The 61585-nt window shown below is 34.4% G+C and overlaps 4 protein-coding genes and 1 pseudogene across 7 annotated transcripts; 1 reads left to right on the forward strand and 4 right to left on the reverse strand.

The window, feature by feature from the left end:
• Window positions 1-25387: 25387 nt before the first annotated feature.
• Window positions 25388-26067, reverse strand: LOC116130377 (chromatin assembly factor 1 subunit FAS1-like). Its single transcript, XM_031416119.1, has 2 exons — window positions 25706-26067; window positions 25388-25534 (listed from the first exon to the last, which is right to left on the reverse strand). Exons 1-2 carry the CDS (start codon window positions 25940-25942, stop codon window positions 25388-25390), a joined length of 384 nt encoding a protein of 127 aa, XP_031271979.1. The 5' UTR covers window positions 25943-26067.
• Window positions 26068-32651: 6584 nt separating this feature from the next.
• Window positions 32652-35322, reverse strand: LOC116130417 (UDP-N-acetylglucosamine transferase subunit ALG13 homolog). 4 transcript variants are annotated; one of them, XM_031416170.1, is made up of 3 exons: window positions 34367-35322; window positions 33237-33336; window positions 32652-32797 (listed from the first exon to the last, which is right to left on the reverse strand). In XM_031416170.1, the coding sequence occupies exons 1-3, from the start codon at window positions 34544-34546 to the stop codon at window positions 32727-32729; spliced, it is 351 nt and encodes a 116-aa protein (XP_031272030.1). In that variant the 5' UTR covers window positions 34547-35322; the 3' UTR covers window positions 32652-32726. The 4 variants fall into 4 exon arrangements, with proteins under 4 accessions (XP_031272030.1, XP_031272029.1, XP_031272032.1 ...); XM_031416169.1 differs by having other exon boundaries at window positions 33237-33339; XM_031416172.1 differs by having other exon boundaries at window positions 32664-32797; window positions 33266-33336.
• Window positions 35323-43138: 7816 nt separating this feature from the next.
• LOC116130378 lies at window positions 43139-44569 on the reverse strand (annotated as a pseudogene).
• Window positions 44570-53862: 9293 nt separating this feature from the next.
• On the forward strand, window positions 53863-54381 carry LOC116130404. Its single transcript, XM_031416159.1, has one exon. It carries the CDS (start codon window positions 53963-53965, stop codon window positions 54344-54346), a length of 384 nt encoding a protein of 127 aa, XP_031272019.1. The 5' UTR covers window positions 53863-53962; the 3' UTR covers window positions 54347-54381.
• A 2288-nt stretch (window positions 54382-56669) lies between these two features.
• On the reverse strand, window positions 56670-60329 carry LOC116130379 (putative disease resistance RPP13-like protein 3; the record flags this gene model as incomplete). The annotated part of the gene is made up of 2 exons (XM_031416120.1): window positions 56670-57041; window positions 57996-60329. A coding segment is annotated over one exon (2282 nt), but the record flags the coding sequence as incomplete, so codon positions are not given.
• Window positions 60330-61585: the final 1256 nt, after the last annotated feature.

Consider the following 61585-nt stretch of genomic DNA (forward strand, 5'->3'; position numbering starts at 1 on the left):
CAAGCTTGCTTCTCTTCTCCTTTGACACATGTACATACGCATCACAACCAAAAACCTAAATAAAGGACCGATTAGGCTTCTTACCAGACAGAGCTTCATATGGCATCATGTCTTTAACAGAAGATGTAGGAGACCGATTCTTCAAATAACAAGCCATTGTAGTAGCTTCAGCCTAAAATTCAGGCCCCAAATCTGTGGTATTCAGCATACATCTATCTTTCTCTAATAGTGATTGACACAACCCGTCCCGAATTTCCTCATCCCGTAGGATCCGGGCGCTCCCACAAGACTCAGATACCCGAGACGTGTCATGTAGAAAAACTGCGAAACTTGTTTAAAGACATACTTTTCCTGAATAACATCATAGTATTTCCATTTCCAACATCTCAAAAAAAAAAAGACATGCATCATCTTTCGTTTTACAAAAGGAAAGAGTTAGGGAAAACTGTAGTATCAGGTTTTCCACTTATACTATACATTCCAAAACATGAAACAAAAGGAAATACATGAAGGAAAACATGAGTTCTTGAAACGAAAGTCCAAATTTTACAATGCGACGTAAATATAAAACCCACATAAAAGATGTCAACGCGTGGCACAACCCTGAGCGGAGGCTCACTACTCGGCACGATCTCCGGAAGGTCCTGTGGGGGGGAAAAAACATTTAAAAAGGGGGTAAACTGAAATACTCAGTGAGTGGGGAAAAGGGGGAGTTGGAAAACATTCGTCAAACAAAAGTTATGGCATGCAAAGGTTTTTATAAAAATACAAGAAAACAACATGATTCCATGAACATTCTTTATCGGTGGCAGCTAATCATCCATGTATGCATGCATAACTTATTTCTAATGTTCTAAGTATTATAATCTGACTAATTAAAACTGACAACAATTTCTGAATCCTAGCTCATTACTAATGCTGAAAATTCTTTTATGAGAACTTAAAGAATTGCTGTAAATGCTTATGCTTCTAAAGACAATGTTTTCTATAAATCATGCTACAACATCAACTGTTTCATATAACTAATGCAAACTACCATCAGATACTGAAAACTGAAACTATTAACTGATACTGAAAACGGAGCTGGTATCTGAAAACTTTAAACTGATTCCTGTTTCGAAACAGTAAACCGATACTAAAGGTTCTCACCACAACTAGTACCCTGGGGAAAAACTCGATACCTGGTGGGCATCCCACACACAGAGCTGGAAATATACTCCAATACCCGGCAAGATCTATCATCGCGCGGGCAGAGCCTGAAGAAAACCATCTCAATACGCTGGCGGACAAACTCAACGCCCAGGCAGAGCACTAAATATCTCAATACGCATGCGCAGAGCCTGAAGACCAAATATCTCAATACCCAGCGGAAATCCTGCATCCGTGGGCAGAGCCTGAAAACTGGGGGATGGGTACTTCGTAGGGTGGTTTTAACACCCATAACAATCTCATGCATAATCTCAAGTAACATGTAGTCAAGAGCATATTCGTAAGTGCTATAAATCATAACATATATGACATAATATTCAAAAATCACATCCAGGGTGAAACTGAAAATTTCCAAACTGTTTAAAACTGACAGTTTAACCCAGATTAAAAATTACTTCAATATCACATTTCCATAGCTATGTCCATCACTAATCATAAGATATATACCACATTTCATATAAAAGTAAATCATGCCAAATCGTATGAAATTCCAGCAAAATGGGGGTAGAATGCAAGTTTTAACATACTTTCAAAACTGACAGAAGCACCCCTTCTCTTTTTCTTTTTACCAAGAAACCATCTACCAACCACGATCCTCAACCCGTATACAATTCAACCAATTCTCTACTCTCAACAGCAGCATTTTATCTAAGCATGATACTATAAATCTATATACCAACTTCATCAAAACATTTAAAATAAAATCACAAGTTACATGCAAGCATGGATTTAAGGATTTGGAGAAGATTTGTTTAATCCACTCACCAAATCAAGCTATATTTCAATGGGGCATTCAGACAAATATGTTGATCCAGTAATATTTTCAAGTCATTTCAGAATCAATAACTATTTAAAACATAATTTTCTTTCAACTCATTTAAATCTGCCACGTTTCCAGAATTGAGGTTACTGACTTGTAAAATTCATAGCAATTCAGCCCTTAATCTAAACCCATGAAACTCTCAGAATTAAACTAGACACATATAGGATTCACCAGAATTTAAAATCACTCAATTTGGATAAGTATAAGTGCATTATTTCAGTTCTGAAAAATGCATGCTCTACAGAAAACATGAAATTCCAGAATTTCATAGCTTCAAAATTCAATAAAAAATCCATACTTCGAATTTTGGGGTGAAATCAATTTTCAACAATCTCTAATAGTCTAAAACAAATAGCTGAAATTTAGCTTCATTTACAAACCCGAAACATATATAAAATTTTCAGAAGTTTAGGCTGTCAGAATTTCACAGCATACTTTTTATAACCAAAAACATACTTTAATAACTCTTGGCTCTTTAGGATCACATATATGCTCTACCCGTATAAAACTATTGCATTAAATCTCCAATTTCAGTTAACCACAATATCAGCCACCATATCCAACATACAATTTCCCATAATTTCTTTTCTATTCACAAACATTATGTATATGCATAAAATGCACACATGCATGCCAAGTTCAACATTTCTAATTCTGCTATTTTATAACCTTTCTCCATCTACTCTTCAAATCAACACATCCACAACTCATCTCTATGGTACAAACAATATTCCAAATAATCAATTTAAACATAACTTTTAAATGCTTGAAACAATAAACACAAGTAACATGCAACTTGAAAAATGCAAACTTTAGAAAAATTTAATGCGTTTTCCACTCACAATTCTAACTCAGCCGAAGCTCCCTGCACTCTCCTCTACTCTTCTCTCTCACTCTACCATTTTCAGCGAAAATCCATTTCCTCTCTCTCTTTCTCTTTTCTTCTTCTTTCTTTTCTTTCTATCCTCTTCTTCTCTTCTTTTTCCTCTCTTATCTTTCTCTCTTTCTCCTTTCTTTCTTTCTTCTCTCCTTTTCTCTTCTCTTCTTCTCTTTTTTTTTTTTTTTTTTTTTTTTCTTTTTTGCTTTCTTTTGGGCGAACTGCCCAGTTTCCTTCTTCTTTTAACAAAATTTTTTTTTTCTAAAATTATAATATGCCCCCCAAAAATTCTAAATTTCAAATAAACCTCGCCACCTAAGCTTTTCTTTACGAAAATGTCCAAATTTTGTGCACTTGTTACATCAACCCAACAGCTTCCATTTCTTCGTTTCATCACTAACCAAACTTTAAAATTTGACGAAAAAAGTCCCTCCTTATAACAAAACCAAAGGGAAATATATATTATTAGAATGGGTTGTTACAGGGATTGATTGAGATGTTTAGCCACTCCATTCTATTGAGGCATGTAAGTGTAGTTTTTGCCTTGCAATTCCGTGTGTCGCACAAAAACTGCTCGAACTTATCAGAGCAAAACTCACTACCATTATCAGTTTCAAAGCTTTAATCTTCTTGTCAAACTGATTCTCAACTAAGCTTAAATTCTTGAAATTTCTCAAAAGCTTCAAACTTGCATCTGAAAAAACCCAATTGTATCTAGAAAAACATCATGAAATACATAATACCTAGATTTCCAACAGATTCCCACTGGAGTGGGCCTAAAAACATCACTGTGAATTAACTCCAGAATTTTGTTTCTCTTGGTTGAACTAATGAAGTTACTTTGTTTTCATGTTGACTCTCTTAGGGGGAGTTTTCTTTTTCTTGTTTGTTAATATGCTTAACCATTTTATGGTTTTTTAGTGTCATACTTGTCTTTCATATTTGTTTATGACCACTCTTATGTTGGTTGATATTTATCTTCATTATGTGATGTTGGTTATTTTTATGAGACAAGTATGTATTGATCTTTGATCATTTTAGTGCTTGGTTCATAAGTTTGAAAAGGGGGAGGATTGTTGAATTTTTGTCAAACTTATGTTTATGGTGACATATTTTGCCATGTGGCATTTTCTCTTTGTTGTCTTGCTCATCAAGTATTTTTTAATTTATGAATTCTTGTGAGAGCTAACTTTACATGTGTCACAATTTCCTTATGTGTCCTAAAAGGTGTTAAGGCTTCTATGCGGTCCCGCAAGAAAGAGAAAAGATATGTTTGTGGTCCAACAAAAAGTTGGAATTGTTTTTGTCCTCCACGTGTTTAGCTATGTCATGCTTATGCCTTTTGCATTTTTTATTTCACGTGTGTTCACAGTGGTGTGTGCTTGCACACTTATTCAGACATATGCATTTTATTTCATTTCACATTTACTTCGTGTGTGTGCACACCTTTCTGCTATGCTAAATCGCATGTCGACTCATTTTTCATAAGTTGTGTTTTATCCTTAATAGCTAAGATATTTTCTTTGCATCTTTTGTGCTGTCATGAGGACTACTTACAAGTGTCCCAATACGTTTGTGATCCGGGAAAATCAGCCTTTTCCCCTTTTTGGTTGTGGCCCAAAAGATAGATGGAATCTTTTTTATTGTTGGACCAACATTGTTAGGTATTGTTTACTGACTTGGCAAGAATTGAGGAGCACGAAATTGGTCTATAACTTCTTCATTCTGCTCTTTGTGAACTAACCTTTATGTTTTTTTTGCCTTGTCTCTGAAACTTTCAGAGAGTTTTTTCCGTAAAGTTCCCCGTATGTTTTTGTGCTAAACACTTATCATCCTTCATCTTTTGAGCTAAAAGAAAGTCATCTTCTTCCTTGTTTGTTTTTTTCTTTGAACCTGAATATTCTATTTCATTGGTGCTCTGAACTTTTCAGAGAGTTTCTTGTTAGGTTCTTTATAGGGTTTGTGCTAGGAACTTCTTTGTTTTTATCTTCATTGTGAATGGTAGCTAGAACGTGATTCCTTTGCTGATGTTGTGGTGTCTTCAGTGACTAAAGCTTGGGTGGAGCTCAACGTTGTTGGGAGTGTTACTGGTGTGGAGTGATCCTAGAAGCGACGAAACATTAGAGATTCAGAGGGTGGTGTTTAGTGTAACGTAGAAGAAGGAGTTATCTTTGCTGTAGCTCAAATCAACTCTGAGTGATATCTTGTAATGTTTGTTGTTATAGTGGATTAGCTTCGATTGATGAGGTCCCATGGACGTAGGCTAGGTGGTTTAGCCAAACTATGTATATGCTTGTGTGCTTTCTTTACCGCTTGTGTTTGATGTGGTTAAAAAGGAAATCTTTAAACAACTGGTAATACTTCCGCTGCACGTTATAACCATTAATCAACTTGGTAAAATCTTCCGCTGCACTTTAAAAATGGGTAATTTAACACCGAAGTGTGTTAGTCTCCCTAACAGAATCAATATATTAAGTTCGTTGTGGTTTTGTAGTGTGTACCTGATTAGCTGATCCGTGGTGTGTGATTGGAGGCAGTTACCATGAAATTCATGTGGGGAAACCAAACCAAGAGATTGGTAGGCATTGACGGGCAAAATATCCAAGTAGCATCAACGAAGAGTTAACTAAAGAAATTCGTCCTAGCCATGCTCTGTTTGCTTTATGCTTACAAGTTCCCATCGAAACCACAAGAGAAATTCATTCAAGCATGCGGGAAATATTGTAGGAATTCTCAGATTGTTCACAGAGCCCTCAAGCTCACTGCCAACACGGGAGATTTACCACGACATAGCCCTTAAGGAAGGAACCGAACCGATTAATGTACGGCCTTACAGGTATGCGCATTATCAAAAGAACGAGATCAAGAAACAGGTTCAGATATGCTGCAATCTGCTTGTCGACGGGGCACTAGCCCCTTCTCGTCACCCCTTGCTGTAAAAAAGAAAGACATGAATTGGCGCTTTTGCATAGATTATCGCGCGCTCAATCCGTAACCATTAAAGACCGATTTCAAATCCCCACATGATGATATGTTGGATGGCTATACGGTGCTTCTTATTTACCAAGCTTGATCTGAGGGCGGGATACCATCAGGTACGAGTTAAACCATGTGATATCCATAAACTGGTTCCAACACATAATGGACATTACAAATACTTGGTTATGCCATTCAGCTTATGTTAAATCGCCTCAACATTCCAAGTTATCATGAACTCCATCTTTCGACATCATCTTCGAAAATTCATATTAGTTTTTCTTTGATGATATTTTGATCTATAGCGAATTGGGATCACATTTAGTGCATGTAGGCAGACTTTCAAAATATGTGGCAGCACAGATTCTTTGTAAAGCTAGCAAATGTGCATTTGGGCAGCAAGAATTGGAGTTACTTGGGGCACATCATCACTAGTCAGGGCGTGAAAGGATGAAATAAAATTGCTGCTATGGTAGCCTGTCCTCGACCCACAACATTTCGGAACTACATGAGTTTTTAGGTTTGACAGGTTATTACCGGAAGGTCTCAAAGATTACGGCATTATAGCTCGGCCTCTCACAATCTTCAGGAAAGGTCAATTCGGATGGCATGAGAAGCTGAAACTGCCTTCCTTGCTCTTAAACAGGCCATGACGACCACACCACATTAGCCATGCCAAACTTCAACGATGCTTTCACTATTGAAACAGACGCATCCAGGGAAGGAATTGGAGTGGTCCTGTCTCACAAGGCAAACTAGTGGCTACTGAGTCGAGCCCTCGGAGTGACCAAGAAATCCTGGTCAACGTACGCTAAGGAGATGTTGGCTATCGCGAAGCCATACGCACCTGGCGGCTTTACCTTTTAGGCCAAAAATTCTATATCAGACCATCAACGTAGTCTCAATTATTTTCTAGAGCAACGAATAGCAACTCTGGAGCAACAAAAATGTTGCTAAGCTCTTGGGCTCGATTACAAAATAAAATACAGACCGGGCCGTGAGAACTCCACAGCTGATGCCTCTTTCTCGAAAACAGGGCAGTCCCATTCTTCACCATATTTTCTTTCCGCAGGTTAGCTTATCGGAGGAAATTAAAAAAGCTGCAGAAGAAGACCAGTACATTCAGTCAAAGTTCTGGTGGCCACTGAACAACCTGGAGGATCATATCATGGCGCCAAGGGCTTTTACCATATAAAGGAAGGGTCATTGTTCCGAACGATGCCACCTTAAGGGCCAACTGTTACGAAATGCATAACACCAAGGTGGGGGGTCATTGCGTCCTACGTATGTACAAGAAATTGGGGCAGTAGTTTTTATTGGCCTGGGATGCATAGATCAGTGCAAGACTACGTCAAGGATGTGAGGTATGCCAGAAAATAAAAGCCGAGACATTAGCTCCAGCTGGGCTTCTTCAACCGCTGCCAATACCATGCCAAGTAGGACGACACTCACCTTAGACTTTATTGAGGGCCTATCGGTTTCGCAGGGAAGGACACCATCATGGTGGTTGTCGACAGACTTAGTAAGTCCGCTCAGTTCCTTACTTTAAGTCATTCCTTTTACTGCAAAAATTGTAGCAGAAAAATTTGTGGAAGGCATCAATCAGCTTCACGGCATGCCCCAATCAATTGTTAGTGATTGGGACCCAATCTTCATCAGTAACTTCTAGAAAGAATTTTCAAGCTGTCGGGCACCAAACTACAGCTCAGTCCCGCAAACCACCCGCAGACGAATGGCCAGACGAAAGTCATCAATTGCTGCATCGAGCAATATCTTCGGTGTTTTTTTACAGTGGCCACGGAAATGGAGCGGCTATTTACCTTGGGCGAATATTTGTATAATACGACTACCATATTTCGACAGGGATGACCCCTTTTCAGGCGCTGTATGGAAGATTGCCGCCCCCTTCTGACGTACAAAGACGGACTCACCGGTACTGAATTGATCAGCAACTCATAAGCCGAGATGAACTGCTATGGCAACTGAAGGCCAACTTAGCGAACTCGGTGAACAGAATGAAGCGGATGGCAGATAAGAAGAGAAGGGATATTTCGTTCGATGTCGGCAAATGGATACTTTTGAAACTGTACCCATACCGCCAGTAACGGTCTTCAAACGGGTCCATCAAAAACTACTAGCCGTTTTTATGGACCCTACAGATTCTAGAGAAGATCGGGCCTGTCGCATATAAGTTACAATTACCGGAAGAGACGCGCATCACCTAGTGTTTTATGTGTCACTACTCAAACGATACCAAGACAACGGGGACAACACTGAAACGCCATAGGCCGAGTTACCACCATTCACCAATGAAGGGGTAGTCTTATTGAAGCCACAAACATTTTAGACTACTGTTGGATCAAGTAAGGCACCCGGTGTTGTAGAAAGCCTAGTAACTGGAAACACCTTCCAGCCGAGGAGGTAACGTGGGAGCCAACAAAGAAGTTATGGAGCTGTTTCCGAATTTGACCTATCCACTTGTGGGAAGGTATGTTTAGGCCCGACGTTTGGAGAAGGGCCGTAAGCCAAATCCCAAATACTTGGGATAGCTGTGACGTGAAGAACGTTGCTTGCTGATCTAGCAAACGAAGAGCAGGAATGGATTGGGCCATGGCAGTTGAGAGTTTTACGTGCGAGTGGGTTCTCAGTGGTTCGAGTTTTACGTCCATTTCATTTCTGTCAGTTATGTTCTGTTTCTTGTATTTGCAACTTTGTTTTACGTGTGTTGTAGTCAGTTACTAGCTAATAGTTTCCCTTTTATTGTAAGTGACTTTGCTTATTTAAGTAGCCGAAAATTACAATGAGGCAAGTAATCATTTTGTTTCAAAACCTTCCGGTACTTTCTCACCCGAAGAGAAAAAACAGTTCACTTTTCGTTTGAATATTTGTTGGGACCTATCATGTACCTTGAGAGATCTCAGGTTGACCGGGTGTTTCGGGTTCATGGAGCTAGCTACGGTAGTATTTAGTTTGACCAAAGATAGAGATTGAAGCATTGCAAGACAGGGGAGTGTTCTTGCATTGCAATTAAGTCTTAGTCTTTGACTTTGTATAATTGAAAAGTTATATTTTAGTGGATTAGCTTCATCTAGAATTGGTCCCATAAATGTATCATCTTGCCAACCATGTAAAATCTGGTGTTCTTTATTTTGGTTCATATTTGATTGCTTTACGTTTATGATAATTGACACTTATCAACTTAGCAATCCATTCCGCTTAGGTGTAATCAACTTGGCAAGTGATTAAAACTTTTAGTAAAATAGTAAAAGAATGGAGCATATAGAAGCAAGATAGGAAGGGTGAGATTGCTCCAGTTGAGAATGTGAAAATCGAAGGAAGAAGAATTTGCTGCCTGGGTGTAATCGAAGATGAGAAAGAAAGGTTTATTTACGGCTACTGTTACCGTTGTGGTAAATTTTTTGATTAGAAATTTATTCGAATCTTCTTGAGAGGGATGTTCAATCTCAGAGTGGGTCATGAATAGCTCCTTCCATATTTGTTTTGTCAATCAAGCACTGATTCACAGGTGGTAGGTGAGGAAAATTAACTGGGAGGGATGAAGTTTCAATTTGCTCCCACACCTTATATCTATCTGTTTACTAACTCATTAGTACTCCTGATTCGTTTTCAAGAATAAAGTTTTAGGTTCATCTTTGACATTGGTGTCACCCTTCAATCTGCAGCATAAATGACACAACCGTCCCGAATTTCCTCATCCCTAGATCCGGCGCTCCCACAAGACTCAATACCCGAGACGTGTCATGTGAAAAAACTACGAAACTTGTTTAAAACATATTTTTCCTGAATAACTCATAGTATTTCCATTTCCAACATCTCAAAAAAAAAAAGACATGCATCATCTTTCGTTTTAAAAGAAAAGAGTTAGGGAAAATTGTAGTATCAGGTTTTCCACTTTAACAATATCAAAACATAAAACAAAAGGAAATACATGAAGGAAAACATGAGTTTCTGAAACGAAAGTCCAAATTTTACAATGCGACGTAAATATAAAACCCAAATAAAGATGTCAACACGTGGCACAACCCTGAGCGAGGCTCACTACTCGGCACGTCTCCGAAAGGTCCTGGTGGGGGAAAAAAAAAAACATTTAAAAAAAAGGGGTGAGCTGAAATACTCATGGGTGGGGAAAAGGGGGAGTTTGGAAAAACATTCGTCAAACAAAAGTTATGGCATGCAAAGTTTTTATAAAAATACAGAAAACAACATGATTCCGACATTCTTTTACGGTGGCAGCTAATCATCCATGTTGCATCATAACTTATTTCTAATTGTTCTAAGTATTATAATCTGATCAATTAAACTGACAACAATTTGAATCCTACTCATTACTAAATGCTGAAAATTCTTTTATGAGAACTAAAAAAGATTGCTGTAAATGCTTATGCTTCTAAAGACATGTTTTCTATAAATCATCTACAACATCAACTGTTTCATAAACAATGCAAACTATCCATCAGATACTGAAAACTGAAACTATTAACTGATACTGAAAACTGTAGGCTGTATCTGAAAACTTTAAACTGATTCCTGTTTCGAAACAGTAAACCGATACTAAAGGTTCTCACCACAACTAGTACCCTGGGAAAAATCTCGATACCTGGTGGGCATCCCACACACAGGCAAGTTGGAAATACATCTCAATACCCGGCAAGATCTATCATCCGCGCGGGCAGAGCCGAAGAAAACCATCTCAATACCTGGCGGACAAACTCAACGCCTAGGCAGAGCACTAAATATCCAATACGCATGCGCAGAGCCTGAAGACCAAATATTCATACCCAGCGAATCCTGCATCGCTGGGCAGAGCCTGAAAACTGGGGATGGGTACTTCGTAGGTGGTTTTAACACCATAACATCTCATGCATAATCTCAAGTAACATGTAAGTCAAGAGCATATTTCGTAAGTGCTTATAAATCATACATATATGACATAATATTCAAAATCACATCCGGGGTGAAACTGAAAATTTCCAAACATTTTTAAACTGACAGTTTAACCCAGATTAAAATTACTTTCAATATCACATTTCCATAGCATATGTCCCATCACTAATCATAAGATATATCCACATTTCATATAAAAGTAAATCATGCCAATCGTATGAAATCCATCAAAATGGGGGTAGAATGCAAGTTTTAAAACATACTTTCAAAACTGCAGAATCCACCCCTTCTCTTTTTCTTTTTACCAAGAAACCATCTACCAACATCACGATCCTCAACCCGTAACAATTCAACCAATTCTCTACTCTCAACAGCAGCATTTTTTCATATAGCATAATACATATATCTATATACCAAACTTCATCAAAACATTTAAAATAAAATCACAAGTTAACATGCAGCATGGATTTAAGGATTTGGAAGAGATTTGGTTTAATCCACTCACCAAATCAGCTATAATTTCAATGGGGCATTCAAGACAAATATATGTTGATCCATAATATTTTCAAGTCATTTCAGAATCAATAACTATTTAAAACATAATTTTCTTTCACTCATTTAAATCTCCAATGTTTCCAGAATTGAGGTTACTGACTTGTAAAATTCATAGCAATTCAGCCCTTAATCTAAACCTCTGAAACTCTCCGAATTAAACTAGACACATATAGGATTCACCAGAATTTAAAATCACTCAATTTGGATAAGTATAAGTGCATTATTTCAGTTCTGAAAAATCATGTCTCTACAGAAAACATGAATTCCAGAATTTCATAGCAGATTTTCAAATTCAATAAAAAATCCATTACTTCGAATTTTGGGGTGAAATCAATTTTCAACCAATCTCTAATAAGTCTAAAACAAAATTCTGAAATTTAGCTCATTTACAAACCCGAAACATATTAAAATTTTCAGAAGTTTAGGCTGTCAGAATTCACAGCATACTTTTTATAACCAAAAACAACTTTAATACTCTTGGCTCTTTAGGATCAACATATATGCTCTACCCGTATAAAAACTATGCATTAAATCTCCAATTTCAGTTAACCACAATAGTCAGCCACCATATCCACATACATTTCCCTAATTATTTCTTTTCTATTCACAAACATTATGTTTATGCATAAAGTGCACACATGCATGCCAAGTTCAACATTTCTAATTCTGCCTATTTATAAACCTTTCTCCATCTACTCTTCAAATCACACCATCCACAACTCATCTCTATGGTACAACAATATCCAAGTAATCATTTAAACATAACTTTAATGCTTGAAAAAATAAACATCAAGTAACATGCAACTTGAAAAATGCAAACTTTAGAAGGATTTAATGCGTTTTTCACTCACAATTCTAACTCAGCCCGAACTCCCCTGCACTCCTCCACTCTTCTCTCTCACTACCATTTTCAGCCGAAATCCATTCTCCTCTTCCCCTTTTTCTTTTCTTTTTTCTTCTTTCTTTCTTTCTATCCTCTCTTCTATCTTTTCTCTCTTATTCTTTCTCTCTTTCTCCTTTCCTTCTTTCTTCTCTCCTTTCTCTCCTCTCTTCTTCTTCTTCTCCCTCTCTCTTCTTCTCTGTTTTTTTTTTTTTCTTTTTCTTCTTTTGGGCGAACTGCCCATTTTTCTTCTTCTTTTAAACAAAATTTTTTTTTCTGAAATTATATGCCCCCCAAAATTCTAAATTTCAATCTAACCCGCCACATAAGCTTTTCTTTACGAAAATGTCCAAATTTTGTGCCCTTGTTACATGCAACCCCCAACAGCTTCCATTTCTTCATTTTCATCACTACCAAACTTTAAAATTTGACAGAAAAGTCCCTCCTTATAACACAAACCAAAGCGAATATATATATGATTAAATGGGGTTTTACAATAAATGAGTTTCAAATGTCTTTGGTGTGTATCTTGTTCCTTGTTCATAGGTGATTAGTCGGTGTTTAGTCTGTCAGTTACAGCAATAAAAGAATCAGAAGAACTACGTTACCGTGGTAGTAATTTTTTTTATTAGAAATTTATTATTCAAATCTCCTTGAGAGGGTGTTCAATCTCATAGTGGTTCATGTAATCTCTCTTTCCAATTATTGTGTTCTGTCAATCAAGCACTGACATATGAATATGGTAACGCCCACCTGCTAGTACATAATCGCACACTTGAATGGGGAATATGTTCACATGCATAAAGACAGTTATACAGGACAGATTTACGTCATATGAATGATTGAATCCATATATGTAAATTTCTAGTTCCCCGTTCAGAACAATAGCAACATAAAAAAGCCCAGAATCAAAAGGCAATGCATGGATCCGCAAAGATTACTAGAATTTTATGTCTATGCATCTCATTACGCTTAAGATATAGAGTATGCGTGTATTTGAAATTGAATATTATTTTTAGTAATTAAATTAAGTTAAATTTGTTAAAACAAAAGAATTTGAAAGTGGGAGGTAAAATGAATTGGGGGCTAAAAACAGTTCCATTGATTTTTTACAAGTTTTTAGGAAAAAAGAAAAGATTCTAAGGAATTATCAGAAGGCATTTTGATCTGTATATAGAAAGCAGTGCCCTGCGGGACCTGCTGCATCTGAAAAAAGAAAAGATTCTAAAGAATTATAAGAAAGGCATTTTGATCTGTATAGAAAAGCAGTGCACTGCGGGACCTGCTGCTTCTGAAAATTATGAAAGTAAATGAGTGGTCACTCTCTATGAAATTTGAATAGATGCTTACCATATGCTTTAGGAGAGTTAGCAGAGACTTGTGACTCCTCTGAATGTCTAAGGCCAAAATAAAGAGGGAAGAAGAAATCCTATCTGTTACTCTTCTTGTCCCTTTTCTCTTTTATGCTCTTACAAGAAAAGATAATATGGGGGAGAGAAAACTGGAAGGACTGCTGCCAAGCTCTTCAATTCTTGAACCTGCTCATATTGTTATAGCATTGGCAATGGCGATGACACAACTGATCAAACTGATTCTTCCGCTACACCTGTCGTTTTTTTCAGCACTTTCATTACCATGTGCATTACTTTTGCCTTTGGCTGTGCAGTAAGTAACATAATTTAAGTTAGAGACTCTCAACGGTGTGTCAGAATCCAGTAGACACTTCATTAGCAAGTATATAACTGTTTATACGACTGCTTTTTAGACAGGATATTCGTCGCCTGCTGAATCTGGAATCATGAAGAGCTCGGCCTCTCAGTAGCACAGTAAGCATATATTAATTTTTGGTTACACCTTTTTTTTTACTAGCTATCCAACTCAAGTACCCTGTTTGTGACAGTTTAATTCTTCTCATTGTGCAGTATTCTGTTTTTGTCTGTATTAGCGATTGGAGCACTTCTAGGTTCATTAATAAATGGGGAAATAACTGACCCCATTGGTCGGAGGGAGTAAGTTTCTCTGTTACATTTTTAGATATCACATATAGCCACTAACTTTTCCAATAATTTAGTGATCCTGTCAAGCAGGAATGTGGCTGGCAGATTTTTTCTTCATCTTTGGCTGGCTAACATAGCATTCTCCCAGGTGCATTTCTGTTTGTATAATTTCCTCTCCGCAATTGTACTTAAATTAATAAGCACTGTCGGTTGCGAGGCCTAAATCTTAGATTCTTAATCAATGTACTGCTATATATCTTTAATTTTCTTTCCTTCGAGGTTGATAATTAAAATGCTTGTTGACAGGCGCCTTGGTCACTGGATTGGGAGAGTGTCTCTGGATTTGGAATTGCATCTTTCTTATGCGGTATTATATAAAATTTTCATTGTATAGTAGTCAATTTTATGGTTGATGCATAAACAGCACTTGCATTCTTGTTACAAGGCAGGGGCCTAGATATATTGCGGAAATTTCACCAACAATATTCGAGGACCTAACATCGGCTAATCAGGTAAAATTAATTCAACTATTGCAGAATGTGTTCCATAAGTCCAACTCATTGTACTTCTTAATAATATTCTGTGATGCCTACAGTTGATGCTTACTTGTGGCTTCTCCCTAACATATGTTCTTGGAACTCTTGTGTCCTGGGCATCTGGCTCTAATTGGTAACATATTCTTTTACTTACTTGTAGCTTATAGTATTTCCTATTTGAAAAATGTGTGTTCTATACTGTCAAATTTCAGCTGTTTTTCCATGCTTTGTGCAATTTTTTGGTATATTCTTCATTCCTGAATCCCCTAGATGGCTGGTGAGTCCTATTCCTGATTTTTTTCAAACCAAGCATAAAGTGCTTTTTTAATCAATAAAATATCCTGCAGGCATTGTTGGTCGAGGGAAAGAATTATACACCACTCTGCAGCGGCTTAGGAGTAAGAAATCTGATAATTCTCAAGAGGCCGCTAACATAAAAGTGAAGTTTCCACATTTGTATCTTGAAATTCAACTAAATTTTCTCATTCTGAAGTTTATATATTTTTATGTGTAAAATTATGGTTCAGATATATATGTTTTTTCTATTGTCTGAGCAGGCTTATACAGAGGTCTTTGGGAGGCAATCAGAGGATAGATCTTTTAGCCTTTTCCAGCATAAATATGCCTATTCAGTCACCGTGCGTATAAAAACAGAAAATGAACTAACGTGGTAATTGATAAAAATAATAAATTTAATTACTATTTAAATATTATACTCAATCAATTATAACATTACATTATAGTTAAATGATTAGTTAATTAATTATAATTTACAACATTACTTAATTATACTTTGGCCGTCGCTAACGGCTAAATCTGAACTATACATAATAAGGCGTGAGGGATATAACTAATCTAATACATGGGATAACCTCAGATTTGAGCCCTTGTTACATATTTGTGATAACCTGAAAGTTGTTCACAACCGGTTGAGGCCGAGCACGGTCCATACAGTAAAAATTCAAAACAGTTTAAAAGAAGTAATAAACTGCTTCACTACCTTTTCACTCCTCTTACTCGATGAATCAATGTACTTATTGCTCTACATAAAGACTGGTCATTCTGGCATGATGATAGTTTTTATTTAGTTTGGTCTGACGGGGCTTTCTTCGAATTTCTTTTAGCTTGACAGCTACGAAAATTTGATGCAGTGGGGATCAAACGGAAAGCAAAGGGAAAGCCAAAGGTGAATACTTTATAATCGCGACGGTAGACTTAATAAGATGGGAAAGCAACAGGTAAATTTTAATGCACTCTCGACATCTCTTTTTTCAAACTCTCCAATCTCTTTCTAAACTCTCTTTCTTTAACTCTTTGTTTCTTGTTTCAAACTCTATAATGGCTGGAGTACACACTACAGAAAAAATCACACTTTACATTTATATTGTTACTTAGAAGAAATAGCAGTATATCGACAATCGTATCATCCTACAACAGTAAAGATAGAATGGAGCCGGATGTAATCTTGACTCTTCAAACATTATTGGCTGGCGTTCCACCCTTGCGGATTTGGAAATTTTTGAGGTATTTAGTAATAATTTGTTTTCATTTGTTTTGGAACCTGTTTTGGAACCTTTTTGGAACCTGTTTGGAATTTTTTGAGCTTATTTGGAACCGTTTTGGAACTAGGACTACAATAAATATTGTGAAATCTGAATAATGAAGGTTGTTCTATTATTACATATAAAAAAATTTAAAATAGAAAAAGTTAAATTTTAGAAAACCTAATTAAATAAATTACGAATACAATTATACTTATACATATAAATACACCATATTAAAAGCTTTAATATATTTAAATACATTAATTAAAGTTTTGTTAATTAAGTGAATATTGAATTATGATCCATTAAAAGTGTTTTACATTTTAATGTTATTAAAAATATTATTTTTGAATAAAAGTATATTGATTGAGTAAATATATTTAGTTATTTACTTAATTATCAAGTTCTAAGTATATCTATAATAAATTAGTAATTAATTAATTATATAGATAAATTGATAAACATTATAATTTAATTACTAGTTAATATCATACTTAGTCAATTTAAACTTACATTATAGTTAAATGATTATTAATTAATTATAATTTTATAACTACTTAATTATACTTTGCCGTTGCTAACGGCTAGATCTGGACTATACATAATAAGGCGTGAGGATATTTACTGAATCTAATACATGGGATAACCTGAGATATGAGGCCTTTGTTATCTATTTGTGATAACCTGACAGTTGTTCACAACGGCCAGGCCTAGTACAGTCATACAATAAAATTCAAAAAACAAATTTAAAAAGAAGTAAACAGTAACTGCTTGCTACCTTTTCCTCCTCTCACTCGATAATCAGATGTACTTGCTCGCATAAAATTGGTCATTCTGGCATGATGATAGTTTTATTGTAGGTTTGGTCTGATGAGGCTTCTTCTGACGATTCTCTTAGCTTGACAGCTACGAAATTTGATGTTAGGTGGGATCAGGAAAGCGAAGGGAAAGCCAAGGTGAGATACTTTATAATGCGGACGGGTAGGACTTTAAAGATGGGAAAGCAGCAGGTAAATTTATAATACACTCTCGACATCTCTTTTTTCAAACTCTCCATTTGTTGTCTTAAACTCTTTGTATTTCTTGTTTCAAACTCTATAATGGCTGAGTAACAACACTCGGGAAAAATCAACAACTTTACATTTATATTGTTCTTAGAAGAAATAGGCAGATATATCGACATCGTATCAATCCTACAACAGCAAAGATAGAATGGAGAGCCGGATGTTAACATTGACTCTTCAAACATTTTAGGCTGGCGGTTCCACCCTTGCGGATTTGGAAATTTTTGGGTTATTAGTTAATAATTTGTTTTCATTTGTTTTGGTACCTGTTTGGAACCTGTTTTGGAACCTTTTTTTGGAACTTGTTTTCGAACCTGACTACAATGAAATATTTGTGAAATGGAATAATGAGGGTTTCTACTATTTACATATAAAAAATTTAAATGGAAAAGTTAATTTTTAGAATAACCATAATTAATAATATACGAATTCAATTATACTTATTACATAAATTAAAAATATACTTAATATTAAAGTTTGATTAATTAAGTGAATAATGGAATTATGATCCTTAAAAGTGTTTTACATTTTAAATGTTATTAAAATAATTTTTTTTAATAAAATAGTATATTTGATTGAGTAATAATATATTTGTTATTTACTTCAATTATCAAGTTCTAAGTATATCTATAATAAATTTAATTAATTAATTAAATGATAGATTGATAACATTATAAATTTAATTATTAGTTAATATACATACTAATAAATTTAAATTACATATAGTTAAATGATTACTTAATTATTATAATTTTATAACATCCTTAATTATACTTTGGCGTCGCTAACGTCAGATCTGGACTTATACATAATAAGGCGTGAGGATATATACTGAATCTAATACATGGGATAACCTCGAGATCTGAGGCCCTTGTTATCTATTTGTGATAACCTGATAGTTGTTCACAACGGGCTGAGGCCGAGCACGATCCATAACAAGTAAAATTCAAAAAAGATTTAAAAAGAGTAAACAGTAACTGCTTCGCTACCTTTTCACTCCTCTTACTCGATGATCAATGTACTTGCTCCTACTAAGACTGGTTATTCTGATGATGAAGTAGTTTTATTGTGGTTTGGTCGACGGGGCCTCTTCTGACGATTTTCTTAGCTTGACAGCTACGAAAATTTGATGTCAGGTGGGGATAAAGGAAGCGAAGGGAAAGCCAAGGTGAGATACTTTTAATGCACGGGTAGGACTTAATAGAGATGGAAAGCAACAGGTAAATTTATATACGCTCTCGACTCTCTTTTCAAACTCTCAAGATCTCTTGTCTTAAACTCTCTTTCTTAACCTTTGTATTTCTTGTTTAAACTCTATAATGGCTGGAGTAACACAACTCGGGAAAAAATCACAACTTTACATTTGCATTGTTACTTAGAAAAATAGGCAGTATCGCAATCGTATCCATCCTACAACAGCAAGATAAAATGGAGAGCCGGATGTTAACATTGACTCTTCAAACATTATTAGCTGGCGTTCCAAACCCTTGCGGATTTGGAAATTTTGAGGTATTTAGTTAAATAATTTTTTTTCATTTGTTTTGGAACTGTTTGGAGCCTGTTTTGACTTGTTTGGAATTGTTTTGGAACTTGTTTGGAACCTGTTTTGCAACCTGGACTACAATGAATATTGTGAAATGTGAATAATGAAGGGTTTCTATTATTTTACATATAAAAAAAATTTAAAAGAAAAAGTTAAATTTTTAGAATAACCTAATTAAATAATATACGAATACAATTATACTTATTACATATAAATTACACATATTAAAAGCTTTATATATTTATAATACATTATATTAAAGTTTGATTAATTAAGTGAATAATTGGAACTATGATCCAATTAAAAGTGTTTACATTTTAATGTATTAAAATAATTTTTTTTTGATAAAATAGTATATTTGATTGAGTAATAATTTAAGTTATTACTTCAATTATCAAGTTCTAAGTATATCTATAATAAATTACTATTAATTATTATATATGATAAATTGATAACATTATAAATTTAATTACTAGTTAAATATCATACTTAATCATTATAACATTACATTATAGTTAAATATTAGTTAATTAATTATAATTTTATAACATTTCTTAATTTTTTCGGCGCCTCGCTAACGCTAGATCTGGACTTATACATAATAAGGCGTAAGGGAATTTACTGAATCTAATACATGGGATAACCTCGAGATCTGAGGCCCTTGTTATCTATTTGTGATAACTTGACGTTGTTCACAACGGGCGGGGCCGAGCACGGTCTATAACAAGTAAAAATTCAAAAAACAATTTAAAAAGAAGTAAACAGTAACTGCTTCGCACTTTTCCCTCCTCTTAGTCGATGAATAGATGTACTTGTCGCATAAAGCTGTCATTCTGGCATGATGAAGTAGTTTTATTGTAGGTTTGTTGACGGGGCTTCTTCTGACGATTCTCTTGCTTGACAGTGCGAAAATTTGATGTGGTGGGGATCAAACGGAAAGCGAAGGAAAGCCAAAGGTGAGATACTTATAATCGCGACGGGTAGGACTTAATAGAGATGGAAAGCAACAGGTAAATTTATAATACATTCTCGACATGTCTTTTTTCAAATCTCCAGATCTCTTATCTTAAAACTCGTCCTTTTCTTTCAAACTCTTTGTATTTCTTGTTTCAAACTCTATAATGGCTGGAGTAACACTAACTCGGGACAAAATCAACAACTTTACATTTACATTGTTACTTAGAAGAAATAGGCAGTATATCGACAATCGTATCCATCGTACAACAGCAGAGATAAGAATGGAGAGCCGGATGTTAACATTGACTCTTCAAACATTATTAGGCTGGTGGTTCCAAACCCTTGCGGATTTGGAAATTTTTGAGGTATTTAGTTAAATAATTTGTTGTCATTTGTTTTGGAACCTGTTTGGTACCTGTTTTGGAACCTTTTTGGGACCTGCTTGGAACCTGTTTGGAATTGTTTTGGAACTTGTTTTGGAACCTAGACTATAATTAAATATGCGTCAAATGTGAATAATGAAGGGTTTCTATTATTTTTCATATAAAAAAAATTAAAATAGAAAAAGGTAAATTTTTAGAATAACTTAATTAAATAAATATACGAATACAATTATACTTATTACATATAAATTACACCATATTAAAAGCTTTAATATATTTATAATACATTAACATTAAAGATTTGATTAATTAAGTGAATAATTAGAATTATGATCCAATTAAAAGTGTTTTACATTTTTAATGTTATTAAAATAATTAGTTTTGAATAAAATAGTATATTTGATTGAGTAATAACATACTTAATTATTTACTTCAATTATCAAGTTCTAAGTATATCTATAATAAATTTGTAATTAATTAATTATATATGATAAATTGATAAACATTAATAAATTTAATTACTAGTTAAATATCAAACTTAATCAATTATAACATTGTATTATAGTTAAATGATAACTTAATTAATTATAATTTTATAACATTACTTAATTATACTTTGGCCGTCGCTAACGGCTAGATATGGACTTATACATAATAAGGCGTGAGGGATATGTACTGAATCTAATACATGGGATAATCTCGAGATCTGAGGCCCTTGTCATCTATTTGTGATAACCTGATAGTTGTTCACAACGGGCTGAGGCTGAGCACGGTACGTAACAAGTAAAAATTCATAAAACAGATTTAAAAAGACGTAAACAGTAACTGCTTCAGCTACCTTTTCACTCCTGTTACTCGATGAATCAGATGTACTTGCTCTGCATAAAGACTGGTTATTCTGGCATGATGAAGTAGTTTTGTTGTGGGTTTGGTCTGACGGGGCCTCTTTTGACGATTTTCTTAGCTTGACAGCTACGAAAATTTGATGTCAGGTGGGGATCAAACGGAAAGCGAAGGGAAAGCCAAAGGTGAGATACTTTTTAATCGCAACGGGTAGGACTTAATAGAGATGGGAAAGCAACAGGTAAATTTATAATACGCTCTCGACATTTCTTTTTTCAAACTCTCAAGATCTCGTCTTAAACTCTGTTTCTTTAAAACTCTTTGTATTTCTTGTTTGAAACTCTATAATGGCTGGAGTAACACTAACTCGGGAAAAAATCAACAACTTTACATTTGCATTGTTACTTAGAAGAAATAGGCAGTATATCGGCAATCGTATCTATCCTACAACAGCAGAGATAAGAATGGAGAGCCGGATGTTAACATTGACTCTTCAAACATTATTAGGCTGGCAGTTCCAAACCCTTGCGGATTTGGAAATTTTTGAGGTATTTAGTTAAATAATTTTTTTTCATTTGTTTTGGAACTTGTTTGGAGCCTGTTTTGGAACCTGTTTGGAATTGTTTTGGAACTTGTTTGGAACCTGTTTTGCAACTTGGACTACAATGAAATATTAGTGAAATGTGAATAATGAAGGGTTTCTATTATTTTACATATAAAAAAATTTAAAATGGAAAAAGCTAAATTTTTAGAATAACCTAATTAAATAAATATACGAATACAATTATACTTATTACATATAAATTACACCATATTAAAAGCTTTAATATATTTATAATACATTAATATTAAAGTTTTGATTAATTAAGTGAATAATTGGAATTATGATCCAATTAAAAGTGTTTTACATTTTTAATGTTATTAAAATAATTATTTTTGAATAAAATAGTATATTTGATTGAGTAATAATTTATTCAGTTATTTACTTCAATTATCAAGTTCTAAGTATATCTATAATAAATTACTAATTAATATATTATATATGATAAATTGATAAACATTATTAAATTTAATTACTAGTTAAATATCATACTTAATCAATTATAACATTACATTATAGTTAAACGATTAGTTAATTAATTATAATTTTATAACATTTCTTAATTATACTTTGGCCGTCGCTAACGGCTAGATCTGGACTTATACATAATAAGGCGTGAGGGATATATACTGAATCTAATAATTGGGATAACCTCGAGATCTGAGGCCATTGTTATCTATTTGTGATAACCTGATAGTTTTTCACAACGGGCTGGGGCCGAGCACGGTCTATAAAAGGTAAAAATTAAAAAACGGATTTAAAAAGAAGTAAACAGTAACTGCTTCAGCTACCTTTTCACTCCTCTCACTCGATGAATCAGATGTACTTGCTCCGCATAAAGGCTGGTCATTCTGGCATGATGAAGTAGTTTTATTGTAGGTTTGGTCTGACGGGGCTTCTTCTGACGATTCTCTTAGCTTGACAGCTACGAAAATTTGATGTCAGGTGGGGATCAAACGGAAAGCGAAGGGAAAGCCAAAGGTGAGATACTTTATAATCGCGACGGGTAGGACTTAATAGAGATGGGAAAGCAACAGGTAAATTTATAATACACTATCGACATCTCTTTTTTCAAACTCTCCAGATCTCTTGTCTTAAACTCTCTTTCTTTCAAACTCTTTGTATTTCTTGTTTCAAACTCTATAATGGCTGGAGTAACACAAACTCGGGACAAAATCAACAACTTTACATTTATATTGTTACTTAGAAGAAATAGGCAGTATATCGACAATCGTATCCATCCTACAACAGCAGAGATAAGAATGGAGAGCCGGATGTTAACATTGACTCTTCAAACATTATTAGGCTGGCGGTTCCAAACCCTTGCGGATTTGGAAATTTTCGAGGTATTTAGTTAAATAATTTGTTGTCATTTGTTTTGGGACCTGTTTGGAGCCTGTTTTGGAACCTGTTTGGGACCTGTTTGGAACCTGTTTGGAATTGTTTTGGAACTTGTTTGGAACCTGTTTTGGAACCTGGACTACAATTAAATATTTGTCAAATGCGAATAATGAAGGGTTTCTATTACTTTTCATATAAAAAAAAAAAATTAAAATAGAAAAAGGTAAATTTTTAGAATAACCTAATTAAATAAATATACGAATACAATTATACTTATTACATATAAATTACACCATATTAAAAGCTTTAATATATTTATAATACATTAATATTAAAGTTTTGATTAATTAAGTGAATAATTGGAATTATGATCCAATTAAAAGTGTTTTACATTTTTAATGTTATTAAAATAATTATTTTTGAATAAAATAGCATATTTGATTGAGTAATAATATACTTAATTATTTACTTCAATTGTCAAGTTCTAAGTATATCTATAATAAATTTGTAATTAATTAATTATATATGATATATTGATAAACATTAATAAATTTAATTACTAGTTAAATATCAAACTTAATCAATTATAACATTACATTATAGTTAAATGATTACTTAATTAATTATAATTTTTTAACGTTACTTAATTATACTTTGGCCGTCGCTAACGTCTAAATCTGGACTTATACATAATAAGGCGTGAGGGAAATTTACTGAATCTAATACATGGGATAACCTCGAGATCTGAGGCCCTTGTTATCTATTTGTGATAACCTGAAAGTTGTTCACAACGGGCTGAGGCCCAGTACAATCTATATCAAGTAAAAATTCAAAAAACAGATTTAAAAAGAAGTAAACAGTAACTGCTTCAGCTACCTTTTCACTCCTCTTACTCGATGAATCAGATGTACTTGCTCTGCATAAAGACTGGTCATTCTGGCGTGATGAAGTAGTTCTATTGTAGGTTTGGTCTGACAGGGCTTCTTCTGACAATTCTCTTATCTTGACAGCTACGAAAACTTGATATCAGGTGGGGATCAAACGGAAAGCGAAGGGAAAGTCAAAGGTGAGATACTTTATAATCGCGACGGGTAAGACTTAATAAAGATGGGAAAGCAACAAGTAAATTTATAATACACTCTCGACATATCTTTTTTTAAACTCTCCAAATCTCTTGTCTTAAACTCTCTTTCTTTCAAACTCTTTGTATTTCTTGTTTCAAACTCTATAATGGTTGGAGTAACACTAACTCAAGACAAAATCAACAACTTTACAATTACATTGTTACTTAGAAGAAATAGGCAGTATATCGGCAATCGTATCCATCCTACAACAGCAGAGATAAGAATGGAGAGCCGAATGTTTACATTGACTATTCAAACATTATTAGGCTAGCGGTTCCAGACCCTTACGGATTTGGAAATTTTTTAGGTATTTAGTTAAATAATTTGTTTTCATTCGTTTTGGAACCTGTTTGGAACCTGTTTTGGAACCTATTTGTAACATGTTTGGAACCTGTTTGGAATTGTTTTGGAACTTGTTTAGAACCTGGACTACAATAAAATATTTGTGAAACGTGAATAATGAAGGGTTTCTATTTTTTTACATATAAAAAAATTTAAAATAGAAAAAGTTAAATTTTTAGAATAACCTAATTAAATAAATATACGAATACAATTATACTTATTACATATAAATTACACCATATTAAAAGCTTAAACATATTTATAATACATTAATATTAAAGTTTTGATTAATTAAGTGAATAATTGGAATTATGATCCAATTAAAAGTGTTTTACATTTTTAATGTTATTAAAATAATTATTTTTGAATAAAATAGTATATTTGATTGAGTAATAATATATTTAATTATTTACTTCAATTATCAAGTTCTAAGTATATCTATAATAAATTTGGAATTAATTAATTATATATGATAAATTGATAAACATTAATACATTTAATTACTAGTTAAATATCATACTTAATCAATTATAACATTACATTATAGTTAAATGATTACTTAATTAATTATAATTTTATAACGTTACTTAATTATATTTTGGCCGTCGCTAACGGCTAAATCTGGACTTATACATAATAAGGCATGAGGGATATTTACTGAATCTAATACATGGGATACCTCGAGTTCTGAGGCCCTTGTTATCTATTTGTGATAACCTGACAATTATTCACAACAGGCCGAGGCCCAGTACAGTCCATAACAAGTAAAAATTCAAAAAACAGATTTAAAAAGAAGTAAACAATAACTTCTTCAGCTACCTTTTCACTCCTCTTACTNATTATTTTATAATATTTCTATGTATTAGAATATATATTGCTCAGAATCATTAAAAGAAAATGTCTCCATGTTTCCATCTTATCCAGAAAAATTTACCAGAAACAGCAGTAATCCTCTCATGAATCTTCCTCCTACACATCCGCCGAATTTTCAATGCCCCACGCACAGAATTCGGAAGCAACTTCACATCTCTGGTCTGTTAAAAAAGTACAGAATTTCAAATAGCTGAACCCTAATTGCTACGCCATTGACCAGATAACAGTCCAATGGTAAATTAGTAATTCTAAGTGAGTATATCACAAATTAGATTGGGTAACAATAACTGAAACCAGCAATGAATAAAATAAAAAATTCACAAAGTAGTTACCTCCCAACACCAGAGACAAGCCTGAGTATGATCCTCCAACACATCAGCATCAACATTTGGAAATCCATACATTACTCTGTGTCCAACACATACCACCGCACTCTTCACGGCGGCCAAAGTCAAACCCACATTCTCATTCTCCTTGACCTTCATGTGAATCTCTTCCACCAATTCAACAACAGTAATGAACTCTCCTCCATCAATGCCACCACCGATTTGTTTAACGAACCACTGCATGCGGTGAAATCAAAACTCAATCTTTGACCTGTAATCATTTCGTGGTAGTACCGAAAAAGACCCTATAGTTCTTCGTTGACTCTCTTTCTCTTCTGTGGTAAGTACCAAACACGCTCTCTTACGTTTCACAGAGGCCGATCTTCAACGGTGCCTGACAGTTGTTCACAACGGGCTGAGGCCCAGCACGGTCCATAACAAGTAAAAATTCAAAAAACAGATTTAAAATGAAGTAAACAGTAACTGCTTCAGCTACCTTTTCACTTCTCTTACTCGATGAATCAGATGTACTTGCTCTGTATAAAGACTGGTCATTCGGGCATGATGAAGTAGTTTTACTGTAGGTTTGGTCTGACAAGGCTTCTTCTGATGATTCTCTTAGCTTGACAGCTACGAAGATTTGATGTCAAGTGGGGATCAAACGGAACGCGAAGGGAAAGCCAAAGGTGAGATACTTTATAATCGCAACGTGTAGGACTTAATAAAGATGGGAAAGCAACAGCTAAATTTATAATACACTCTCGACATCTCTTTTTTCAAACTCTCCAGATCTCTTGTCTTAAACTCTCTTTCTTTCAAACTCTTTGTATTTCTTGTTTCAAATTCTATAATGGCTGGAGTACCACTAACTCGGAACGAAATCAACAACTTTACATTTATATTGTTACTTAGAAGAAATAGGCAGTATATCGGCAATCGTATCCATCCTACGATGGAAGAGATAAGAATGGAGAGCCGGATGTTAACATTTGACTCTTCAACAATTATTAGGCCGACAGTTCCAAACCCTTGCGGATTTGGAAATTTTTGAGGTATTTAGTTAAATAATTTGTTTTCATTTACTTACTCATACTAATTTCCGTGTTTTTCATTTTGTAGTTCGGGGCAATCGTCGGTGCCTTGACAACGAATCAACTGCTGCCCATGTTGAGAGACGTGGCTATACTTGTTTTGCGAGAACTTAAAGGCCTGGCCCCTGACGACGGCATCAACCCGGGTGGCGGCGATGATGATGACTACTAACTCTAGGATAGCCTAGATGCTCTTTTGTTTATGCGTGCCTACCTTATTGAAGTTTTTCCTATTTGATGAAAAACTTCAACGCCACCCGGGTTGTTCTGCGGGGGCTTATTGCCGCCACCTGGGTTGATGCTGTCGTTAGGGGCCAAGCCTCTGAGTTCTCGCAAAAAAAGTATAGCCATATCTCTCAACATGGGGGGCAGTTGATTTGTTGTTAAGGCGCCGGTGATTGCCCCGAATTACAAAATGAAAAAAAGGAAAATTAGTATGAGTAAGCAAATGAAAACAAATTATTTAACTAAATATCTCAAAAATTTTCAAATTCGCAAGGGTCTGGAACCGCCGACCTAATAATTGTTGCAGAGTGAATGTTAAAATCCGGCTCTCCATTCTTATCTCTGTCGTTGTAGGATGGATACGATTACCGCTATACTGCCTATTTCTTTTAAGTAACAATATAAATGTAAAGTTGTTGATTTCGTTTCGAGTTAGTGATACTCCAGCCATTATAGAGTTTGAAACAAGAAATACAAAGAGTTTGAAACAAGAAATACAAAGAGTTTGAAAGAAAAAGAGTTTAAGACAAGAGATCTGAAGAGTTTGAAAAAAGAGATGTCGAGAATGTATTATAAATTTACCTGTTGCTTTCCCATCTTTATTAAGTCCTACCCGTCGCGATTATAAAGTATCTCACCTTTGGCTTTCCCTTCGCTTTCCGTTTGATCCCCACCTGACATCAAATCTTCGTAGCTGTCAAGCTAAGAGAATCATCAGAAGAAGCCTCGTCAGACCAAACCTACAGTAAAACTACTTCATCATGCTAGAATGAAGTAAACAGTAACTGCTTCAGCTACCTTTTCATTCCTCTTACTCGATGAATCAGATGTACTTACTCTGCATAAAGACTGGTCATTTTGGCATGATGAAGTAGTTTTACTGTAGGTTTGGTTTGACGGGGCTTCTTCTGATGATTCTCTTAGCTTGACAGCTACGAAGATTTGATGTCAGGTGGGGATCAAACGGAACGCGAAGGGAAAGCAAAAGGTGAGATACTTTATAATCGCGACATGTAGGACTTAATAAAAATGGGAAAGCAACAGGTAAATTTATAATACACTCTCGACATCTCTTTTTTCAAACTCTTCAGATCTCTTGTCTTAAACTCTCTTTCTTTCAAACTCTTTGTATTTCTTGTTTCAAACTCTAAAATGGCTGGAGTACCACTAACTCGGAACGAAATCAACAACTTTACATTTACATTGTTACTTAGAAGAAATAGGCAGTATAGCGACAATCGTATCCATCCTATAACGACAGAGATAAGAATGGAGAGCTGGATTTTAACATTGACTCTTCAACAATTATTAGGTCGACGGTTCCAGACCCCTGCGGATTTGGAAATTTTTGAGGCATTTATTTAAATAATTTGTTTTCATTTGCTTACTCATACTAATTTCTGTTTTTTTCATTTTGTAGTTTAGGGCAATCGTTGGCGCCTTGACAACGAATCAACTATTGCCTATGTTGAGAGACGTGTCTATACTTGTTTTGCGAGAACTCAGAGGCTTGGCCCCTGACGACGGCATCAACCCGGGTGGCGGCGATGACGACGACCACGATGACTACTAACTCTAGGGTAGCCTAGATGCTCTTTTGTTTATGCATGCCTATCTTATTGAAGTTTTTCCTATTTGATGAAAAACTTCAACGCCACCCAAGTTGTTCTACGGAGGGTTATTGCCGCCACCCGGGTTGATGTCGTTGTCAGGGGCCAAGCCTTTGAGTTCTCGCAAAACAAGTATAGCCATGTCTCTCAACATGGGCGGCAGTTGATTTGTTGTCAAAGCGCCGACGATTGCCCCGAACTACAAAATGAAAAAAACGGAAATTAGTATGGGTAAGCAACTGAAAACAAATTATTTAACTAAATACCTAAAAAATTTCTAAATTCGCAAGGGTCTGGAACCGCCGACCTAATAATTGTTGAAGAGTCAATGTTAAAATCCGGCTGTCCATTCTTATCTCTATCGTTGTAGGATGGATACGATTGCTGTTATACTGCCTATTTCTTCTAAGTAACAATATATTGTTACTGTAGGTTTTACATTTATATTGTTACTTAGAAGAAATAGGCAGTATATCGGCAATCGTATCCATCCTACGACGGCAGAGATAAGAATGGAGAGCCGGATGTTAACATTTGACTCTTCAACAATTATTAGGCCGACGGTTTCAGACCCTTGCGGATTTGGAAATTTTTGAGGTATTTAGTTAAATAATTTGTTTTCATTTGCTTAGCCATACTAATTTTCATTTTTTTTCATTTTGTAGTTCAGAGCAATCGTCGGCGTCTTGACAACGAATCAACTGCCGCCCATGTTGAGAGACATGGCTATATTTGTTTTGCAAGAACTCAGAGGCTTGGCCCCTGACGACGGCATCAACTCGGGTGGCGGCAATAACCCCCCGCAGAACAACCCGGGTGGCGTTTAAGTTTTTCATCAAACAGGAAAAACTTCAATAAGATAGGCATGCATAAACAAAAGAGCATCTAGGCTATCCTAGAGTTAGTAGTCATCGTCGTCATCGTCATCGTCGCCACCCGGGTTGATGCATAAACAAAAGAGTCAATGTTAACATCTGGCTTTCCATTCTTATCTCTGCCGTTGTAGGATGGATACGATTGCCGATATACTGCCTATTTCTTCTAAGTAACAATATAAATGTAAAGTTGTTGATTTCATTCCGAGTTAGTGGTACTCCAGCCATTATAGAGTTTGAAACAAGAAATACAAAGAGTTTGAAAGAAAGAGTGTTTAAGACAAGAGATCTGGAGAGTTTGAAAAAAGAGATGTCGAGAGTGTATTATAAATTTACCTATTGCTTTCCCATCTTTATTAAGTCCTACACATCGCGATTATAAAGTATCTCACTTTTGACTTTCTCTTCGCGTTCCGTTTAATCCTCACCTGACATCAAATCTTCGTAGCTGTCAAACTAAGGAAATCATCAGAAGAAGCCCCGTCAGACCAAACCTACAGTAAAACTACTTCATCATGCCAGAATGACCATTCTTTATACAGAGCAAGTACATCTGATTCATCGAGTAAGAGGAGTGAAAAGGTAACTGAAGCAGTTACTGTTTACTTCATTTTAAATCTATTTTTTGAATTTTTACTTATTANAAATACAAAGAGTTTGAAAGAAAGAGTGTTTAAGACAAGAGATCTGGAGAGTTTGAAAAAAGAGATGTCGAGAGTGTATTATAAATTTACCTATTACTTTCCCATCTTTATTAAGTCCTACACATTGCGATTATAAAGTATCTCACCTTTGGCTTTCCCTTCGCGTTCCGTTTGATCCCCACTTGACATCAAATCTTCGTAGCTGTCAAGCTAAGAGAATCATCAGAAGAAGCCCCGTCAGACCAAACCTACAGTAAAACTACTTCATTATGCCAAAATGACCAGTCTTTATGCAGAGCAAGTACATCTGATTCATCGAGTAAGAGAAGTGAAAAGGTAACTGAAGCAGTTACTGTTTACTTCATTTTAAATCGGTTTTTTGAATTTTTACTTGTTATGGACTGTGCTGGGCCTCAGCCCGTTGTGAACAACTGTTAGGTTGTCACAAATAGATAACAAGGGAAAAGCTCGTTATCTATTTGTGACAAATGTTTTCAATCAGGTGGAAAATAAAAAGTCTTTCTTCATTCTTCTGACAAAATCATCTTCTTCCTCAAGCCTCAAACCCTAGATTTTAGAAACGTAGTCGTTTTTTTCTAAAATGGTAGATACGAGCACCGTCGAAGATTTGGTTTTGGAAATATAATTAAAGGTCGTCCACATCTACTAACTGTATAAAGAAATTATTAATTAATTAATTACTCAATTGAATTTGCCACCAACAAGCATTCGTTTAAATACATTCAGCTCAAGATGTTTTCTCTATAAGATCCAAATGATACAACTTGTAAAGGAGTAGTTTAGTTTGAGTCAACATGTAATGGTTGTGCCAAATTTAATTAATCTAATAGATTTGACTATTTAGAGTATTAAATACCATCATTAATAAACCAGAACAGAAAAAGAGAAATAAGAGATGATGCGATGGGCAGCATTTCATATGCTTAAGCTTAACTACCACTGGCAAAACCTTAAACACAATTATAATATGGAAAAGCATTAATTTTCATACATTAAAATTCAAAACTTAAAAATATTTACCTCAACAGAGGCTTTTTTGACTGACACGAGGCTAGATGAATCAAATACCTATGCATGGTTTATAGTATGACTTATTTTGAAATATGTTTGAATCTCTTTAGGCAACTGAATTATGTAATTTCCATTATAGTTAGATTTCATATTTTGGATTGTTATGAAAAAAAAAAAAAATATATTAAAAATGCGTATATGGTGATGGAGTAATTTCAGTCTAAAGACTAGACTGCAGAATCTATGGCTTTTTGCAGTATGTGACAGATGACATTTATTACTTTCCTCAATCTTCCATTCCTTCTTCACCGCCCCACCCTCCAATTCTTAGGTGAGCGGGAGCCTCACCAGATCCTTTGGACATTTGTAATTTCTTCTGTCTCTCTGACTTGGGATTTGGGAATCAGCTCTAATTCTCAACTTTGTTTTAGAAGACAAATAAAACCAAATAATCCTTAATAAAATATTTCTATACTACAAGTTATAAATTACAATAATAGATGAATATAAAACAAGGTATAGATTAAAATCCATTCCGTTTTTCAAAACCGTTTATGACAACCCATTTAGGTCAATTCGCAAATCCCGCACAAGGTGACGAAATAAGCAATAAATGATAATCCATCACGCTTTNATCAGCTCTAATTCTCAACTTTGTTTTAGAAGACAAATAAAACCAAATAATCCTTAATAAAATATTTCTATACTACAAGTTATAAATTACAATAATAGATGAATATAAAACAAGGTATAGATTAAAATCCATTCCGTTTTTCAAAACCGTTTATGACAACCCATTTAGGTCAATTCGCAAATCCCGCACAAGGTGACGAAATAAGCAATAAATGATAATCCATCACGCTTTTGAGACCATTCACGGACACTTATTAAAAGGGTTTCGTAACAAACTCATTAACTCATTTAGGTGACTTTGCAAATCTCGCCCAATATATAAAAATGTTGTAAAATGACAAAAACACTCCCACCACCCATAGTGCCAAATTTCGGCCATCACCGCCGAAATCTGGCCGAAAAATGCCGTTACGACGCAGACTGGTCGGATCTGACAGGTAGGGCATCGATATGGCATTTTCCAACTAGATCCGTGAAAAAGTCCAGATTCGACCGTTAGAGATGGCCAAAGATATAGCCGTCATTGTCAGTCAATGGTGACCAAGATTTGGCCGTCGTTGACCGTCAACGATGACCATTTCTTTGGTCGTTGCTGACGGCCAAATCCACTGTGGATTTAGCCGGAAAATGCCAGATCGATGAATTAACGGTCAGCTTCGGTCGTTTGTAGGCCGTTGTGATAGATTCCGGCTACCATCGATGGTGGTTGCCGGAATCTGGCAAGTATGGGTATTGGGTAGGTGGGGGTGTTTTTGTTAATTTTTAAACTTTTTTTTTCTGGGGGTATTTAATGAAATTAATAAACAATAAAGGTGATTAAAGACAATAGAGAATTAAGCTGACCTGAATCAGATCCTTCTTTGAATATTGGCCCTTTAGAGAGGGGTCAACCATTTCTACTACTTTGTCTCTATTAGTTAACAACTTTCATTAACCACCACAATTAAGGGTTTAGACAGTCGCAAGGTCTCAAATATGCTACCTGACCCTACAACATGGCAGAACCAATTGAAAATGTTATTCCTTCATGTATGTGCATGTCTTGCAAGTGTATCAAAAAAATTAATAAAAAGAAGTAATTACACTGTCTCCTGCATAACTCCTAAAAAATATCAAGACTAAGAAGATAAAACTTGACTGAGATCATGTAGCCTATGCATATCTTAAAACAGATGACTTATAATTAGGGATTTCATTACAAACCATAAAATATTCTAATTTCATTACAAACCAAACCAAACAATAAAATTGTTTAGAATATTATCATGTCCTCTCAAAACAAAAGCCAATTATTTAGACTACAATTAACAGGAACGTGAATAAAATGCACAGTACAACACAACAGAATAGAAATATTCCCAGGGAAATCAAAAAAGAATAATTAAAAGACTGGACAAAGAAAGAAAAGAATGATCATATGAGCTAACCAGCATGACTAATTACAAGAGATGCTGACCTCAGATGATCAGCAATGCTTGATGAAAAAGTGAAGTAGTCTACAGCAAAGGACCCATCTTCTCTAAGAGACTGCTGACAGAATAAACTCAAGATAATTATGATAAATTACAAATCAAAAGAAAATATAATCACCTCACTTTGGATTTTTGATGAAGTAAAAGTAAACTTCTTAACAAATTGCTTTTGTTGACGCAACAAGGGAGCCTTGACAAGTGCCACACAAAACTTTGGCAGATGGCCAAACGCGGCATTATAACAATAATACTGATATGTCTAAGATAATTAATCATCATCATAAATAAAGTTGATTGTTATCCTTTAAATTGTTTCCAAGATAATGTATCAAAAAGTTCAAATAAAAGTCAAACTTCTGTTTTTAGTTGAAACCACACTCCAACGACGAACATATTATTCAATTTGTGAATGTAAACTTTAACCTTAATAAGCACAACAAGGTTCTCTCATCATATTTATTAACTATATTCCCACTTGCCCCTGCAGGACTAGACATCCCTATTTGGTGACCTGGCAGGATTCTAGATTGCTATTGCCTACCTTATGTTTATATCAAGAAGTGCCTAAAAATGTAGCTCCATAACTCCTAAGTTGGAGCTCCATGCATGTTTCCTGCATATCTCTGAAATGTAAAAAGTCTTTTCTTTTCCCCATGTCTCCCCCACCTATGCTTTTACATGCAAAGAATTTGTTTTTAATAATTGTTTACAGGTCTTTCCTAAGGCTACTTAACCTGTTGAATATAATTTTAAAGCAGCAATAACCCAACAAGTCAATGTATTACTTAACTAAGCATTCATAACAAAAACTTTTACGAATTCACAAATATATGAACTTCAGCCTCAAATTTCACTACTTAACCTTCTTAAGACTTTCCTACAAATTACATAAACACTTCAGCTTAACAACAAAGCAAATAAGATCAAAATACTCAAAACATCATTATCAGAAATCTCCATTTCACCCTCACAAATTTCTACTTTACAATTTGATTCAAAAACAAGAAAAACCAATTACACCAGCAAAAACAAAAATAAAAAAATAAAGAGAAACAAATAACCATTGAACTAAAGTAGGACAATACCTTAGTGGGCACATAAGTTCCTCGACCCATTTGAATGACAAGGTGGGTGTACCCTCTCCTAGACAATTCCTGTTTCACTTCCAAAGTATCCACAGCTTTTACGAGAGCATCAAAGCATGTTGTTCCCACAGTTACAAACACAATTCTCTTCAAGCCCACACTATCTTCAGTACCTCCCATTTATAACTTTGCTGCCTATAGCTACTACTGTCTAAAATGCACACCAATTAAGCTTGAACTCCTATTAATAATGCCAACCCATGGACATCAAAGAAAATCACAAGCTTTACACTCATCAATAGCAACAAACACAACAAATGACATAAATAACTTAAGCATTCCCATTTCAAAAAGCAACAAAACAACCCAGATAAAAACTTTTTTTAAGGAAAAAAAAACCCACATTCTTTAAAGTCATCAAAGGCAACAACAAACATCTCAAGCAGGAATTAACTTACATTATTATCTTGTTCATTACTAAAGTACTAACGGATACATTAGCATAAGATTTTTTTTTTTAACGCATTCAATCTTTTGGATGCAAAACAAATGATTATACTTTCAATTTTAACTATAAAAGAACAAATTCGCTCTCCTAATCTCTAATAGATTCCGAATTGATCATTTTCTAAATTAAATTGATAGCCAAATTGGAAATGGAAGCAACCGAGGACATATGAACAACTCAATTCAAACACTTATAAAAAAGTTTCACCCGAAAGCATATCGAACACTCACCGGAATTTCAACGGTGAATACACCTTCCCTTTCAATATTCGAACTTTCGGTGATGCTACAAAAACCAGCCGGTCTCCCTCCACATACCACCTCGAATTTGCTGGTTTTTCCACGATTTCCTCCTGATTGGGGGTTGTATTGGGTAAGGGATTGATTTCTTGTGTTGGTTTGGTTAAGTGGGTGGGGGCTGCGGGTTCACGGTGGAGTTCGGTGCTTCTTTACAGGATGAGGGAATATGGTGAAGGAAAAGAATATTTGGTAAACAAGTTAGCAGAAAAAGTGAAAAGAGACTAGATTGGAATGTCTAAAGTTGAGGTGAAAGCTTGTTTCTTTGTATAATGAGTATGAATTGAAAGAAGAGGGGACAAAAGTGAGTTTGTACAGTTCTCCAACAGTGTCAAAAAGTGTTAAAAAAAAAGAAAAAGAAAGGAGAGAGAGAATCTGCTACTATTCTATTCTTCTTATTATTATCTCAGGATTTGAATCCGAATCCTGTTGGATTTTTTCTTTACAGGTCAAAGTATTTCTTCTCCATTTTTTTTCATGTCAGATCTTTAAATTCCTTGGGATTCCCTTTCTTCCCACATACTATTCTATCTCTCTTGTCACTCATCCCTCCATACATCTCAGTTGCCTGCAGGTTGCCTTTTTTTATGATAATTAAGCTTACAGAGTTAGGGAGAGAGACTTGAAATGGGGTTGATTTTGAATGTTGAATTTCATTGACCACACCATTAACACCAATCACGTAAACATTTTTAGGCTATGAAATGATACCTTGGTGCCTTGTTTTCAGCTGGTGGGGGTGATGCATTATTGAAATAAATTAAAGTTTGTTAGGAGATTGATTGGACCTGTAATTTTTATAGGTTTGGTAGACCAATCCAACCTAATTTGGGTTCATGAGGCTCATTATCAGGTCAGGTCAATTACCCAAAACTTTGGTTCCCACCAGCCAACTACCATCTTATCTGATATAAAGGAGCCTGTGTCTCTCTCTGTGTCCTGTTCCTGGCTTCCTCCTGCACCATGTCCACCCAGCAAGGGCTAGCTGTTCTACATAATAAGGACTGGGGACCCAAGCTTGTCAGCCCACAATTACCCTATCACCCTTCAAGAAGGTATTTAGGTAGTTTCACATGTGAACCACTGAACCAGTCACGTGCTTTTATTATTGGTTCACATGAGATAATGTTATCTTGGAATGTTAAAATATATAGTATTGTATAGAGTGAGTGTCAGTAATGTATTTGTCAGGATCGGACATTCGGACGCTTACCCCACACTAAACAGTACAATTATTAGGCTTTCTGGATTGGATGTTAATCTCTAGCCATAGCAAACCAATCCCGTCTAAGCACCCTCTTCCCAAAGGATTCGAAGGTAAAAGAATATAAAAATATCTAACATGAACTAAAAGAGTAAGAGAATCATCCAAAATTTAGTAATTAGAACTTTTACTCTACCGATAGTTCTAAGATTTTAGAAGACTAGTGAAATTATGCCTAAACTGGTTTAGATAGCTTTGATCATACAAAAAAAAACTCAAACCAACCGGAAGCATCATGCTCTTGAAAGGACTTGAACCCACGACCAAGTTTTAACTATTAGTATTAATAAAGAAAGTAATTTTATCTCTTTAAATGAACAGTTTTGCACCCAGAATTCAAGGTGATCAGACCCTCTTTAACTCTCGTTCCGAAAGAATGGTGACCCTTCTAACCAACAAGATTGATGATGTGATAATAATTGATTTGGTATTGAAGTGATCTCTGAAGATAATCAAACATAAATTGTGGTAGTACAGTTTTATTAAAGCTTAGAACTTTAATGTGGAGTGTGGACTATGGAGTGGCCTCTTTCTCGCTCTCTTTCTCGAGACTTTAGAATTTAACAATTTTAAACCCCATCCGCTGACACTAGATTTAACTGCATGAGGCATCAGATGAACCGTCTGTAAAGAGTTTTCAGATGAGCAAAGCGGAAGTCTCTAATAATATTTCCACTTCAATTTTGTGTGGGTTGTAAGATGATATTACGTAATGCAACTCCTATATATGAAGGTGGCAATAGCATGTTTGAAATCCACCTTCCATTCTGTTATGCATGTTTTTTAGTTTTTGATCGTTTTCAAGGAAATTACGCCAACATCACATTTTTATTTCGTGGCCCCTTTTTCTCAATTTCTGTTCTTCCTCCTCTCAAACCCATACTTCGTACTTAAAAGTTTCAAACACAATTTTAATAAACTAAAATAATCATGGGCAAAATTAATTAAGCACGACTAACATAAATATATATACCAGAAGTCATCATGCACGCTCGCAGATCTGCTTCTGATTGTCCCTGGTTTTCAAACGCTTGAGCTTAATTATATTATTAAATTTGAAACTCAATTTAAAGTATTAAAATGGGTTTATATGTGTTCGACTTTCTTTCCATTGATATAAAACAGAGACATTTCCTTTCTTGTACGTGGTTACAAAAGCCTATTCATATAAAAGGTACTTCTCCTTTTGTAACAGTGCCATGCATTACTAAACACGACAAGAATGTAGTGATCAAGTATTCTCACCTTCTAGACTTAAATCTCTCAACCAATTGATTAACTTATGATTCACTTATCTCAAACTTGTGTATTCCTAGGGTTTTGACACCCCACAATAGCAAATTTGGGCTTTCCAAACTTGCACTTTTTTCTTTGAGCCCCACATGCTCCAACATATTTTCTGTATAAGCATGTGATGGGAAATAGCATAAATGTTTGATGAATATTGGATTATTAATTAGATATTCAAAATGAGTATAGTCTACGTAAATGGCTTAATTTGTCCAACCCATGGCACGAAAATGTTAAGCTACTCTATCTGCCGTCTAATTAATTAGAATTCGAGGTAGTTGATTTACTCTTAAAAGACCGAGCATATATATATGCACCAAAGCTTAAGGATGGTGAATGCATTAATACTCACGCATCAATCAATTCTCATTGTATCATGTATCGTTAAACTAATTAATAAAGAATAAACGGGAATTAATAATAGTAAATAAATGATTATATGGATATATTACTTGAGATTTAACATGATTGGACTTATACAATAGTTACGTAAATGGTTGCTTGGTCTAAACATAAATGGCACTAAATATTCAAAGATTATATGAATGATATGCATAAAATAGTACGAAATTAAGAAGAAAAGCAGTCTACTATATTCGATTCTCTTGCTACTTCATTTTACTTATCCTTAGCATACTCTATCGTTTCTTCGCTGCAGCAAGTTCTTCAATTTTCACCTTATATATTATTAAAAATACTAATATATGCAAAGTGAAACTGTTAAAAGAAACTCTTAATTTCCTTCACAGAAAACTCTTTTCTTGTGGCAATGAATTTTATATATAAATTTCAAGAAGATAAACTATTTATTAAAAGAATGCCAAGGTATCGTATGTCCTAACAAGTTTATCTAATGTACACCTACCAAGGTTGAGTAGCAGATTACAGAACAAAGATAAGAATTAATGAAACAAATTGAAAGAAATTAATGAAACAAATTGAAAGAATTACAGGCATAGAATTTCTGCTACTACAAGTCCCTCTCCCCTGGGAATGTGAAGTTTCTTCACCCCTTTTTTCGTCTCTATTGATTACGTCAAGTTAGAATCTTCTATACCAATTTTAGTTATTTTGTGATAACATAATCATTTCTCAATATTAATACAGATGCATTTGCTAGTAGTTGATCACGAATACTATGCCGATGGAGAGCGACTGCTTGATCCTACTTACCAACTTCCTACATTAGATAGAGACTAAATTGTAAACTAAGGTTTTTTAGTTCTTAAACATTTGAAATTCATAAAAAACACCCCTAAATAATTATCAATGACTCCCTTAAGGTTTGAAATCTATCCAAAACACACCTGTTGCGTAGGGATGGGCATGGGCAGGGGACCCTTGTCTCCGGCCCCAGCCCGAAAGCCCAAGGGGATTCCCCGATCCAGGCCCGAAGCCCATTTGGGGAATCCCAGAAAAAAGCTCGTTCCCCAAACAATCCCCGAATTCCTCGTTTGGGTTTTTTTTTTTTTTTTTTTTTTTTTTTTTTTTTTTCAAATTATATATACCAACAATATATATATGTATATATATATATTAAACGTAAAGACCATATAATCAAAAAAGAAATTAAATCTATAATGTACATATTAAATATAAAGACCATCATACTAAATTGATGATATATTACAAATATCAAAATACTAAAAGAAAATAATGATTATAATGAATCCAAATATCAAAATGATAATTATAATACATTATACATATATATAAATATATTATGTATTAACAGTATAATATTATGTATTATTGTATTAAGTAATAAATATACATATATAATGTCTCTTTAATATATAATGTATTATATATGATAATTATACATATATATTATAATAAATTTTAAATAAATAACTAACATATATATTATAATAAATTCTAACTAAATAGTTATCACAATTCATAATATAACGAAGGCAATTAGGTAATAGAATTGATATAATGATTCAACGAGGGACCAAAAAAAAAAAAAAAAATTATAGTGATTTATTGATTCATTATAATCAATCAAAACAACAAATAATATATTACATATATATTATATATTAACGTAAGATTATAGATAACAGCATATTATGTATAAATTATAATGTACAATATATATATGTTATATACGTTATACTTATATAGTATATATCATATATAATATACAATGTATAATGTATAATGTATAATATATAATGTCAAATGTATACCATATATAATGTATAATGTTAAATGTATACCATATTTAATTTATAATATATAATATTAAATGTATAACTTTTGTTTCATAGCATTAGTCCCAAAGGATTCGAAAGTAAAAGAATAAAAAAATATCTAACATGAAGTAAAAGAGTAAGAGAATCGTCTAAAATTTAGTAATTAGAACTCTTACTCTACCGATAGTTCTAAGATTTTAGAAGACTAGTGAAATTATGCCTAAACTGGTTTAGATAGCTTTGATCATACAAAAAAAAACTCAAACCAACCGGAAGCATCATGCTCTTGAAAGGACTTGAACCCATGACCAAGTTATAACTATTAGTATTAATAAAGATAGTAATTTTATCTCTTTAAATGGACAGTTTTGCACCCAGAATTCAAGGTGATCTGACCCTCTTTAACTCTCGTACCGAAAAAATGGTGACCCTTCTCACCAACAAGATTGATGATGTGATAATAATTGATTTGGTATTGAAGTGATCTCTAAAGATAATCAAACATAAATTGTGGTAGTACAGTTTTAGTAAAGCTCAGAACTTTAATGTGGAGTGTGGACTATGGAGTGGCCTCTTTCTCGCTCTCTTTCTCGAGACTTTAGAATTTAACAATTTTAAACCCCATCCGCTGACACTAGATTTAACTGCATGAGGCATCAGATGAACCGTCTGTAAAGAGTTTTCAGATGAGCAAAGCGGAAGTCTCTAATAATATTTCCACTTCAATTTTGTGTGGGTTGTAAGATGATATTACGTAATGCAACTCCTATATATGAAGGTGGCAATAGCATGTTTGAAATCCACCTTCCATTTTGTTATGCACGTTTTTCAGTTTTTGATCGTTTTCAAGGAAATTACGCCAACATCACATTTTTATTTCGTGGCCCCTTTTTCTCAATTTCTATTCTTCCTCCTCTCAAACCCATACTTCGTACTTAAAAGTTTCAAACACAATTTTAATAAACTAAAATAATCATGGGCACAATTAATTAAGCACGACTAACATAAATATATATACCATAAGTCATCATGCACGCTCGCAGATCTGCTTCTGATTGTCCCTGGTTTTCAAACGCTTGAGCTTAATTATATTATTAAATTTGAAACTCAATTTAAAGCATTAAAATGGGTTTATATGTGTTCGACTTTCTTTCCATTGATATAAAACAGAGACATTTCCTTTCTTGTACGTGGTTACAAAAGCCTATTCATATAAAAGGTACTTCTCCTTTTGTAACAGTGCCATGCATTACTAAACATGACAAGAGAACGAACCAGAATGTAGTGATCAAGTTTTCTCACCTTCTAGACTTAATCTCTCAACCAATTGATTAACTTATGATTCACTTATCTCAAACTTGTGTATTCCTAGGGTTTTGACACCCCACAATAGCAAATTTGGGCTTTCCAAACTTGCACTTTTTTCTTTGAGCCCCACATGCTCCAACATATTTTCTGTATAAGCATGTGATGGGAAATAGCATAAATGTTTGATGAATATTGGATTATTAATTAGATATTCAAAATGAGTATAGTCTACGTAAATGCCTTAATTTGTCTAACCCATGGCACGAAAATGTTAAGCTACTCTATCTGCCGTCTAATTAATTAGAATTCGAGGTAGTTGATTTACTCTTAAAAGACCGAGCATATATATATGCACCAAAGCTTAAGGATGGTGAATGCATTAATACTCACGCATCAATCAATTCTCATTGTATCATGTATCGTTAAACTAATTAATAAAGAATAAAAGGGAACTAATAATAGTAAATAAATGATTATATGGATATATTACTTGAGATTTAACATGACTGGACTTATACAATAGTTACGTAAATGGTTGCTTGGTCTAAACATAAATGGCACTAAATATTCAAAGATTATATGAATGATATGCATAAAATAGTACGAAATTAAGAAGAAAAGCAGTCTACTATATTCGATTCTCTTGCTACTTCATTTTACTTATCCTTAGCATACTCTATCGTTTCTTCGCTGCAGCAAGTTCTTCAATTTTCACCTTATATATTATTAAAAATACTAATATATGCAAAGTGAAACTGTTAAAAGAAACTCTTAATTTCCTTCATAGAAAACTCTTTTCTTGTGGCAATGAATTTTATATATAAATTTCAAGAAGATAAACTATTTATTAAAAGAATGCCAAGGTATCGTATGTCCTAAGAAGTTTATCTAATGTACAGCTACCAAGTTTGAGTAGCAGATTACAAAACAAAGATAAGAATTAGTGAAACAAATTGAAAGAATTACAGGTATAGAATTTCTGCTACTACAAGTCCCTCTCCCCCGGGAATGTGAAGTTTCTTCACCCCTTTTTTCGTCTCTGTTGATTACGTCAAGTTAGAATCTTCTATACCAATTTTAGTTATTTTGTAATAACATCATCATTTCTCAATATTAATACAGATGCATTTGCGAGTAGTTGATCACGAATACTATGCCGATGGAGAGCGACTGCTTGATCCTACTTACCAACTTCCTACATTAGATAGCAAGAGACTAAATTGTAAACTAAGGTTGAGAAGAAGATGGTGATGCATTTTTTGTATCCTCAGCAGGCGCTGGATTAGAGGGCACCACACTCGGGGTGTTGGATTAGAGGATGATGCAGTTGAAGCAGTTGCATTACTGCTCGACTGATTATACCTCTTTAGCACACTGTCTTTGTTTCTACTCCACCTTTTTGGGAGTTGAATCTTCGTTTACTGCATAGAAGTTAAAGAAAATATGTTAAATGAAATACAATCAAGTTTAGAACTTCTGCGCAATGTAACCAAGAAATGACAGGGCTGGGTGAGGTGATTGTGATAACAACTATTGCCTCCAGAAGAGATGATAGTCTCAAATCTTATTTGATTTTTTTTACCAAAGTGCGGTCCAGCTGTAGATAAGATTGCCACTGAAATAAATAGCAGGCTTATGTTGATCCATGCATGTATTTGCAAGTGGATTATTGATTTTCAGTTTGGTAAACCATTTACTTGAATGCCTGAATCTAACTCGTTTGAAGACTGCAAAACCATCTTGACGTTGAACAAAAGTGATATAAACACTAGGTTCAAATTGCTCTATACTATCTTTCTCTAGGTGTTCCAGATTATCAAGGAAACCAACGTAAACGATCTTGACAGCAATGAATTAAAATCAACCGAACGTGATTTATGGACTTGCAATATATTGTGCACTCTGCTATTCTTGTAAACTTTGACTTTCCATGTTTAGACTTATCTTGTATATCATATACATTACGGGATAGCCTGTATTCGGCCCCCATCTCTTGTAAACTTTTCTATCTTTCAGTGCTTCGATTACTGTTGGAGTTTTTCGATCATCTGTGTCCCCATGTCCCAATCTTCCATTCGCACCTCTTCCCCAAGTCAATACTTCACTTCTCCATGTTAGAACAACAACATGATGTGCCCACAAGAGATTTCTTCAGCAAAGTCACCAACCAATTTATCTTGTACCCGGCAAGGCAGTTTTCCATCAGAATTTGGATTGCCTAGCTTACCATATGCAGTACTACCCATGATAAAGACATTGCCTGATGTAGTGAGGGTTGGTGGAAACTGTAGTCAATGAGGGATGAAACACAAGTGGGAAGCAGATAAGTATCCTTGCTTCCATGCCCCAATCTGTATTTGTCACCATCATCCCATGAGAACAATTTTCTAGACGACATATTTGCACCTGAATGCCCTGTAAGCTCCACAATAGCTGCAATATGCCATACTCAACAAGCAACTTTGATAGTTTTTAGTCCACTCAATGATTGGACTTCTTTTGGGTATGTGAAACTCTCTCGATTTCCATGTCCTAAAAGACCAAATGATCCATCTCCAAACGTAAACAATTTTCCACTAGCAATGGCCAAGGCTATATGCCATGTTCCACATGCAATAGATAAAACTTGTAGTCCTTCTAAAGGTCCACAAACTCTTTTTGGTATCAAGTGGCTAACATCAGTGCCATGACCAAGAAGTCCAACATTATGGGTACCATCACCCCAAGTGAATAAATCACCAGATATAGATATAGCACATGAATGATGCTCACCACATGCAACAAAATCCACTTTATTAACTGCCAGGAAGTTCACAAGTCGAGGACGACTAAAGTCCCTTTGAATTCCATGACCAAGTCTCCCACCAGAGTCCTCTCCCAAGTGAAAACCTCACCTTGCCTTGTTACAAGAGCAACATGTCGCACACCACAAGCAATCTGCTAAACATCAAGAACTACATTTGATTCCAAGGGCTTAGGAATTAGCACAACAATCTTCGTAGCTGTCAAGCTAAGAGAATCATCAGAAGAAGCCCCATCAGACCAAACCTCATCCCATACATACACATCCCCCAGTGATTATATGTCATCTGGACCAGATCCTCCACTTGAAGTGCTAGGTGTGCTTAAAAAACTAATCCGGAAACCATCTCCACCACTTGTCCTTAGTTGCATATTTGGATGTTCTGAAGCCACATCTGCACTTGCAGAATTTGAAAAGGAAAGACAAGAATCAACGGATGATCTACCACGAATACTATTACTTAAATCTAGAGAGGGAGCAAATGGCCATCCATTTTGAATGATATCACCATTAGGTATGTGAAATAGAAACATATGTTTCAAAACTATATATCACCACAAAGACATCTTCAAATAATACAGGGACAAGAATATATTGCTCATATTCCGCAATTTTATATTGATAAAAGGATAAATAGAATATCTTTTAGGTATGTGAAACTCTCTCGATTTCCATGTCCTAAAAGACCAAGATGCTAATACTCTCCTTAGGGTTAAATTTGCGGATGGCATAGCATCTAGTATAAGTACACTCAATTGCAGTGAATAACGAATCCAGCCTGCCAATCATATTACTAAAAATTACGTTTAAGTGCAACAATGAGAGGGTTACATTACAACCTTGCTTCTACAGTTATTTTAATAAGCCATCCAATTTTTAATTTTATTTTTTCAAATTTTTTAGAAATAAATAGAGAAATTTATCGGAATATGAAATTAATGTTGGGGTTCAATTTTACAATTAATGTAACTATAGTAATGCAACAATGGAGCCAAATTTCATTAAAGATGCAATGTAGGTGTCCAAACTTTTCAAAAATTAGAACTCTAAAATCACAACTCAAGAATCCTAATGAGAAATCTAGAATTACAAGAGCAGCTTAATCATTTTTTTATTTTTTTACTGATACATAGAAATCCCTCGACCTTTCCAACATGTACACCGAGTTCTTATCTGGGTTTCTAAAAGACTCAACAACCTTAATAGTTAGGAAATTTGTACGCTCTAAACATCCCAATCAGGCACATTCAAGGAGATTTGCACCCTTGACTTATCAGTTGAAACCAAGGGCTTTTACCACAAAGTCCAACCCTTGGTGTTAGGACGATCTTAGTCAGTACTGCTAGTGTGTTCAAAAACGTAATTATAAAATAAAAGATGCACAGGTAAAAATAACAGATGTGTTTAAAATGGAGGGGTACTAAACTTTTGAAGGGGAGAAATCTTACTTCTTAGTAACTCTTAGTGAAGCTCTTTCCTAAGAGTTGAGAAGATGGGTTTAACTCTGGTAAAGTAACCAATGCCCCAGATTTTATTGCGAGCATACCATCAAACTACTACCAACTCACTCAAAAGCACAAACACAAAAACAAAAAAAAAAAAACGCCTCAGCACCTCACACACACAACAAACTAACTTCAGATATCAAGTAGAATCGATCAGAAAAATAGCCCAAGATACAATCATCATCATAAACAAAACGAAACAACTATGTTATCTTTTTTCCCTCCTTTTGATAACCCAGAAATTCCCCAAACTCCTCAGATATGTCAAGTACAAAACTGAAACCCCGCCAAAGCTTAAACTTCAAAAACTCGTAGCATTTCACTAAATACAACGGATTAAACTATAAAGCTGAATTTTTCTTATATTGCCATTCATACTATTGCTTTATATAATTAATCACTATACAGAGCATCTTTGGCCATAGCCAGTTGTTGACGACCAAATGTGGTCAGATATGGCTGTCAATGGCCAGATCCAGCCGTAGATCTGACTTTTTTCGACCAGATCCACTATGAATCTAGCCGAAAAAGGTCATATCGGCGCACAACCTGCCAGATCCAATCGGTCATGCGTCGATACGATGACTCCGACCACCCTTCAGCGGTGGTGGCCGGCTGTCGGTATTTAATGGGTGGATAGGGGTGTTTTTGCTAATTTTTAATATTTTATTATAGGGGTGTTTAGTAAATAAAAAAACCTAGGGGGTATTTTATTAATTTCCAAATCCTACATCATAAAAACCACCAAATTTTTTTCAAAATATTATTCTAAAAAGTATCTGAATAATGAATCAAGTGCACCCTATACCATTGAATTCATCAACTGAACAAGATCCGTTGTTGTCCAGCGGTTCGATTCCCGACAACGAAAACTTTTTCAATTCCAATTCCAAGTTCTTTTGGGTGCGTTTATTTTAGTATTTTTGCACTATCATATCCCTATCATTCTGAAAATATACATTTGCTTCCCTATTCTATTTACTCAATTACTTTTAAACCCCTTAGGTTTGTTAATTTGACAAACACCCCCAAAAAAGTTTAGAAATTGACAAAAACACCTCCACCCACCCGTATTTGCCAGATTCCGGCCACCACCGTCGGAAGGTGGCAAAAATCTAGTACAACGGTGCACTACCGGCTGGATCTGGCTGATAGTGCATCGATCTAGCCTTTTCCGGCCAGATCTTTGGCTATCATTGACAACCAAACGTGGATCTGGCCGTAAATCTAGCTGCCAATGGTCAGATCTAGCCGTAGTTTTGACCTTTTTGGTTAGATCTACGGTGGATCTAGTTGGAAAAGGTCATATTGACGCACGACCGGCCAGATCCAGTCGGTCGTGCTTCGATACAGTGACTCTGGCCACCCTCCGATGGTGGTGGCCAGCTGCCGGTATTTAATGGGTGGGTGGGGGTGTTTTTGTTAATTTTTAATGTTTTATTACAGGGATGTTTAGAAATTAACAAATTTAGGGAGTGTTTTTGTTAATTTTTAAATCTTACCTCATAATAACCACTCAATTCTTACTTTTTCAAAAATTTTATCCAAAATACTAAAACAAACGCAACCTCATATTTCTCTTGTAGGGCTGAATTGTGTAGTGTTCTTGCATGAGAAACTGGTACAAGTAACTGGAACTTTCCTCCAGAGATCCTGCATCACAATATTAAGGGATTAAATGGCTCTAGAATTATAAATTATTTTATCTCTTAGCTATCACGTCATATTACAACGCCAACAAGTATCATAAAACATAGGCTGCACAATCGATTGGTTATAAATTGCATTAACTTGAACAACAGGACGGAAGATGGCTATATTGAGGAAAGGTAAGAATACCTCCCAAGCTAAATGGTTTCATGCCTAAACAGAGTACCTGTAAAACCAAACATACATTTGTAATTGGGTCTAAAGATAAAAGAAAAGTGAAAAATGAACATCAAACTTCTCAACTAAAATAGAGAATTTATTCACAAAATTTTCAGTAGAGTCCTCAAACAAGATAGATACCTTGAATTTCTCATCTGACAGATTTGCGTTGGATGCCTGCTGATGGCGTCTAATATGGGCTATGGAAATTGCAGAGTTTTAAGTAAAAACTGAACAATTCTAAGTATTTGAAAATGAGAAGAAGCATAATGAAAACATGCTAGAGATGCTATATACTCTATCTCAGATGGCATATTATATAGGCGATAGAAATGGCAGAGTCGTCAAGGGAACTGAGACAAATAAAACAAAAATAATGAAATAAATTTTTAAAGAGAATGTTTCTTTTATAAGGAGAATACAGTCTGGTGAAAGGTGCGATATTGTTATTTTATTAAAATTACATGTAGCTTTTCCTTCTTTACAGAGTCTGTTGGCTGTCGGTCTTCCTTCTTCTATGGTATCCCTATCGCTCTCCCTTCAAGTTTTCTTTGGTCCCCCACCTCTCTCGCTTTCGGTCTCTCCCTGTGTCGCTCTCCCTTCTTTAAAGTTTTCTTTGGTCCCCCACCTCTCTCGCTTTCAGTCTCTCCCTGTGTCGCTCTCCCTTCTTTGAAGTGTTCTTTGGTCTCCACCTCTCTCGCTTTCGATCTCTCCCTGTGTTGCTCTCCCTTCTTTAATGTTTTCTTTGGTCCTCCACTCTCGCTAAGCACTTTCCGTTCTTTAAATTTAAATTTAAATTTTTGGCTGTCGCTCTCTCTTCTTTAAGTCGAATTCATCAACTAAACAAGATACGTTGTCGTCCAAACGTTTGATTCTCGGCAACGGAAATTTTTTCAATTTTATTTTTGTTTTTATATTTATTATTTTGCTTTTTTAGATATCTTTATTTTTAAATTTCATTTAATTAAATTCTTAAATATGAATTCTTTTTTGTTTTATATTTTGCGAAACCTACAACTTAGTTAGCTCTCACACAAATAAGTTACATGCACTTGCATTAAGTGAATTGAACAATGGAGTAATTTGCCTGAATTTTAGTTTCACACAAATAATGTTAAGGTATATATATATGTATATATATGTGTGTGTGTTTGTGTGTATGTGTGTAAAAGTACACCCACAAGTAGGTGTATGGATGAAGGGTGTACCAAATCTTTAACTTTATAACCCAATCGTAAGCAATGTTTTGAAAATAGGACCCGACCTTGACCTGTTCAAGAGTCCGGTTCCTGGTTTGACCAGTTGGATAGGTCGGTTGGACCTTATGCTAAAAAAATACATTTTAGTCCTTAAACGTTTGAAATTCATCAAAAACACTCCTAAATAATTATGCATGACTCTCTTAAGGTTTGAAATCTATCCAAAACACACTTGTTGCGTAGGGATGGGCATAGGCAGGGGACCCCTGTCTCCGGCCCTAGCCCGAAAGCCCAAGTGGATTCCCTGATCCCGGCCCGAAGCCTGTTCGAGGAATCCCAGAAAAAATCCCGTTCCCCAAACAATCCCCGAATTCCCCATTTTGGGGTTTTTTTTTTTGTATTTTTGTATCCTTAGTTTTATTATCTTNTTGCTGTCTCTGCGGCTGTCCTTCGCCATCACCTCCTCCTCCTACTGCCGGCGGCGCCATCGTCTTGTCTCAGCTCTATTGCAAACTGAGATTGAAACAAACTTGATGCGATCGAATGAAACAAGGGACGGGACTGGGAGTTGTTTATTTATTCTAAACCAAAAGTTCTTATTGTTGCAGAGACGGGTTCGGATTCAAGTAACAGTCGCGGCCACGCCAGCATTTCAAAAATATCAGGGTCCCAAAAGATATTTTTATTTTTAAATACAAGTTTTTAATGACACTTTCTTTTTAATTAACGTGGATATAAGATAAAAATTAAATAATAAGTATGTAACTAATAACATCTCCAAATGGCTCTTTATATGATCCAAACTCTTTATTATAAAGAGTTTATCTATAAAAATAAGAGTTTAATAAACTTTTTATTCTTTAAATATAAATTAAAGAGTGGGTTTAACTCTTTACATTTAGAGAGTCAATTTTTTACTCTATATCCTAATTTTAAATAATAAATTGTAAGTTTCTATGCATTTTATTTATGATTTATCCCTCCTATTAAGTTTTTTTCCTGAAAAAAAATATACTCTCTCCTAAAATTTAAAGAGTCTATGGGATTTGAATAAAAAATTTGTTCATTATATTTAAAAATCAATAAAGATGCTCCTTATTTACATGAAATGTGCTCTTTAAAATAAAGAGCACCATTGGAGATGCTCTAAAGGCATCTCTAAATGACTCTTTATATGATTCAAATTCTTTATTATAAAGAGTCTATCCATAAAAACAAGAGTCTAACATGCTCTCTATCTTTAAAATATAAATTAGAGAGTGAGTTTGACTCTCCATATTTAGAGAGTCAAATTTCACTCTCTATCATAATTTTAATTAATAAACTACAAGTTCCTATGTATTTTATTTATTAATTCTCTTTCCTATTAAGTCTCTTTCTTAAAAATAAAGAGTATCTTCATTAAATTTAAAGAGTCGATTGAATTTGAATAAAAATTGTGTTATTTATATTTAAAAATTAATAAAGATGCTCTTTATTTATATGAAAGATGCTTTTCAAAATAAAAAGCACCATTAGGGATAGGTACGGGCCGGGGCGGGGCTAGGGACTCCTGTCTCCGGCCTCGACCCGAAAGCCTAAAGGATTCCCTGATCCCGGCCCGAAGCCCGTTCGAGGAATTCAAGGAATCCCCGAATTCCCCGTTTGGGGTTTTTTTTTGTATTTTTGTATCCTTAGTTTTATACTTTTATTATTCTTTTCTCCAAATTATATATACCAAAAAAAAAAAAAAATGTAATATACATATTAAACGTAAAGACAAAAAAAAAAATTAAATATATAATTAACAATTTTATTAGGGTAGGGCAAAATCCAGAAATTATACATATTAATATTTTTTTTGTTCAAATGCCCACCCTCAAGTCCTCAACAAGTATTGGATCCGCCCCTGATTAATGATTATAATGAATCAAAATATCAAAATGATCATTATAATACATTAAATATATATATATTATTTAACAGTATAATATTTTGTATTAAGTAATAAGTATACATATATAATGTCTCTTTAATATATAATATAATGTATTATATATGATACATTATACATATATATTATAATAAATTTTAAATAAATAACTACCATATATATTATAATAAATTCTAAATAAATAGCTATCACAATTCACAATATAACAAAGGCAATTGGGTAATAGAATTGAAAAAATGATTTAACGAGGGACAAAAAAAAAATTATTGTGATTTATTGATTCATTATAANATTGAGTTAGTCAAGAAAGCTGGAATAGGCCATTGGTTATTCACATGACAAAGCATTTTGCCACCTACACTGGAAACAACACAGTAAATTGGCAAGACAAAGGGGAAGAGAAAGAGATGTGGGGGATCATGAAGTCATGGGGTCACATAAGTCGTTTAATCTTATCTTATCCAAAAATCTCATCACCAATTAGGTTCCAACAACTGTATTTATAACAATTATATTATAATTGTCAATGTTTTATCATCTTCTTGGGTAAATTGCTTTATATCAGGCAGGCTGGGAAAGTGGGTTAAGTTGAAGTGACATGCTTTGGGGTTTTGCACTGATTAATATTTTTTATAATCTTCTGTTAGTGCAACCACCGTTAGATTGACCACATTTAATGGCCTACATTAGTGCTTTTTTGGAGCACTTCTTTTATTAGTCCAAGAGAAAATGATTGAGTGACATAAGATTGCGTATCAAATCTGTACACCAAATAATATGATAAAATCTTGATCGTTAATTAATTTTAACGGATAATGAATCAACAGTTAGGATTTTACTATGTTATTCGGTGTATAGATTCGGTGTGCAACTTCCGATAACTATAGCATTACTCTTAGTCAAATACATTCAATGTTATATATAAACACTTTTTTAAAAACGCTATACAATAAAAGCTATTTATAATATTACTCTCTATAAAAATAAACTTTATATAGTTATAAAAAATTCTATTTCTAATTTGAGATAGTTATAAATAAGAATAAACTTTATATTATAATAAGTTATAATTTTTTTAATTCCTGTCTTAAGGAGAGTTGCCTCCACATAGTAATAATTATCTGTATATTGAAAAAAAAAATATATGTTACCTTACATTAAAGGTTTAAAATGAAATAAAATATTTATCTAAAGTTGTTTGGAAGAATAATTTATGTTTTAAAAATGTTACCATATTTTTTAACTTACGGGTACATTATTTGCTAGCATGTACATCTTCTTGTTGAAACCAAAATATTTATAGTTTCTCAAGCATGTTTAGAGTTTATTGACACAAAACTTTTTGTATTTCCCTACGATCATCTTCATGATTATTTCATTTCTCTTTTTGTCTAATTGTAACAATGATTTCTTCTTCAGTTAAAGTATACATGACTTGTTGCTCATTTGAATGATTGAGGAAGACATTATATATCTGTTCGATTAATGTAGTGAAGTTGTTGAATCTAATCACTCAATTCTACAATGATTCTTTGATTCTCCTTATCCACTTTATTTGTAACTTGCAATTAATCGACATCCGAGGTCCTAATTTTGTAATGCTTAAAACAATTGGTAATTGTCTATGACTTCACATTAATTTGATCATGCAGCAATTGCATTTACAATTTCATCAATGACACTTATCTTTGTTGGTTCCAAGACACAATCCTCTATCCGTTTCAAAAGTAGGCAATTGAAGCGCTGAATTGAAATCCTAATATTGTTAAAACATTAATTGAAATCATAATACTGTACTACAAAAACATGAATTATAACCTAATCTAACAATTATCTCTTACAATCTTAACGTGACAATTGAGTTGACAACTGTCACGTCAGTTTCTATTACACCTAAGATACTAATTAACTTTGACTAAACATGAACGATCGTCCATTCTTTCATAAGGAATGATTGTTTCTTCTGAATAGACGAACATTCCTTATGAATAGAATATGATTGTTCCTTACGAATGAACAACTATTCCTTATGAATGGAAAAATCATTTTTTTATGAATGAACGTTCGTTTGTCTCTAAGGAACGATCGTTGATGTTTACTTAAAATTGTCAGTTGATGTGGTAGTATCAACTCTACTATCACGTTAGAGTTGTAAGATAAAGTTGTGAGATTGAGTTGTAAATATAATATTTTTGAATCTTACAAACTATCTCTCATAATCTCTAGATGGCAACTCCTCGTTTTTGTTGATAAATTTTGAATTTTAGGAAATTCATAAGTAAAAAAATTGGAGATTATCATCTAAGGTTGTGAGAGAAAATTTATGAAATTGTGTTACACAAAAGCACATTTTTATTAAGAAACTACATCAAGAAATCAACGGTCAGAATCAGGCAGTACAAGTTAATTCTATAGCAGGCAACCTCAGTTAGATTAATTATATTATAATTTATTTTATATAAGGCAGGCTGGGAAAGTAGGTTAAGTTGAAGCGACCTGCTTGGGGTTTGCACTGATTTGTATTTATTCAATTAGTGCCACCACCGTTAGATTGACTTCCTAATGGCCTTCATAAGTGCTTTTTTGGACCTCAAAAAGCACTTCTTTTATTAGTCAAATACATTTAACGTTATATACAAATGTTTAATTAAATAAAAATAAAAACACTTTTTGAAAATGAGAGAGAGAGAGAGAGAGAGAGAGACAGAGTAATATTAGGTCTATCATCCAATCGCAGCAATCTCCTCTTACCACTTTAACGTGATAATTAAACTGATAATTCTCGTATCAGTTTTCATCACACTCGAGACTTTAAATAATTTTGATTAAATATGGATGATTATACATTTCTTTACTATTTTTTATAAAAGAATAAACGATCATTCATTATGAATGGAATAACTATTCCTTATGAATAAATAATCATTCAGTTTCTTGAGAATGACCATTCTTGTTTAGTCAAAGTTGTCGATTGATATAGTAGTATCAACTCTGTTGTCACGTTAGAGTTGTAAGAGAATGTTGTGAGATTGAGTTATAAACGTAATATTTTTTAATCTCACAATCTCTATGTGGCAGTTTTCAGTTTTTTGCTAATAAATTTTGAATTTTGGAAAATTTATAAGCAAAAAATTGGGAGACCTCACTTCAAGGTTGTGAGAGAAAGTTGGTGTGATTAAGCTATAAATGTGATTTTTTTTTTTTTAATAAAGAAACTACTTCAAGAAATCAACGGTCAGAATCAGGCCGTACAGGTTAATTCCATAGCAGGCAACCCAGTAAATCAAACGGCCACAATTTTAAGTTTCAACTATAAACTCCAAAACCTTCTATATTCTTACCAAACTTTTGAACTTGTCAAAACCAAAACTTAAAGAGCTTCCAACTTCTTCGTCTTCAAACTTAAACCAGAAAACTCAAATGGGGTATTACAGAAGGAGCAGCATCTTTGATTCATTCAGTCTGAGCCCACTTCCCTACCCAGTTCTCTTGCTCTTAGCCCTCCCATTAATCTTTCTTGGCATATCGTCTTATTTCAGCTACGAGGAAGCTCTTGAAACGGCCGAAGAACAGCTCAGTTGGGTGCTTTTTGCCACGCCGGTTTTGTTGATTCTGCTCGTTCGTTGGCTGTCATCCATGGAATACTCAGACATGTACTTCACCTCTTCCTCGCCTTGGGACAAGCGCCGCCGGACCCACTACCAGCCGTCGGAGGGAAGCTCACCGTGGGGTGTGGCCGCCATAATCTTGTTGCTTCTTGTTCTTGTGCAGTTCCAGTCTAGCTTTCTGGATAGCTGGTTCTGAGAAATAAATCAATATATTTTAGATAAAAAAAAAAAGGTAATTAACTAATCAATAACACATATATGGTTTTGTAAATAATAGAGTTAATTAATGGGTGATTAGTATGTATAATTAAGTCCATCTGGGTTGTTTGTTTTATGTGGATTTTATGAGATATATATATATAAAGCAAGTTCTTTTTTTTTTTTTTTTTCCCTTCCTTTATATGTTGTTTGTTGAAGCTTAATTAAGTTGATAAATTAATCAGGTTCTTAAACTTAATTTAGGGTTTCTTAATTTTCCCAGAAAGTTAAAGCTTTATCAAGTAATAATTTTGGTAGAGGATGTGATTGATTTTATTATTGATTATGTGGACTATATGGTATATGGGCCATCGCCTAATTTATTTCGAGTAATAATGCTGACAACTGACAAGTTATCAATCACTTAAGTTACAAGCAATTTAATTATTATTATTATTATTTTTAACCGAAGTGTTCGGAGTAGTTTTCCGATTATTTTTTTAGGGTTTTAAAGTTAAACGACCGGTTAACTCTTTTAAGTAATATACACAAAATATATACAAAAGTCTTTATCGTCGTATTAGATGATTTTTCAAGCAAAATGTTAATTAAAAGAAAGATGGCAAATTAGATATTAATAGGAATTAGGTTTTGATTTTTTCACTATCTAAAATGGGCAAGGAAGAGTAGTTTGTTGATTATTTTTTCAGGGTTTTAAAGTTAACAATCGGTTAAACTCTTTATTGGTCATCTCTATTAATAATAGAGAGAGATCTCTTAAGTAATATATACAAAAGTCTTTATCGTCTCATCTGACCACTCAGTGGTGGTTCTTCAAGCAAAATATTAATTAAAAGAAAGATGATAAATTAGATGTTAATAGTAATTAGGTTTTGATTTTTAAAGTGTCTAAAGTGGGTAAGAAATAATGTTAATAAGTTATCAGTCACATAAGCTTGAAGCATTTTTTTTTTTCGGGGTGTTTAGACCAGCTTGTACACACCTCGATTAATTTTTCGGAGTCTTGAAGTTAACCATCAGATAAATCTTCCAATCAGTAGCAGATCCAAAATTTTTTGTTAGGGTAGGTTAAAATAAAAACTAATTATATATTAATATTTTTATTAGGGTGGATCAAAATCTAGAAATTATATATATTAGTATTTTTTAAAATAAAATTGAGGGTGGGCCATGAAGTAGGTTGGATCTGCTCTGCTTCTAATGATCATCTTTATTAGTAATCGAGAAAATTTTTTTAAATAATATATTCAAGAACCCTTATCGTCCCACCCGGGGTGATTCTTCGAGTAAAATGTTAATTAAAAGAAAGATGACAAATGTGATTTTAATAGTAATTAGGTTTTGATATCTTCACACAATTTATTGCCTCAAAACATGAGTGGCTAAAAGCAAGAGTGATTATTGTTTTTAGTACTACCGACATAACTTTTTTATTTTTTTCGTTTTCTTTAGATTAAATAAAAGAAGGGACTAGATGGTCAAACTACTTTATGACTAAATATCCTAAAAATCTTTATATTTGTTCATATAAAACCTCAAAGGCTAATGTAACTGAGAAATTCCTGTTTTAGCCCTTAGTTGATAATTCAATTATTAATTGATAAACCTACGGCTACGGTAAGAATGAAGAATGTCGGTTTCAAAATGAGAAACCATATATTATTGAAGAACATACAACTTTTTTCCACCCAAGGTTTGCCTTAATGACACTTTTCCACCCAAAAAGTTTCAAAATAACATTTTTTTCATCTAAAGTTTATATTCCGTTAATATCTAAAACCGATTCTGGTAGATTCCAATAGCAAAAATTCTCTCCGTCATTACCATTTGAACCTTCAGTCTCTTCTTTACAAAACCTCTCTCATTATAGTACCCGATTTCTCATCGATTGTCGATCATTATAAAGATAGAGTTTTTTTGTTTTTAGCTGATTTTTGGTTGATTCTGACGACAAATATTCAATCGGTTATCATCATCGATCCACTGACCTCCACTCTACAAAACACCTCTTACACTGGTTGCTAGTAACTCGCTGAATATCGGCTGAAAAAATAAAGTGTATTTTGGGTATTAATAGAATATAAACTTCGGACGAAAAACTGGTATTTTGAAACTTTTTAAGTGGGAAAACGTCGTTAAGGCAAACCTTGGATAGAAAAAAGTCGTTTACTATATTATTGAATTATCAACACCTACCATATGCTTCGTGGTCCAATATTTATTCAAGGCCTGGCTGGCCCATTAAGATTAGTGCTTCACCTCCTCTTTCCATACATCAATTTAATAATCAATTCAATTATTTAATTACACTATTAAAACATTCAAACTATGTAAAATTTAATTAAATTTATGTGACTCAATACATCAATACAAGTACAACTTCATAATTTTGTGTCTTACAATATAACTAACTTAACTTCCTCCAAGCCACTTTGAATGAAATGAAGACTGATAAGAGACCAAAACCAGAAGCACCACCACTAGGCTGACAATTCCCCATGGGATGCCCCCTGCAGCCGACTGGTACATCGGTCCACGGTTGAGCCGTGGTAGCCGGAAGCCGTAACTTCCACCGGAAGAATAAGAAGCTATTAAGAGAATCAATAGAAGTGGCAACAGGAAGAGAAATAGCTGAAAGTTGACTGTTGTGATGTGCAACTGAGCCTTGTAGCCTGTGTATTGAGATACCCACAATAAGATAAAAACAATGCCAAAAATTGTAAGCAATGCTGGTGGTGGTGATGAAATTGAGGTGAAGGTTTGGTTTGTCCAGCCTTGTTTCCACTGTGGACCTCTTCTCTTGGGGTAGAACCAATCCATTTTTGTTTTGAAGTTTTGGGTTTTGTTTAACTTGTGTTTTGGGATTGAGTGGTTTATTTATACTAGTGGTTACTTAAAAGGGTTGATTTGGTTTGATGTAAAGTTTGGTTTGGGATAAATTCTTTGAGTGTAGAGTCTCTCTTGAAGAACTTTTTGGTTTGGACGTGTGCACACTCAACTGTTTGATACCAAATTAAATTTCCATGAAATTGCCAGATTCTTAAGTTTTTGGTAATCTTTAAGCACAAGGGCTATAGTTTTAACACCTGCATCTTCAATAAACTTAGTATTTTGCTGCTGGGATTAAGTTTTATCATGCTCAGGATAGTAAGTTATCTGATAATTTACAGATTTATAGTACTTGAGTATCTGAGTGAAACCTTTCAAAATGCATCACTATATAACTCAGAAAACCAAACATGGTACTCAATATGGGCACCTCTTTCCTCTTGACTATTAAGTTATGATTTTTGACCTAAAACTTTTAAGTTATCATGTAAGAGTCTAACATTAATATTTAAGTTTGATAAATCCTCCCACGTAATGATACTCGGTTAAGCTACCATTTGATCTAAAAATTTAAGTTATCAGGTAAGAACTCAACATTAATATTTAAGTTCAATATGTGAATTCACGTCGAAATTTGTCTTTGATATCAAATTATCGTTTGACCTCTAAGCTTACAAGGTGAGGATCCAACATTAATATCCAAGTATAAAATTGTTCTAAGCATATATGAATTGGAAACAGAAGAAGAAAATAGTTCAAACTTTAAACACACTCAGTATAGAGAAAGCAAAACTCACCTATATGAGGCCAAGTGCCCATTGATGCCTTGGCCAGAGACATATGGTTGCATTACCATTCTTGGGGAAGTGGAAGCATCCTCAATCTTTCAGGGACTGTCGTTAGATTTTTGCAATCTTCAACGCTGAAATGCTTGAGTCTAGGCATAGCTCCTGACTCCACCTCTAACGTCTCTAAGAGCCACAACCAAGAAATCCGTAGAACTTGGAGTTGAGAAAATCCTGTTTCAGAGAAAACCATTTTGTATCCTAGGAATGAGTTTTTTCCCATGTCAAGAATACTCAAGCTTGGCAAGTGTTCTAGTATTGGCATTGGATCTTCCTTCAGTGCTGAGCCATATAAAATCAAGATTGTGAGATTTGGTGGAAATTCATCCCTGTTCCCCGGAAGATCATCTATTTTTCCCTCCAACTTCAGTTTGATGAGATGTTGACATTGAGAAAGGAGATGCAGGTTAACAAAGGATGTTTTTGTCTGCAATGTTAAAGATTGTAGGCGTTTTAATTGCCAAATGGACTTCATATCTGCATAAGGTATCTCCCGAATCTCCAACTCTCGCAGATTAATTAGATTTGCTGCATCAATTTCAACCCATTGTCGATAATTTACATACCTCAGAGTCTGGAGGCTTGTTAAAGCGCTGACGTGAAGGTTTCCATGAGGACATGCTATGAGGTGTCTTAACTGATGAAGCTTAGCTATATCAGTAGGTAGCTTGCAGGGAGAATTACCAGTTGCAACCAGGGCAATTAGGCTCCTCCAGTGTCTTATGGATGATGGGAACTCCACTATGCTACTGCTTTTGAACCCGAAATACCTCAGGTGAATCAGCTTTCCCATTGCATCTGGCAACATCAAAACATTTCCTTTTGTACTGGAGGGTTCAATTCTTGTATCCTCAAGATCTAGCACCCTTAGTAATCTGAGTTTGAAGCATATAACTTTCAGATGCTTTACAAAGAGAGTCTCACGATCAGGATTGAAAAACAAAACTGATCGAAGCAGTGGAGTAGAATGGACTGATGAAACATATTTTGTGTTCCCAGAATGAGCAGCTTGTCGCCGACTTAACGAAGTAGAAAAGGGTGATGAGTTTATTTTGCCATCGTAGACATCAAGAAAATTTAGTGTCTTAGCTTTTCTGATTGCGAGTTCTCGTATAAGATCATGGATCCGACAAGCTTTAACCTTGTCCAGAGATCTTTCAGCTATTTGAATCATACTTCTGTCAATGAGCTCTTTCAAGTATTCTTCAGCAACATCCTCCATTTCTTCTTCTTCTTGCGGAATAAACCCCTCTGCTATCCACAACCGGACAAGTTTTTCAGTGTCAATCACATAGTCTTCAGGAAAAATGCTTAAATAGAGAAAACAGGACTTCAACTGATATGGCAATTCATAGTAGCTCAAGGCTAATATTGATGAAACATGATCCAAATCTCTTGTCAAATGCCACCATAGACGGTTCTTCACTGTATGCCATTCTTGTGGCTGTTTTCTTGACAGCAATCCACCCAAAACTACGATTGCAAGAGGCAAACCGCCACACTTTTCCACCATTTCCCTTCCCAACTTCTCTAGTCCTGGAGGACATCTACTTTTCTGACCATCAGTATTATCTGGAAATGCATTCTCACAAAACAGTTTCCAACTTTCCTCTTGCTTCAAAAATTGGAGTTGGTAAACATGGTTATTCTCATCTGTTATCCTCGCTACAGCCTTGTTGCGTGTTGTTATTATTACTCTACTTCTGTTTTCATTGTCAGGGAAGGCTCTTCTCAAGCTTTCCCAGGCTTCTTTATGCCATACATCATCAATAACCACACAGTATCGCCGCCTTTCCAAGAACTTGTAGAGATGTTGTTCCAAGTCCTCTTCGGTCATCATTTCCATCATTTCCAAGATTTCTTTTGTGGGCTTCTGAAAGGATTTTATTGTTTTCTGAAGAAGATCCCGTGTCGTGTACTCCTGAGTTACACAAACCCATGCCTGGCAATCAAATCTTCCTTTTATATCATTAGAGTTATAGAGCTTCCGAGCAAGAGTTGTTTTGCCCAACCCACCCATTCCTAATATTGAAATCACACATCGTTGCAGCTCATCTTTAAGAAGTTGGTTGACTAATACCCTTGCGTTCTCCTCAAAACCAACAACCTGCTCTTTGCTAGAATTGGAGGAGGTCCTTCTTATCTGTCTGAATCTTTCTGTCAAACTGCTGCTCCTGTCTATGTTGCTAGAGTTTCTTATACCATAAGTTTCTGTACTGCGAGATATATCAAGGATCCTATCCTTCAGCCCTTCTATATTCTTGCCAATACTGTATAAGTTCACCCCTCGGTTTAATATGCAAGCANAAACAAGTAAAATTTATAGAATAAAAAAAACTTGTAAATAATATATGTAGTAATTAATCAAATTCCATGTACAGTGGAAATAATTAATTAAACTTTTTTAGTGTTTCTTTTATAAAGTCAAAAAAAAAAATTATACAATAAAAAAAAATTTGTAAATAAGCTATTTGCATAGTGTTTCTTTTATAAAGTCAAACTGTTGTGCGCTTTCTGTGTAATAATGCGACTTAATTCTGTAAATAATTAATATGATATAGGCGCGCCGCGCGCGTGATGTAAACTGGCTGAGTGGTCGGTTAAGTTCATTCTCTATGATATTTAGTTTGTACATGTGCACCATTTTTTAAATATTGAACGAGCGACTCTATGCGGGTGGATGTCAGAATTTCGTGACAATTTGTTTGAGCGCTTTGCGCGTGAACTTGTGGACTACTATAAAGGTCACTGGAAGAAACGAGAAAAATGTCAGGCTCCCACATAATCCTTCATCGTTCTCTTGAAACTCAAAACCCTGCCTCTATCCAAAGGTTTTAGTCTCTCTCTTTTCACTTACAGTCCCTTGAAGTAACGAGAGAGATGCCACCTAATCCTCCATCGTCCCCCTGCCTTCCTCCAATGCTTTTAGTCTCTCTTTTCACTTTTCTTTTTCATTAGATTCACATTCATTTTTAAATTCGTACAAATATGGTGAGAATTTGCATGGGCAGGGAGCAAAACTTTATTTGTTTGGCGCAATTCAATGAGGCCTTTAAACTCTACATTCCAGTGCTTGTGGTTTTTTTACAATTGAATCCTCATTCGCAATCGAAAATTCTTCCAGCAAATTTGTACTCTTTTTCTTTTATAATGGCCACACTCATTTTCTCTCTCTTTTTTACTGCTTACATCAAGCTTAATATTTCTCACCCCAAAAAATATCAAATAATGGCTTTCATATCATGATTTCTGATGATATGTCCAATTAAACAACAGGGAAGCATACGAAATGCTTGGACAAATGATGAATAACATGTTTAATGAAGCTTGTGAAATGCTTGGACAAAAGATTAAAAACATGTTTAATGAAGCTGACGAAATGTTTGGACAAAAGATGGAGAACATTAAGATCCTCGAAAAGATAAGCTGCTTATGGAGCAAAAACGAGTCAAGACTTCCAAGAGATGGATGATATATTTAATTAATGAATCAAAATTTTTAATTTTGCATGTGTTGTTGTATTCACCCGTTACACACGGGAA

This window comes from Pistacia vera, unplaced genomic scaffold (genome assembly GCF_008641045.1).
Source record: "Pistacia vera cultivar Batoury unplaced genomic scaffold, PisVer_v2 Contig22, whole genome shotgun sequence".
In the NCBI taxonomy this organism is placed as follows: Eukaryota; Viridiplantae; Streptophyta; class Magnoliopsida; order Sapindales; family Anacardiaceae; genus Pistacia; species Pistacia vera.

What these genes read in the sequence shown, in the direction of transcription:
- LOC116130377 (XM_031416119.1), bottom strand. Translation starts at nt 25,942, where the DNA reads ATGCAGTGGTTCGTTAAACAAATCGGTGGTGGCATTGATGGAGGAGAG. An exon ending in CTTGTCTCTGGTGTTGGGAG is followed by an intron (nt 25,535 to 25,705) that starts GTAACTACTTTG and finishes CTTTTTTAACAG; the next exon opens with ACCAGAGATGTGAAGTTGCT.
- LOC116130417 (XM_031416169.1), bottom strand. Translation starts at nt 34,546, where the DNA reads ATGGGAGGTACTGAAGATAGTGTGGGCTTGAAGAGAATTGTGTTTGTA. An exon ending in GAACTTATGTGCCCACTAAG is followed by an intron (nt 33,340 to 34,366) that starts GTATTGTCCTAC and finishes TTATTCTGTCAG; the next exon opens with CAGTCTCTTAGAGAAGATGG. An exon ending in TCTTGTAATTAGTCATGCTG is followed by an intron (nt 32,798 to 33,236) that starts GTTAGCTCATAT and finishes GCCATGTTGTAG; the next exon opens with GGTCAGGTAGCATATTTGAG.
- LOC116130404 (XM_031416159.1), top strand. Translation starts at nt 53,963, where the DNA reads ATGGGGTATTACAGAAGGAGCAGCATCTTTGATTCATTCAGTCTGAGC.